The sequence below is a fragment of the Macrobrachium nipponense genome, chromosome 38 (assembly GCF_015104395.2).
Source record: "Macrobrachium nipponense isolate FS-2020 chromosome 38, ASM1510439v2, whole genome shotgun sequence".
Lineage (NCBI taxonomy): Eukaryota > Metazoa > Arthropoda > Malacostraca > Decapoda > Palaemonidae > Macrobrachium > Macrobrachium nipponense.
The window spans coordinates 14,815,966-14,888,054 of NC_061098.1; the positions used below are offsets into that span (position 1 = coordinate 14,815,966).

The 72,089-nt window shown below is 37.5% G+C and overlaps 3 protein-coding genes across 3 annotated transcripts in view; all 3 read left to right on the top strand.

Annotated features, from left to right (window-relative positions):
* The first annotated feature begins 24,912 nt into the window (after positions 1-24,912).
* On the top strand, positions 24,913-41,009 carry LOC135209645 (uncharacterized). The gene is made up of 4 exons (XM_064242369.1): positions 24,913-25,037; positions 30,293-30,346; positions 31,037-31,104; positions 37,992-41,009. The coding sequence occupies exons 2-4, from the start codon at positions 30,307-30,309 to the stop codon at positions 41,007-41,009; spliced, it is 3,126 nt and encodes a 1,041-aa protein (XP_064098439.1). The 5' UTR covers positions 24,913-25,037; positions 30,293-30,306.
* LOC135209646 (transcription factor E4F1-like) lies at positions 40,989-55,868 on the top strand. The gene is made up of 4 exons (XM_064242370.1): positions 40,989-42,397; positions 43,526-44,296; positions 44,540-46,026; positions 54,032-55,868. Exons 1-3 carry the CDS (start codon positions 41,123-41,125, stop codon positions 44,690-44,692), a joined length of 2,199 nt encoding a protein of 732 aa, XP_064098440.1. The 5' UTR covers positions 40,989-41,122; the 3' UTR covers positions 44,693-46,026; positions 54,032-55,868.
* Positions 55,869-65,943: 10,075 nt separating this feature from the next.
* Positions 65,944-72,089, top strand: part of LOC135209647 (uncharacterized) — a 112,318-nt gene continuing 106,172 nt past the window's right edge. Inside the window, exon 1 of the mRNA XM_064242372.1 lies at positions 65,944-66,659. The gene's annotated coding sequence lies outside the window, so the exon portion shown is untranslated. The remainder of the gene's footprint in view (positions 66,660-72,089) is intronic.

Consider the following 72,089-nt stretch of genomic DNA (forward strand, 5'->3'; position numbering starts at 1 on the left):
AACCATTTCTCTTCAGTATTTACTCAATCTGTGGTTTACTGATGCATTTAATGGTGCGCTCCAACAAGCTCGTAAACAATAGGTAAAGTTCAATTTAACCAGATAAAAGAACTTTTTAGAATTCTCTAAAATGAATGCATATGAAAAGTCAATGATGGAAGAAAAGAAAAGTCACAAAAGATGAATAACCGACAAAAATAATGTCCGACACGAACACTACCAATGTCATCATCAGTGTCTGGAGTGCTTCCCATGAACCAAAGACGCGCTGACCTCGACTGGGTTACATTTTTACTTGGAACCGAGGTCATCAATCTCTCGAACATTGCTAACCTTCGTTCTAAAAGATGGCCGCTGCTCTTGCCTTTAATTGGAAGTTACTAATGATAGCTTCACCTTCGAGGGGTCATTGTTAACGACTCCGATTGGTTTTCAATCATCGCTCGTAACTTGACAATACTGTCCACGATGGCAAAGGTTTTGTCGACAGATTCCACTAAACAAAAACAAAAATGGGCTTATTTATAACACTGACCTCTACGTGAGCTTTAGAAGAACTTGAACGGTGCCATCACTTACCGCTTTTCATAGTTTTCCGTTAAAGAGAACTATATTATAGAGATGGCTATCTTGTCTGTCCGTCCGCACTTTTTTTTCTGTCCGCCCTCATATCTTTAAAACTACTGAGGCTAGAGGGATGCAAATTGGTACGTTGATCATCGGCCGTCCAATCATCAAACATACCAAATTGCAACCATCTAGCCTCCTCGGTAGCTTTTATTTCATTGAAGGGTAAAATTAGCCATACTCGTGCACCTGGCAGCGCCACAGCACGGACCTGGTGGCCGGCTGAGAGTATCAATACTACTTGCAGTGGAAATATAGCCACTGAAACATTTCTGTAGTCTTGAGAACTAATTTACAGTAAAGTATTGATCATGTCTTACAAATTAAAATACCCATAACGTCACAAGGACTTAGTATTCATACACACTGATTTTCTTCCCAGTTACAAGAGCAATATGACTACTGTCACTGCAGAAGTACTACAAGTAATAATAATAAGACCATCGTTACTAGGACGGTGAAAAATTACCGTTGGCACTCCATCTAGATAATGACCCACATATCACACATATAAAATACTGCAAACTGGAGTCAGTGACACGGCGGCAACTTGCGTCGTGTTTTTCGGGATCAATAGCACCCCCCCCCCCCCCCCCCCCGCCCCTTCCCTTATACCTACTAATATTTCAGCTATGCTTTTAGTCCCCTCTTTTTCCTGCCCTTTAACCCACTACTTTAATCCCTTATACGGCTCTCCCCCTCTATCCCCCCTTCCCACTCAACATCCACTATCCCCACACATTCCCCTCACAACCATTCAACTGTAATGTTGTGATATATATATATATATATATATATCTATATATATATATATATATATATATATATATATATATATATATATACTAACCATTAGTTTCTCTAGTATTTATCATATTATTGATGTTTCGCTTCGAGCCTGGAACATCTTTGGATGAAAAAAGATATGATAAATTTTAAACATTCTCCACTTGTTCTGATGATGAAAATTTAATATGAAAAAATATATAATGAAAAGTGCAAAAATTCTCCACTTGTTCTGATGATAAAAATTTAATGAAAATATGAAACAAAAAAAATTAATATAATCAAAAAGATTTTAAAACATTCTCTGCTTGTTCTGATGATGAAAATTTAATAATATGAAAAAATATATCATAAAAAGTGCAAAAATTCTCCACTTGTTCTGATGATGAAAATTTAATAAAAATATGAAAAATTAATATAATCAAAAGATTTTAAACATTCTCTATTTGTTCTGATGATAAAAATTTGATAAAAATATGAAAAAGTATATGATAAATTTTAAACATTCTCTGCTTGTTTTGATGGTAAAAAAATATATGAAATATATATATATATTATATATATATATATATATATATATATATATATATATATATGATAAATTTTAAACAATCTCAATTTGTTCTGATGATAAAAATTTCATAAAAATAGGAAATAAATGATAAAAAATGTAAACACTCTCAACTTGTTCTGATGATAAAAATTTCATAAAAATATGAAAGATTATATGATAACAAAATTTAAACATTCTCCACTTGTTCTGATGATAAAAATTTCATAAAAATATGAAAGATTAATATGATAAAATTTAAACATCCTCCACTTGTTCTGATGATAAAAATTTAATAAAATTATAAAAAATTTATATAATAAAAAATTTTAAAATTCTTCACTTGTTCTGATAAAAATTTAATCAAAACTCTAGCTATGAAAGTCACGTATAAACTGCACACACGAACGAACTCGATACATTTAACTGTAAACTTTGACTTATTGCGCATAAATTTCTTGATAAATTTGTGATAGACAAAAAAAATTGACATTTCAAAAATATTCCCTAGGTTCCATTCTCCAAGTTTATTGGGAAGTAATTACACCTGTCTTGTCCATTATTCTCTCAGTTGAAAGGTACACTCAAGGAAAAAATAAAGCAAAAAATAAAGAAAAAGATAGCAAAAGCATATGTTATCAGTTAAACTTTCGCTGTGGGGTTAAATATTATAGTCATCATGGTGCCTTTGGATTCTAATCCGTTTGTTCTTTATCTTTTATTTCTGCATTCGCATGTTATTCGTCTCTACCAATAAAATGAAAATATCAAGTCTCGTTCGTCGCCTTGAATTAGTATAAAGCTTTTTGAAAATTGAAGATCAGAGGTCATCATTTTGACCAATTAAACGAAACTTATGCTGAATCTTATAAGACACGACTTTACTTGCAGCAACTTTCGAATTGAAGACTCAGTGTAACTAATGCCTTCTTAATTTGTAATACTTATTTAAAATAATGTTTTCTTTTTATTTTTACCATTCGGATAAAAACGTCTAATCTTTCAAATTGAAGATCCTGGGTAAATTACTCCTTGAATTGTATAAATTAGTCGAAAATCATCAGGTCAGTATAATTATTCTCTTCTCGATATCCAAACGTGAATTCCACGAATATATATTATATATATATATATATATATATATATATATATATATATATATATGTATATATATATATATATATATATATATATATGTATATATATATATATATATATATATATATATGTATATATATATATATGTATATATATTATATATATATATATATATAATATATATATATATATATATATATATATATAATATATATACACACACACACACACACACACACACACACACACACACACACACACACATATATATATATATATATATATATATATATATATATATATATACTCACAAATGCTGTTGAAAAATTTAGTTAAAATCATTAGAATTCCACTAGAAAAAATATCATAATTGCTACTGTATAATTTAGCTAAAATCACTGCAATAATTTTATTGCCGGTATCCAAACGTGAATTCCACGTACAAATTCATAATTGCTTTTGTAATTACTCTTCAACCGCCTAATATAACCTTCAAGTTCCTGCTTGCATGCGGCTCATACTTGAACTCTTCTTTTTTTTTTTCCTTCAAGGTCATCTGTAGCAACTGTAAGTCTCAATGTGGCCCAGTTGCAGCTACAAAAAGTGCGCAAAATTAATGGGTCAATCGATGAATGAGTAGTTGCTGCAATGGGGAGGGGTATGGGTATAGTTGTAGGGGTAGTGGGGTATTGTAGAGGATGAGGAGGAAGAGGGGGGAGAAAGGGGACCCCAAAGGGGAAAGTGTGAGAAGAGAATCGAAGGAGAGAATAAAAATGAACAGAATGAAAGAGTGACCAACAGTGGGATATGGTGAGACGATGAAGATAATTATTAACAATAAAAAAGGATGAATAACATAATCATAAAATACATATCAATATAAAAATGGCTCGCTAAAAAGATGGGTAATTGCTGGGGAAATAAGATGGGATAATTAACAAGAAAAAAAGGATAAAAACATAATAATAAAATATGTTAATAACCAAAATGGCTAGCTAAAAAAAACGGTAGGGATAGAGAACTGCTGGGTTAAATAAGATGCGATACGGGGAGACGATGAAGATAATAATTAGCAATAAAATATCACAAAAAACATTATAAAATATATCAATAACAAAAATGGCTAGCTAAAAAAAAAGGTAGGGATAGATAATTGCTGGGTTAGATAAGATGGGATACGGGGAGACGATGAAGATAATAATTAACAATAAAATATCATAAAAAACATTATAAAATATATTAATAACAAAAATGGGTAGCTAAAAAAAAAGCATGGATGGATAACTGTTGGGTAAATAATGCCACAGAGAGAGAGAGAGAGAGAGAGAGAGAGAGAGAGAGAGAGAGAGAGAGAGAGAGAGAGAGAGAGAGAGAAAGTAAATCTACGGACAAAAAGGAAAATATTATTATTATAAGTCCCGAACATCAGTCGACCCTCTCTCTCTCCTTTAACACCAGACTCGTGCTGATGCATTTATGAATGTTGAACATATTCATAAACTTAGGACGGACACCTTGGGGCCATTTGCATAATACACCTGTTAAAAGGGGCTGCCAGGTTTGTATAAACCGTCCACGAATTAAAAAAAAAAAAATGTCAGGGGAGAACAGTGTGAGAATCTTGTGGTCTCCTGAATAAAGAAAAAATCCATCGGTTATTTTATCAATCCATTATGCCTTGATTGACGAGGTAAACACGTTGGCACTAATTTTGCCAATTCAAAAAGGGACGGGAATTTCCCAGAGTTGGGGACCTTCGCGTTAAAATTAAATAAAAACGACTCCGGTAAACATCTATTACCTGCCGCGAAAGCGCACAAAAAATACCTGCACTACACAGGAAAGCAATAATTCGTGTCTGCTTTACTCACAGTAAGTGTGAAATCGTAAAGAATTTCTTTTTCGTCTGTCTGGTAACTATGTAGAAATGAAGTGTTTGCTTGTAAACAGGTATATACATCTGACACCTTTAGGTGTATATATACGCACCCCTCAGGACATGACCTTAATAACCGTGAAACTAGTATATCAACGCACGAAAGGTATATTTCATCCATACAAGAACTACAGCGACGTTAACAGAGAACAGCGCCTGCGCTTTCCCCCCTCCCGAAAAAACAGAATATATGATACAAAGTGGCTGTCATGAACGCACCCAGAACTAATGACATACTCCGATACAGAACGCGCCCAGCAAAATAATGACACACTCTGGCGGTAAAATATTGAACTAAGTCATGCCATCGGCCGGCCACGGCCAGCCAGACTAGAGACCTCGCTAAGACGAACCACCTTCATATTCTTTGACGGCGCCTCGCTTTGCCTGATCGCGATCGAATAGTGTCAGTGCCAAGGCTGGGTACAGTGACACGGCTGGGTAGGAGGGGTGGGGGGGAAGGGGGAAAAATGAGAATATTGACTGCGGGGAAAACGGATTATTATAGCAGGCAGACCCCACTTAGTATACATGGAGAAGAAGAAGAAGAAGAACATAAAATTCAGGTCAAAAGCCAAGCGATATGACCTGACGAGGTCATTCAGCGTTGAAACGGTAATTGGCAGTATACAAAAAAAAAAAAAAAAAAAAAAAAAAAAAAACAGTTTGAAAGGTGTATCAGGAGGAAAACCTTGCAAGCAATTGCACTGTGAATTGTTAGCAGACCCCACTTAGTATTTACGGAGAAGAAGAGCATAGAATTCAGGTCAAAAGCCAAGCGATATGACCTGACGAGGTCATTCAGCGTTGAAACGGAAATTGGCAGTTAAAAAAAAAAAAAAGTCTGAAAGGCGTAACAGGAGGAAAACCTCGGAAGCAGTTGCACTGTGAATCAATAATTGATAGCAGCAGGTTGAGGAAAGGCAGGTTGGAAGAGAGAAGACTATGAATGGAGGTACAGTAAAAAGGAATTAATTGGGTCGCAGCTAGGGGCCCTGGGTACTACCCCGTCCTAAACACTTGCTGTAATACGTAAACACCGACGGTCTTCGCTCAAGAAACCGCCTCGGAAAGAAGGAAATAAGAAAGGAACATCAGAACATCAGAAAATCAATCAAAAGAGGGTCAGACCCATTTGTCATGACGTGACCGCGACTTGTGTCGTTCTTGTTTTCAAGCTGAAACGAGTTGACGCGAAGACATGACGGAGAGACCGTGAGAGGAAAGAGAAGAATTTATGGTTGAAGAAAGACTTTGCTGACGAGGTTCGTTGCGGTAATTGTTATTAAGTATAGCCGTTCGAGGTGTACTTTCAGGTGTACTGCCTACACTAACGGCCACGGAGTGTTACGGTGTTGGGTTATAATGAGATTGCAGAAGGGGAGAAGCGTGTACTTGACGAATATTATTTTAATTGATAAAAAAAGATTTGACTAAGATCTTATATAAGTCACATCACACTCTACCTTAATTATAATATTATATATATATATATATATATATATATATATATATAATATATATATATTCTACACATACAACATAACACAATTATACCGCATTAAGTACTAGACTATGTAAGTATCCAAAGTTACTATAAGGTAGATTTTAAGTTCACTGTACCCATAACAGTTCAATGAATTAGTGATATATATATATATATATATATATATAATATATATATATTTTATATATATAATATTATATATATTATATATATATATATATGTATATAAAGAGCAATCAATCAAAGGTCCACAAATTGAAATAAGAAAATAATAAAAAAATAGCGTTGAAGCTTATTGCCAAAATTACGGGAGAAATACCTTAAGAACTATTCACCTACTATGCAGCAAAACGCCTTAAATAAAGATGACCACTTTCCCTAGAAAAAAAAAGGGGGAAACCGTCCTATATTTTTCCCCTCTACTCATAATCTGACACAAGTTCCCCTTCCTCCCCACCCCACCCCCACCCCCGCATCATAATTCCCAAAGCCTAAAACCTCAACCTTCACCCCCCCCCCCCTCCCACAACCCCAGTCCCCAAAACCCCTATATAGTATCCAACAACCCTAGGAATGCCTACAACCTAGAGTATCATCACGGAAGAAAAACATCCTTTTCTGCGGAGTCCTTTGGGGAATTCTACCGGATACTCAAACCTCCCCTTCTCTCTCTCTCTCTCTCTCTCTCTCTTCTTCTTCTTCTACTATCTCTCTCCCCTTCTTCTGCTACCCTCTCTCTCTTTCAAATTCTTCTTCATCTTCTTCTAGTATCTCTCTCCCTCTCTCTTTTCTACAACTACTTCTTCTACTCTCTCTTTTCATCTTCTCTCTCTCTCTTTTTCTCTCTCTCTCTCTCTTCGTCTTCTTCTTCTCCTCCCTCCCTCCCTCCTTCTCCTACCCTTTTTTTCAGGAGCGATTTACTCCCAGCCTCACCCTTTTTGGCGGATTTCCTTCCTCCACTGGAAGTTGAAAGTGACAGTTCGTTTGGACTCGCGCCGCCCCCCCCCCCCCCCCCCCTTTTTTTTTTTTTTTTTTTTTTTTTTGTTTTGCCTTCTCCCTGCGTTCGCCTTTGCTCTCATATATCCGTATTTTCTTTTCTTTTCGTAGTTTTTAAACGAGCGGATAATCTTACCAAGTTCGACAACGGATCAAAACGGCGTTCGCACCCCCCCCCCCCCCCCCCCAGATCTGTTTAATGGGGTTTCCAACTAACAATGTTGAGACGTCGCTTTTCAAAATGGAATAAGAGATATCTGTTTATACCCTAAACAGCAACGTATTTCCTCCATCTACACTTTCCCATAAACGCAGCTTGATACATCTACATCTAAAACACATCTGAAATACAATATCTAAATGGTAAGGCTTATAATATGATACTACATCCGCTTTCTACATGATAAAAAGATGACGTCTGACATGAAGTGCCCAACTCTTGGGGGATTATTCAGTGTCAATATTCTATTTCGCATTTCCCAGAAGGATAAAATAAATAGCGGGGCAGATAGATATGTTTACGCTGCTTCAGTCGGAAGCGTTCGTTGCCATTTAAACTTAATCCAGAGTAACGAAAATATCAAGTCTCACTTCATCGAAAAAAAAAGTAAAAAATAGCAAAAGATAAAATACTCAAATAACCAACATTTTCAAAACGACGGACGAGTGTAACTGTGACATGAAAAAAAGAAGGAAATATTATAAGTCAAGCAAAAGAATGAGGAAAATTAACATAGTAGACTCGTTGCAGTGAAGTAATGGTGATTTGCACATATACAAAAACGCACACAAACACGTGCCCTATCATACTGACAGATACACGTTTAAAATGTGTCTGCATGTTTACAATAAATCAATTAAAATGTGTCTGCATGTTTACAATAAATCAAACGTATTGAATTCATCATTAATAAACATCTAATATGGGTTTTCTTTGTGTTTTGATAGCAATTTTACTTGAACTTTTATATATATATATATATATATATCTATATATATATATATATATATATATATATATATATAGATAATATATATAGATATATCTATATATATCTATATATATATATATATATTATATATATATATATATATATATAATTATCTGATCAAGCCTTGACGTAAATATCCATTGTGGATTCTGAGACCGAATTTTCTGGCACCAAGTTGTAAGAGACCGAGTTCTCTGTGACCGAATTTTCCGAGACCGTGTTTTCCGAGACCAAAAATATTCCTAGCACCGTACCGACCATACGAAGATTTATAATAAATACGGACGTAGAGCACATCAATACATCACAACTGACGTGCGCAATTGTCGAATGAATACTAAATTCAATAAGTAACGCGCAGAACTACGTTATATTTAATGACAGATACTTAATAAGACACAGAAAACGCGGGGCAATTTAGACGATACCAGATAGTAAGAGTAAGGGTGTGAGTCGACGTGAGTGATGAACTGCTGAGTAATGAATAAACTTCCGAACTGAGAGACAGAAAGAAAAAGAATGAATAATGAAAGACGGGGATACGAATGAATAAATAATAATAATGAATAAACTTCCGAACAGAAAGACAGAAAAGAAATGAATGAATAATGAAAAACGGGGACACGAATAGATATAAACACCATATTCTTGAGCATCCAGTTCATTCAATGAATCATGGAAGTGAATTAGGAAGAAGAAATGTTCTCAAAGTTCAGACAGTGACGAAAACAATGACTGACTTAGAAATGCAATATAGAATTCTGACCAAAGGCCAAGCGCTGGGACCTACTATATGAGGTCATTCAGCGCTGAGAGGGGAATCGAGGAGGAAAACCTCAAAAGCAAGTCTTAGGAGAGAGGGTGGACAGCAAGATGGAAGAGAGAGAGAGAGAGAGAGAGAGAGAGAGAGAGAGAGAGAGAGAGAGAGAGAGAGAGACCATGAATGGAGGTACGGTAAAAGAAAAGCAACGGCTAAAAACGGACACACAATCTTTTAAATCTTAATAACCTAACTTCTTCACACGGCACGAGCGTGCGCACGTCCTTGGAGGGCGTTTGTTCGGGCGCGCGCCCGTGGGCGTGTGGAAATACCACTGCTGATCCCACTTCCCTTTCACCTGCCTCCAAGTCGTCACCAGATTCCGACAAAAACAGCTCCTACCTCCGGCGGAAGGAAGGATGGAAGGACCCTTCTGGGGTGTCATCTATCTCTCCGTGAGAGACAGCTGGCTATTCTTAACCTCTCTCTCTCTTTCTCTAGGCTCTAGGAGTTCACCTTTCTCTCTCTTTCTAGGATTTACCCCTTACCTCTCTCTCTCTCTCTCTATAGGACTTGGCCATTCTCACTCTCTAAGATTTACCCTTTTATCTCTCTCTTTCTCTAGGACTTTACATTTCTCTCTCTCTCTCTCTCTCTCTTTCTCTAGGACTTGACATTTCTCTCTCTCTCTCTTTCTCTAGGACTTGACATTTATCTCTCTCTCTTTCTAGGACTTAACCCTTTCTCTCTCTCTCTCTCTAGGACTTAACCTTTCTCTCTATCTTTCGGACTTAACCCTTTTTTCTCTATCTCTTTCTAGGACTTGCCCTACCTCTCTCTCTTTTTCTAGGACTTAATCCTTTTCTCTCTCTCTCCTCCTGGGACTTAACCTTTCTCTCTCTCTCTCTCGGACTTCACCCTTTCTCTCTCTCTCTCTTCCTGGGACTTAACCTTTCTCTTTCTCTCTCTCTAGGACTTAAACCTTCTCTCTCTCTCTCTCTCTCGAAATTCAAGCTTCCAAAAAATGATGGTGTCACTAAAACGAAGTAATAGAAGGTAATAAGAAATACAGAAAGACATCAGTTACTAGAAAAAGATAAAAAAAATAATTTAAGAAATCAATACAGATAAAAACGTCAGCAAAATACAAGATCTTGACCTTCTGAGGTTTAAATTCCACTACATGGGATGGTTCCTATGGGAATTTCAATTCCAACACATAGATTGGTTCCTGTGGGAATCAGGAAACGTTGGAAAGTCTCCCAGACCTACTTCAATGGGAACTACGAGAGAGAGAGCAGGCCTTGTAGAGCTGGAGTGGAGATTTACTAAATATAAAACTCAGGAGAGAAATGGCTGCTACCGAAAAATCAGTTAGACGAAGAAAAATACGATTATCAATTTACTTTAAGCTATACGTACTTCTTCTTCTGAGAGAGAGAGAGAGAGAGAGAGAGAGAGAGAGAGAGAGAGAGAGAGAGAGAGAGCGCTACCTAGATGTCTGCCACAGGTGGGGAACTGTCATAAAAAAAACTGCCATGCGTAATGATGAAATTAGTGCAAATATATATATAAATATATATATATAATTAGATATATATATATATATATATATATATATATATATATATATATATATATATATATATATTTCTTTTTAAATCGCGTCCTCGTGTGACTCGCTACTTTCAGGCCAAAATGTGGCTCGTCTAAGCAAGTTGTTTAGAAATATTATACCATCATCACCACCGCAAAAATGAGCCTTAAAAGGAGGAAACTCTGTAGCCGTAGTAGCAGTAGCGGTAGAGAGAAGGGTGCATCATGGTTCGCTAGTCACAGTAACGGTGGGAAGATATTTGAATTGCAGGTGCTTCCACTATTCTGCCAATCCGCGCGCTATTCGGTGAGCCCGCGCATGCGTGGTTCAACCCCTCCCTCCTTTCCTCTCTCACTCTCTCTCTCTCACACACACACGTATTGTAAGGAGAATCACATACGGCTCACACAAGGTTCTCATTAGTAAAAAAAAAAATCGAAAAATGGTAGGTTAGAGACAAGTTATTATGTGTTCTTCGCGTGCGGGCGTTCTATTTTACATAAAATTTGGCGAATGTGTCTATGGACCGAAACGTAGGAGGATAAGAAGGGGTTTGGCGTGTCTATTCTCTTTTGTTAATGTGATTTGTGGGTTCTGAATTATATAAAGTACACACACACACGAATTATATGCACACACACACACACACACACATATATATAATCATATCTATATATATATATATATCTATATATATATATATATATATATATATTAAAAAATGATAGTAGTGTATGATGTATGTACGTATGTATGTATGTATGTGTATGTATGTATATGTATGTATGTGTATATATATATATATATATATATATATATATATATATATATATATATATATATATATATATAAAGGTATAAGCCATGAAGGAAAGATATATAAACAACGGAGTTTCTGCAAGATCTAAGACTCAACGTCCTTTACTTAGCAGACAAACTGACATACATGAGAAAACTGAGTACAAGGAAGGGTCGTATAAGTTGACAGGGGGATTATAAGGAGATTAGTACCTAGAATCCAACACACCTGGAGAATGAGTAACCTTTCAAACAAGCATAAACAATGGGTACAATTTAAGAACAAAAAGATTAAGTCCAACTGCTCAGACACAGGGACAAGACAATTAAAAGGATTATACAGGGCGACAGCTGACCACATTCAGATCTTTGGTAACCAAAAATTTATTCACAAAACCATATTAAAACATACATAAACAAAGAAAATATCTATAAGGCAACTTATTTATATTTAAGTCTGTGATTATATCTTTGAGATCATCCTTAAACATGTTACAAATAAAAAAAAGGGTCTAAATGAAATAGGCCACGACTATATTTAGACCCTTGTATTTGTAACATGTTTAAGATGATCTCAAAGATATAATCACAGACTTAAATATAAATTAGTTGCCTTATAGATATTTTCTTTGTATATGTATGTTTTAATATGTTTTGTGAATAAGATTTTGTTTACCAAAGATCTGAATGTGGTCAGCTGCTGACCTGTATAATCCTTAATTGTCTTGTCCTTGTGTTTGAGCAGTAAAGGAGTAGAGTCGAAAGATCTCGCAGAAACCTCGTTGTATATCTTTCCTTCGTGGCTTATACCTTTATTTATGCATTTATCACATTCCAAACTTTCGTGATTCAGTTATATATTATATATATAATATATATATATTATATATATATATATATATATATATATATATATATATATATATATAAACATAGCTTCGTGATTTAAAATCACACACAACACACACTATTATATATATATATAATATATATATAGATATATATATATAATATATATATGGATAATATATATATATATATATATAGATATATATATAGACATATGCATACTTATTTCTATATACATATGTAAGCCACCAATATTACAAAAAAAAATCACAATGTACCATAGGAATAACTTAAAATAAGGGGGAATTATCATTCACATAAGTCCACCTGCCCCAGCCAGGATTCGAACCTGGGACTTTATTTTAGATGATACTGATAGTAGACAAGTCTACTTGACTATTCAGCTGTTCAAAAGAATATATATATATATATTATAATATTATATAACAAATTGTAACCATTACAATAATCAAGAAATTATATATATATATATATATATATATACATATATATATATGTGTATATATACATATATAATATATATATATATATATATACATATATATATATATATATATATATATATATATATATATATATATATATATATACGTACATCCTTCAATGCCGTATCAATAGTTCAAGTATTTTCATAGTACGTTCTTATAGGAACTGAATAATGAATAACAAACTGCAAAAATTAAATTTCGCAGCCCGCACGAGACGCCCACATCAATCGATGCCTACTTTGTGATTAAAACGCCCACTTTTCAAATTGGGTCGCACGTGAACTCAACAACCCCATCTACCCCCCCACACCCCCAACAAAAAAAATCCAGACTCAGAACATTCGCACGCATTTTAATGTGCTGTCCAAGTGCCAAAACTTTCTAATGAGAGGAGCACTTCATTTGGGTTTTCTTGCCATGTACGACTTTTTTTTTTTTTTTTCAGCTGGGCAAAGGTTCCATGAAGATTATTATCCTTTTTTTAATCCCGTTATCTACTACAGCAGATTCACATCAACCGTGCATTCGATGTCTAGGCCAGTTCCTTACGACACTTCTGATTGGCTGTTGATAAGCCCAATCACAGGGCTGGAAACCCACAAAACTCTCAGTCTCTCTCGAGAGTTCACATATACAGGATGTATGTGTCCACCTCTCCTGAGGGATATATACGTCTTTCAAAAGAGGTGGAACATACATCCTGCCTATATGAACTCTCGAGAGAGACCGAGGAGTTTTCCAGCCCTGTGATTGGCTTATCAACAGCCAATCAGGAGCGTCGTAAGGGAAGGGCCTAGACATCGCATCATGCACGGTTGATGTGAATCTACTATAGCGCAGTTTGACACGAACGGCGTCGTAGAATACAACACGAACATAAAGGGAATGATATTTAGCATTTTCAAACTCGTATTAAAAATGTGAAAAAAAACTATAATTATGCGATTTTGTATTCACATTAAAATTCGTATCAAAACATATAATCGCAAAATACATATATCTGTATAAAATTGCAAAGCTGTAGCTTTCTGTAGTTATGCAAATTATTATATTTCGTAACTATTGTTTTATACGAATGCTTTAAAGCGAATATAAATGTAGAAAAGTGTAGATTTTTGTAATTACACAAATTACAAAAAGCTACACTTTTGCATTTTTTTATTCGTATTAAAAACGTCTCAATAAAACATTATAAATAAATACAAATATTTGTACCATTACAAAAAAGCTACACTTTTACATTTCTGTATTCGCATTAAAACAAATAAACATACTTACGAAATAAAAAAGAGTTTGTATAACCATAAACAGCTAGAATTTTGCAATTTTTTACACCCCGGCATTAAGACGCTTATGTACATCAAACATACAAAAAATATATTTGGCTGTCATTACGTTTCCGTAATTTCCATTACTAACGAGACGATCTCCAGATCACGAAAAATTACGAATAATTACATATACACATCTAATAATTAACTGCTTGACGGTGGAAAGCCAAATTGGTATTTACTAGGCGTCGTCTCCTTTCGACGTAATCAGTTAATTGGAGGATAAAAGTTTTAATTAACTATAAAGCTAACACTAATGGTTTTCGAGGTCTCATTATTATTTTTTGTCGCTGGAATTTATTTAAATAATAATATACCGCTTGATTAAGTCATTCTGTATATCTCTTCATGAGCGTAATAAACAAAATATACTTTACTATCAGTAGATGTTTGTTTGCTTGTATGGTGTTTTTACGTTGCATGGAACCAGTGGTTATTCAGCAACAGGACCAACGGCTTGACGTGACTTCCGAATCACGTCGAGAGTGAACTTCTATCACCAGAAATACACAACTTCTCTAAAGGTGGCCTCACACTAGGCCTTTTTTTCTCCAGCAGGGAGCCGTTGCTGGCGAAACTGGAAAACCGGGAGCTTTTAGCTCGAGATTTTGGCTTTCCGTCTGGACGGGAAGCTCCGAGCACGAACCGCGAGCGACCGCATAGTGTAAACAAAACAAGATGGCTCCTGCAGATAGGACGTACTCTCAGACCTTTGGCTTCTCTTCTCCTGAGCCACTCTCGAACCCACAAACGCTTTTCGTTACTCTTGCAATCACGTAAGATTCCGAGAAAACACATCACTGCAGCACATCTTGCAAGAGTCCGACAATTTCTGGGCGCCATGATGATATCAGCTGATCAGTTTTGTTTACTTTTTCCTACAACTCCTCGAAACCACGAGGTCCTAGTGTGACGATACAACACTTTTGCTCGTGAGCATCGGCTGGATGCTGGCCAAAAACCACCAGCCACTAGTGTGATACCAGATTAACACCTCAATGGAATGCCCGAGGATCGAACTCGCTGATCTCAGGGTGGAGGGAACATATTCCTGTGAAGTTGTTCATCTCTTCTTTTACAAGATATTATATATAATATATATATATATATATATATATACATATATATATATATTCACATGTTACCTCAGGGTGAAACTGTCCTGATTAATACAGCCTTTGGTCAAGGAGCAACAAGCTCGGCTGACCCAAACAACAACAAGAACAATAACAACAGTTAGTCACTGATACACAATGAGACGTAATCAAGAGGGGGGGGTGGGGGGGGGGGGGAAGTTTTCTTTGTATCTAATGCGTACGTGAGCGCAATGGCTAATGGTAATGGAAGCATTCCATTATATAATGGCAGTAGTCTCTCTCTCTCTCTCTCTCTAAGGAACTAGAGAGAGAAAGACAGTCATTCGTTACCTCCGCCCCACCTTTCGATGGGTTTTAGCCAGCCAGCCGTGGTGGTCTGATTAATTCTCCTCCTCGGAATCGTAATCAGATGAAAAGGCCATTCTATTTGTTGCTGACGAACGTACTTCACTTCCCCCTCCTCCTATCCCCCTTCCCCACCCGCTCACTCTACCTTCTCCCACTGTTCCTTCCTTCCTATCCTCAATCATCACTGGGCCCTACGACTGTCCACTTTCTGGCCAGGAGAGGCAGCCAGGCGACAGATGAGAAGTTCCCTCCTTTTTATCTCTCACGTTACTCTGGATATGTCTGGGACATTCCTTTATTGCTCTGTTACTTGTCTATATCTATGTCCTTTTTTATATAAGTTTATATTTCTTTAAATGAATATAGAATATAGACCATAGGCCTAGCACTGGGACGTATGAGGTCATACAGCGCTGCAACAGAAACTGACAGCAGAAAAAGGTTTGAAAGGTGTAACAGCGGGGAATTATATCTCATTTTAGTCTGGATATGTCCGGAACATTCCTTTATTGTTCTATTACGTGTCTATATCTATGTCCTTTTTTATATGTTATATTTTTTTTTAACTGAATACAGAATTTATGCCATAGGCCTAGCACTGGGTGGGACCTATGAGGTCCATCCAGCGCTGCAACGGAAACTGACAGTAATAAAGTTTGCAAGGTTGTAACAGGAGGAAAACCTCAAAGCAGTTGCACTATGTATGCAACAAGTTGCCAAAGTGTTTGAGGCATGTTTTTGCTGTAATGTGGACCAACCATTATGCTCCTTGTGAACAAACTTTAAAGAAACCGCAAACATTGTGGATGCGCTCCACTAATATTGTTCGAGACGTGTTGTTCTGCTTTTGAAATTGCTTGCGGGGATCTTTTATATTTATAACAATAAGATTCGTTAGCAGTGCAACGCTTGGATATATACGTACCACCCGCACGAGCTGGTAAGCACACGGAAACCACGTACCTGAACTTGAAATGTGGTCAAAACTCATGTTCTGTAAGGACAGTGACCGTGTTCTAAGCAAATACGACGAGATACAATACTGGGAGTCACGTGCTGTGTAGGCTAAGCCGTGGCGTTAATCACTATACAGACATTAATACCATCTGCCAGGGGTGATCCTGTCAGCGCATCTCACGCGGTGCACTGTAGGCATAACTAGAGGTTGTCTGTAGTAACCTTAAATTCTACTACCAATCTCAGTTCAGTAGTTTGTAAGTAAACTTATCTCAAGTTTTATAAAGCTCCTAGAATATAAAAAAGTCAATATTCTCTTCTACCTTACCGAATAAACACATTCAAAAGGGAAACAAGCGCGTATATAAGAAGACGCGAAAAAAAAGCGGCTACAAAATGAATGAAAGGTATGAAAGGTGAGTCATCACCGCCCCTCACCCAGGATATCCTGCAGCTGCCTGCTACCCGCACCCGCACGCCCTCATCAACACCTGGGTGAAACAGGTGAAGGAAACGAAGATCACACCCCACCTGTGAAGGAGGAGCCGTACCCCTGGGGCTGGAGAGGAAGGCGGCCTTTGGCAGTGATTGGGACACCTTGTAGTCCCCAGGCGATTTCGCAAGATGCAGGTGCAGCGATATTATAGGGTTGTTAAGTAGATTTATAGTACTAGAACAACAGCCTAACTACCGCGTAGAATACGCTGCAAAGAACAACCTTAACTAATACAAACGACAATAACAAACGGAAGGCAGTTATACATGGAATTACCATAAATATAACAAAAGAGTTGTTCCTCTATACAAGGAATCAGTAATTGTTAAAGTAACTTTATAGTACTAGAACAACAGCCTTAACTACTGCGTAGAACACGCTGCAAAGAACAACCTTAACTAATAAAAATAACAATTAACAATACGCAACAACGAGAAAGCCGTCATCAGAAAGATAGAGAAGACTCTACAAGATTAATAGTGCTGAAGCAGCAGTCATTTTTAACAAAATAACAATAACATAACAAACGGAAGGCAGTTATACATTGAACTATTATAAATGTAACGTGAGTCGTTCCTCTATCCAAGGAATCAGCAATTCTTGCTCTCGACTTGGTCTAAGGATCTGAAGGTATTTTCGTTTACACCGAGGGTAAATAGGGCCCCGTGATATATAACACGTGTTTCCACGTACCGGAACTATACCTAGCGACAGATGTTTCATTCCTGTATCTACACTTGGATAAACAGGAAGTGTCCGCGAGTGTTCATACATGTACTATACGTTTGTACGAATCTGTATCTTAGCCTAATTGAATGCGGGTATGAAATATGTGTATTTTTATACGTATAGTAAAACATTCATAAGGTACGCATGAATTCGAAGCAAATGGATGTATATCCATACACATGGATACGCATACATTACACAGGTATACTTAATGTGTATACACAAAATGACTGGAAGCATAAAAAATTGCATAGATGGATACGAGGTGCATGAGTCTATCTGAGTAAGCTTTATTTTAAGATTTTCTATAATTTCTTCCCAGACTGGTTAATCACCAAGAAAACTTTCAATAACAAACATTTCAAGGTGGCCGCAGAAATAAAAAAAAATAATAAAAACAGCTAATTGAACCGACTAGATCTTCCATAAGGAAAATGAACGCTATTTGCCGACATTTTATTGAAATTGTCAAGATGCACTGCAAATATACATATTTGTAGGTCTATATACTCAATCAGAAATAAATGTACACTTTCTTTTAATTCCCGCAGGTAAAGTTAAGTTTTAAGGATACATATTAGGAAGCATGAAATGTCAGAAATAAAGGGATAGGATACGCATTTATTTTGCATGAAACGTCAGAAAAAAAGGATACGCATTTATTTTTTATTATAAGTAAAGGAAAGAAAATAATTAGAACGTATCAGAAACATGGAAATGTTTACATGTCCTATCGTTTTTTCTAAGTTCAAAAGGACGTCACCAAGAGTTACTCCTATAACAGGAGTAAATTCAAAACGCCAATCCGTCTAGGTATTCACTTACGTATATTTCAATAGGCCTAATGCTCTTTATAAAGTTTTTCCGATTTCCTACGGAAAATATATATTAAAAAATGGAAAAGGAGTCATCATAGGCGATAAATATATAGTGACGGATACTTTCAAAACAGAATGTACGTTTTATAGGCTAATGCAACAGAAAGTTAAAGCACATCATGAGCAATCAAATAGATTAGTCTACCTTAAAATATGAGCTTTTAAAGAAAACTCTTCATATTACTATAGAAAACTTTTGAGGTTTACATGGCACACGACTTTATATTGGCATACATGCCAAGCCCTTTGGTAACGTTCTGAAAGGAGTTGCAGATAGGGGCCGATAGGACGCGGCAAAGTAGGCCTACCTTCAGTAATGCCTACATTGCATTGTATGAGGTGCACTGACGGCACTACCCCCTACGGAAACACGAATTTATATCTTGTCCACGTATGGTGTCTAAATTCCACACAACAACAACAAAAATTGGTCCTTAATACTTTCTGAGGATGACTAGGGTAAAAAACCACGTGGTACAGGGGTGGACCATGTACGATCAATGTGTACAACCCAAAAAAAAGTACATTATAACGCGTCCTGACATCGGAGAGGGGCATCAGAGGCGACTTGTTGTTGGTGAGAAACGGAGCTAAAGACCTCTACTCCGGTGTCAGGACGCGTTATAATGTACTTTTCTTGGGGTTGTACACATTGATCGTACATGGTCCACCCCTGTACCATGCGGTTTTTTACCCTATTTTGTTAGAAAATAAGCTTTAAATAAATAGATAATCCTCCATTTAAAATCAATTTTTTAAAAAAATTAATGAAATTTGTGCCTGATAAAATACCCAACCCTCCTGATGCCCTTTTGGGATATGTATTGGTTATTACCATCTTCATGACTTAGAAAACTTGCCTTAGTTAAGAATAGTTACAATGTTAGCCTAGGAAATGCTACCTCTATGCTGCCCAGAAATCCTACCTAACTTTGGCTTGGCTTGGCTATGAAAATATACCCTAATTCACAATATTTATAGTATTTAAATGACACAGAATTTCAATGTATATACGTCCATCCATTAACTTAATTAATGAAGGATGAATCCCCGCAGGAAAACTTGCACATCAGCTAATTAATACACCTACACACACACACAGAACTCTGTAGTGTCTCAAGACATACTTACACTCCCTCACACAAATATCCTCTACTACCGCCTCCTTCCTACATAATAATGCCTTTCCAATCCATACACATGCCCCTTCACACAAGTATATTCTTTGATTGATCCTGCTATATATAAAGCACTTCCAAATTAATGTTTTGAATTCTATATTGTCAGTATTTTCTCAAGTCTCCCTTCATTCTCCTAGATTACAAAAATTATAGTACATATTGTCTTCAGCACATTTCCATTTTCACCACATCTTCTGGTTCTTTCAAAACTCCTTACTCCCACCTACACTGCACAAACACTACCTAAATCACTTTTTTTTATCCTTCATTCAATAAAGTTCAATATCAGCACTTCTATTCCACAATGACCAGGTCACTAGTGAAATAATGCTTTAGCTTTGTACAGTACTTACATCATGATTACCACATCTTATGTTGCTAGGTAAAATAACAAGGAATTACAGTATTTGTATTATCTAAGCATGGAATCATATTTATAGCAATAACCAGTTTTGTTTGATAAACATCACCAACAGAGAAATGAAGGAAATAAAAGTACCAGGACACACTGCATGATCCAAAGGCTTAGGCCTACAGCTATGTTTTTACCAATGTTGTTATTGTATTTACAGTGGCTTAAATGACATGATTTCAGTTGTTGAAACCATTTTCACTTACCAAAACATAAAGTACAGTATAAATTGGAGAACATAGCATTGCAGCTAGCATATGGGTAGTTATGTACCTAACTATTTCATATACTTTAGGCTACAATATAATTTAGGCTATGTCCTGAAAACTTAAATGATGTATTCACATCCTCCCTTCCAAGACTGTATTAAGGATGAGAATGTGTAACTGATAAAGTTATGGAATGATGTTAAAATAGCCTTTCTAGAATAGGTCACACTAGGGAAGTGTAAGTTAAAGTACAGTATACCTTTTTAAATTGGCCAGGTAGGCTACAGCTACCTATTTGGGTTAAGTTAGGGTAGGCTAGGCTAGGAAGCATCCCTGTAACACTGAAGATTATTCAGTGACCAACTTCTTAAGTTGTGATGTTTAAAAGCACAAATTTATAGTGGATTATGTTAAATTGATCTAACTTAGCCTGTGTTAAAGAACAGATTAATGAACTGACTTGTTTAATCTCATTACTAAAAATAGGAAAACAATGAGTATTAGGTCCACTGTAGGAAGTGAGGCTTAGCCATTAAAGGAAGTGGGGCTAGGATAATCTTGAACCTAGTATCTCTAGATACCATTATGTAAGCTAAAAAAAATTCCTTAAGAGCTAGAAAGACATAAGTAATAAGCTAAACAAGCTAAAAAAAAAATACCTAAGAACCAGAAAGACATCAGTAATATGCTAAAAATGTAAATAACTCACCTGGCTTTGATAAGGAACTTCTGCTACTCAATATGGCCAGGCTTTACCACTAAAAAGAAACCCAAGACGGATTTCATATGATCCACCCTTCTCTTAGATGGAAAACATCACCTCCAACATCCATGGGGGCAAGAATCTTCAAATTCAAACTGTCCATATGCCACTCCAAATCCCACAATGCTAAAAACAATGTCTTACAAACAGCTATCATCATCATCATCCCTTTCTGGATCTACACATTCAACTACTTTATTCATGGTCCCAACTCCAAGAGGATTCTTGTCTCCACTGACAACAAAACAATGAAAAGGAACCATCACCCTATCCAAGCCCAAAAACATCAAGTCCAGTCTCAACAAAAACTCGATCTGTAAAACAACGTACCTCATTATGATATAACTGTATTATAAATACTTTAAAGAATAGTTCAAACTATTAATGATAGTAAGGAAATGCAAGAACCATAACCTGATCTGGGAAAATACTTAGTTCCTGCATCTATAAATATAAAGGTGAAAATGGGGCTTACTTATTAAAGGTTTTAAGTTGAAAAAAAAAAAAAAAAACTGACTAGTTCTGAAAGGATCTGCTACTGGTGATTAGCTCCTGCATCTATAAATATGCAGGTAATAATGGGGCTTATTTATTATAGGTTTTAAATTGGAAAAAAAACCGGACTAGTTCTTAATGGATCTGCTACTAATGACTGATGAGGATAGGCCTAACTTGATCAATTCAATTGATTCTTTTTCCCTCTATCAGGCCTCATCAATAGGCCTCAACTACGAATACAACTGAATCATCAACACACGGAAAGTGTGCACCAACTAATAATAATAATAATAATAATAATAATAATAATAATAATAATAATAATAATAATAATAATAATAATAATAATAATAATAAAATAAAAGGCAAAATAGAACATCACCTGTGCCTATGTCGTTCTCCTGTGTAGGATGTCTCACTGGGGACAAGGTAATTCAAATATACTCAAGAGTATATGTAGAGGACATTGATTGGGAGGGTTCCATGGGGGTGGGGTAGGATGGTGGTGTGGTGGCAAGGCTACCTATAAACCACACTCATTTTCGTTACATGAAATAAGCACAATATGGCACTCATGTCAAATTAAAATAGGCATAAGAGAGAAAATTAAGGAGTTTTGAGAAACCACGTAGCAGCACGAAATAGATATGTAGAACTGTGGACTTATACATAATGATAATGAAGTTATAATGTAAAACAAAAAAAAATTTAAAAACTAAGAGCCCGGATCATCACTACAGCAATATTCGTCGGTGTAATACATAATTAGTTGAAGAAAAAAGGAAAAAAAAAAGGCCCGGGAAGAACAAGACAGTTATCTCGAGCAGGATGAGATCTACTACTTAACTCTCATATATACGAGTATTTATGAATAACGCTCAAATGGACAAAGATTCGCGTTAAGTAAAAGCAGGCAAGCTTATGCACTAAACCCCCGAGTCGTTTGTCCCACTGGTGACGCCAAATCAGAACCAAATACCCATAAATGAACGATTCCATACGCTGAACAGACATCGGAAAGTGGTCCAAGACGTCTACGCTTGGCTGTGCCAAAAATTCTATAATCTAATCTAATCTAATCCAAGATGTCTGCCATGGTAAGCATGAGAACATAAACCTTAAAACTTTAGAATTATTACTAACTTTTACCGGCAACCGCTTCCTCGTCGAAGGGACGATCGCTCACGCAATGTATGTTCTTAAAGTCACTGGCAAATTCACTGTAATTCGCAAGAACGCGGGGCAATTATCACAAATGAAAGTAACCCGGAGGACGGCGACGACTTGGTAAACTAAGTCGAGGGTTTATGGCACCACCAAAGGAGTTCGGAGGAGGAACATTCTCCTCACAGGGAGAGAAAGTGCATCTCTTTTGAAGTCTGGTATAGCTGCCAGTTACCGTACGATATTGTTTTAATATTGTTGATTTTTTCAACGTAAACTGAACTGTAATAACCCGAATTCATTATATGCGTTAGATAAGTAAGGGATCTCTCGCATGATTCCGCCAAAAGCAACATGGCGCCGATAATATCGTAATTTGATAGAATGCTCATCATGTATGCGATTTATATGACCATAGATTATAAACTCGTTTACCAATGTAGAATTTTCATCATTGTTCGCTCGCAAAAGTTGATAACTGCACATTTTGTTCACATCAGATACCTCCACCTTATATAGGTCTCTTTGAGAGAGGCGTACCAGAGTACCTCAAATGGCGCGATCACGTACGCCCATCTATAGGGTGTGTTTGCAATCTCTTCAGCCCGCATATACACCCACTCTTCGACCTTAACACCCATCCCTGCTTCTTTTCCTCAATCATGCTGTCCAATGTGTCCAGAAGACCAGAACTATTACTTTTTAGCGCTTAACAGAAATTATAATACCAGATCGATCTCTCTATCGAATCATTAATTCTGAAAAATCGTCAATAGCACATACGGCGAATTTGAACGATAGTATACATCAAGTCGATGTCTAATGATGCCCATGGCATCAAATCAAGTTTTAAAATACCCTAATTTTTTCGTTATAGTTCTGGTTTATTCATCAGCATAAACAATATGTAGCTCGTAACGTGCAACATATATGCTGTCTCTTTTTCTCCAGTGTGGACATGGATTATAAAGTTTGGCCAAAGGCCTAGCAGTACTAGGACCTATGAGGTCATTCAACTATCAAAGGGAAATTGTTAGGAGAGGGTGGAAAGTTTAAGATGGAAGGAGGAGAATATGAACAAAGGTACGGTAAAAGGAAGTATAGAACCCAATACCCACAATTACTGTGCAATAGTCTACTCTTTCTAATGGTGTTTTACAGTCTTTAATGTATCGTTTGATAACGAGATTTACGCAAGCCATCTCCTGAAGACATTTACAATGTCAAATTTTGCCGCCAAAAATGCAGGCTGCTGCGGGAGGTAGCAGTGGTAAGGCAACGCTTACAAAATTTCCGTAATTATCGAGATCCACAACAGCCATGCATCCATCAATTGCTTTTATTCTCATCCAGCCTTATGATGACGTTACAGTCATGCTTGACTGTAACCATGAAGGGAAAATCTCCATTTCATTTGTTCCCCAACCTCTCCTCCAACATTTCTCCCTCACTCCGTCATACAGTTGAAAGCCACGATAGCCAAGGAACGATCAATTGCTTTAATTCTTTATACAGTATCATCATAAAGATACAGTAATGCCTGAGTGTAACCATGAAGGGAAAAATCTAAATTTCATTAGTCTCTTGTTCTCCAACCTTTACTCCAACAATTCTCCCTCACTTCGTCAAACAGTTGAAAGCCACGGTAGACAAGAAACAACCAATTCCTTTTATTCTTTTTTATAGTCTTACATCATAAAGATACAGTAATGTCTGGCTGTAACCATGAAGAAAAAATCTACATTTCATGTCCCCTTTTCCTCCCCCATTCTCCTCCCCCAAAAACAATTCCTCCTCACTTTGTCAAAACCTCGACTTCAACTTGTCACCTCTCCTCTCTCTTTCCGTCAAGACTCAACACTCAACAGTAATGGTTGTCATAAGTGGGAAAGAAGACGAGTGAATGTTTTGCTCTGCTGTCGTCGATTGATTCCGTCGATTTTGTAAATTTCTGTCATCGAATCATTCCGTAAGTAAATGATGAATGTCAGGTGATCTCGTTTTACAGTTTTCTTAAATGAAGGGACGAGTAAATTACGTTTTTTTAACCTATCGTAGTCATGAGGTAGCTATGGGAAACTAAACACTCGATCAACATGGAATGTTTTGCCTGATTTCTACATTTAATTCCCATTATCTTACTCTAAATTTGAAAAGCCTTTATCGAATGGGTTTATTAGACATTAAATCATTTAATTTCGATTTAAATTAAAGAAAGGTCAAGTACCCAGTAGCCTAATTTTGATAAGTTCTTTTAGGTTAGACCTACGCAATAGACAGTAGTGATTTATGTAGTAATCTTTATATGTTGAAGATTAATCTTTATAACATTCTGAATAAAGAATATGGTATGTTTTTCCCCGGGCATTAAATGCTTTATTATATTTTTAATTTTATTCAAACATAGCTGGGAAATTAAGTATTTGCTATAGGCTTTTAAATATTCATCCTAGGTAGGTTGAATTCAACCTACGTAACACATAATAGGCCCCTATATTATTATTATTATTATTATTATTATTATTATTATTATTATTATTAGTATTAATATAGCAACTGAATTGGTTAGGACACCTGCCATCAGCAAGGTCCATACTCATTCCTGTTCATCTGTAGACCTATTTGCTGTCAAAAAGGTTAGCTAGGTAGCAATGAAATTATAGATCACAATCTTTAAGAGTAGGTTAGGTTATGTGGGAAAAGGATGGAGGAACGTAGGTTGATGAAAGAAAAGGAATAATTTCGAAGTGTTTTGAAGGAAGGAGGTGCGGAACACCCAGGAAAAGAGCTGGATGGTGCAATGGGTTTGTAAGTTTTTACATAGTAATTGATCATAAGTCCTTCTGTGTGGTTGGGTATGGAGGGGCATATTTCGTATTACTTTGTATAAAAAAGGTTTTACCAAACTTGATCATGGCCCTTCTGTTGGTTGGGTATGGACGGGGCTTATTTCGTATTAGTTTGCTGTACGGACAATGCATGCACAATTCCATGTTTTACAAGATGATTATGGCAGTGGTAATTTTCTTGGGCTTGGGACACCCCCCCCCCCCCCCCCTCTGCCTCTTTTACTCATTATTTTTTACGGAAAACTGCAGATTTTTTCAAGATACATACCCAAATATACTGATTATTTGTGTGTGTGTGTGTGTGAGAGCGACTTCGTAGAGTTTGTGTATGGTTGCATATGTATATACTGATAATTTGTGTGTGTATGCGACTTCGTAGAGTTTGTGCATGTCTGGATATGTATACTTATGTATGCGCTTTTACGTCGCATGGTGTTCTATTGAAAGCTCTTTGAAATTTATTATTTTTGCTCTTTTTCAGTATGGAAAGCGTAGCCTAGACCTTTTTACCGTATTCCATAATTTTTTTATCCTGTGCTTCCATTGTCGTAGTGCAGAGATGCATTAGTATTATGTAAACCGATCATTATATTAGTAATCAAACAATAAAACGAGACGATTACAAAATCAAAACTGCTTGGATTGATTTATGAAAGATGGTTAGGAAGAAACTAAACCCTCCCCCCAACCCCCACACACACCGCCACCTAGTAGCAAGAAGTGAGGTGAACTTGTGTGCTGGTATATGGAACTTGGCTTCTTGCCAAGTAATGTAACCGTCCATGCGCTCATAAGATACTTACTTCAGTCTTTCACTGTGAAATTTCGGCTATATAAAAATATTCCTCGCTTGGTACTAACATGTATCCGATGATTGATAATTAACTTTATTGCTCTTATATTTGGTTCTGCAAGATCAACAGTTTTTTTGCCATACATAGAGATAACGCTTATGTCAAATGGTCAGTTAGATGTTGAACATTTTGCTAATGTTTACAAATTGTTGCCTTACATCACTGGATTTGTCAGTGTAGGAAACTATTAAGCTCAAGTAATGCTATTCCAAGCTCACGAAAGTCATGTTTGTTAATGATGTCAGTTGCTGACGTTGCAAGTTGAATAATAATATTTGGTGATGATAAAATCGTTGTATAGTGAGTGGCACACACGATCGTGATGTTTTGTGGTCCCGTGTCCATCACGTTGATTTCTTACGGAATGTACAGTGATGCTCAAATCTCATGCAACATGATTCCATAAGATTTCGTTCAAAATTCACTAACTGGCAACATAGCAAGCTCCATATTTATCTATTATTTCAATACGGAAACGCGATTATTGCATACAATATGGACATAATATGTTTCACAAGAGTGAAATCTGTCATATTTGTCAAAACTGTAAGAAAATGTCACGTGTAGCAAATTTCAGAAAAAAACTCTTCGAAACATTTTCAAAACTTTCGTTCACACACCGCTGAAGCATTTGACCAGAATGAAGTCCTCATCAAGCATCAGTTCAAATGTAAATAAAAAAAAAAAAAAACGAAAAACAAATGGTCATAACATTCATAATGCTTCCAAAGCCAACATAAAATTTAAAATAGTCCTATTAGATTGCTTTTACATCTCAATGCTGAAAAATATGTAAATATGTATATACAAAAGTAGAATGCGCCCACCGATATCAACGTGCGAGCGGAGCGTGTGTGACGTATCATTTGTGTCGGTGCAACAACCACCACCCGGTGTAACATAAGTAGGTCTACACTGAGTAGCGACAATGAAATTATCTTGAAAACACTTATTTTATATGTGTTACAGGAATATTTGGATTTTCATACATAATTAATTGCTATAATTCTTAAATATTTTAAAAAATTATGGCATACAAGTAAATATTCGCCCATGCAATTATTCTTTTGTCAAAGCCAAGATATTATTCTTAGGCCTAGGTGTTAGATTTCTTTACTTGACAATTAACAGTCACATCTCTCTATTAAAAATTTCTGGCCAGAAAGCAAATGAGGTTATCTACACATTCTTGTTCTTCAAGTTACCTTATGAAAGGATAAATTATACACCAAAAGCGAGGAGAAGGACTTTTAAGAAAATAATATTTTAAACCACTTGAAAAAAAAGTGTTCCATACGCCTTGATATTAATACTTATGATATTTCGATTAATAGTCATCTTCTCCATATAATCTAAATCATCATCTTGTATTCCTCAAAGAACAGGTAATCTCTACAAATAAAAACATTAGTAACATTATATCTCATAAGGCTTAGATTATTCTTTTAGGCCTATAATTCATTTTGTAACATGTAGGCAGCGTAAACGCAGCCTAAAACTTCAACATTCAAAGAAAATTGGTTGTAATTCATATTCCCGTTGTATTCGTCAAAAAACAGATAATCTCTACAAATAAATTCATTAATAACAGATTATATCTCAGAAGGCTTGATTATTTTTTTAGGCCTATAAAACATTTTTCAACATACAGGCAGCTTAAACACAGCCGAAAGCTTCAACATTCAAAGAAAACTTGTTTTAATTCATATTCCTACGTTGAATATGTTGTTATGACTGTTGAGCTTATTAGGTCTACTGTCAATGCAGCAGACGTAGTTATGTTGACCATTCCGAGGAGCATGTAAAGTGTGCTTTCATTGATGGCACAGCTAACCTTATCACACCGTATTTTGAACTTAGCAGCGTAAAAAAAGAAAATCAGTTTAAATCACACAGATTACGAATTATACCAATGCATAAAAGGGATCATATTTATATAACCATAAGGAAAATAGGGTTAGCTGTGAATTCACAAACTTTTCGACATGTATGACATTAGAAAAAAAAGTATAACACTACTTGGCAACATCACCTTGAGTCTGAGAATCTGGACGATACAAAAAGAATCATGTCGCATGAGATTTGAGCACCACTGTACGTTTGGAAATGTGATTTAAAATCTGCCTTCACCACCAAGCAAGCGCCTTCTTATTGAAATGGTGCACTGAGTTGTTGCCGTTTTCATCTGAAGACAGCATTACATTAAGTAATGTCATGATAATTGTAAAGTACCAGTTATATGTCTTTGAAATGGTACACAGAGTTGCTGTTCTGATCTGAACACAGTATTATATGCAGTAGTATCACGATCATTGTTAAGTACCAGTTATATGACAAGTTTGTCACGAACCCCTTTGCTTAGGGATAATGATAATATCTCCGTTGGAACGCAAGTAAACAGTTTATTAACAATATACATAATGACAAACTCGATAGTTTAAAGCACGGTTTACACGCTACGATAAATTGTAGCGATTTATTGTAATGAAAAGGTTGTTACAATTTGTCGTTACGTGAAACAGGAGATCGTAACGATTTATTGGAGTTGGAATTGGATTGAGTGGTTGGTGCCAGCAGGCTCAAATCTATATGCATCGTAACGACAAGTTTGAACGTGTAAACAAGGTTCCAAGATATCGTTACAATCTAGCTCGTTTTCAGATTGACTGCTGAAGTGTGAAGTCCTGGTGCGCAAGAGCTAATTCGAAATATAAACTTAATACACAGTGATGGCGAATTCTAAGCAAACTCCTCAAGAGTTCTTAAGCGAATTCATTGAACTTTATCGGAGTTTTCCGTGTTTGTGGAAGATAAAGTCCCACGAATACTATTTTTTTGACAACAGTGTTTCTTTCAGCTAAAGGATCAAACTCTTTGTATTTCTTTACTAGTTCTGCATAGGCCAGGTCCTTTTTGTTCCTATCAGTGTGTTTCCGCCTCTTGTTTCTTCCATGACGGTCAAGTAAAGACTAAAAATATTGGATTAAAAATCGTTGCACGTAAACGCTCTTTCAATCATCCAATAGATCGTTACTATCTCAGTGTTCAACAAATCGCTACAATTTATCGTAGCGTGTAAACCGTGCTTAATGGTGCACGGAAGAATTAAGTATATTCAACAGCTATCGCATTAAAAAAATAATTAATAAATAAAAATTATATTTAAGGAGGGTAGCTTATTCGTAAGTGGTCGTGAATGCATGCGTTCTTATTGTGGTATTCAATATAGGTCTATTATGCAACATAGGTCTATTATGGGCTATCAATTTTAGAAAGTATTAAAATTGTTTATTTTAGAAATATAAAACTTGATTTGTTCCTTCTTAACTGTGGACATATGTATACCAAACAGTTGTTATTCTGTACAGTTATTGTTGCAGAAAATTTCGGTGCCTCAGCCTAACAAAAATCGTTTTTTTAACACCGATATGGTACACACACACACACACACACCTGTTAGGATACGTTAAGTACAGATTCACACAGCAATTTTAACTTGACGTGATTTTCTTATGTTTCAGTTGGACCAGAGGACATGGCCTCAAACCAGGATGAGCAAGAAGTAAATGAAGACGGTAAGGAACACATTCTCTCTCTCTCTCTCTCTCTCTCTCTCTCTCTCTCTCTCTCTCAGTAGTGAATTCATAGACGCATGTAGCGCCAATCGACCTGTTATTGCTGCGTCTACTGTTGTACAAGATGTGAAGCGCTGAGGTTGCATATTTTTGGTTTTTAGAAGTTTATTGTCTACTGGAGAGATAATCCTTGGTTCACCATTTATAGATATACCTTTTCTCCGAAGCCAACACTTTCAGTCATACGGCTAATTGCTAATGGTGTGTGTATTACGCACGTATTTATGTATAGTAAGAAACCAATGAGAGAAAGTGAACTACATTAACGGTGTCTATTGATGGAGTGGACCCAGTTTCATTATGGTGTTTACTTTATTTTTTTTTTAACTTTTATTAGAAAACTATTACATGTCATTTACATAAGTAAGGTATTACAAAAAATTACAAAATGTACACCTACAATATTTACAAATTACTGGATTTTATTTTTTATTATTAACTAGACTTTAAAACTTTTTTTTTTCTTAACACTAGATATTAATTGTGATATTACTTACAAAATTAATACTGGCTATTTAAAAACAGTAATTAATGTACTCTATTGTGAAAATATTTTTTATTCTTTATTTTTTATTCTTTACTTTATTTAGAAGAAATTTGAAATCTTGATTATTTCAATTTTCCTCACAGATAGTGCACTGCAAATAGTTCTGCCAGCTTCCTTGCACTTCCAGACCTTTCAAGAATATAGACGCAAGGTAAGTTGTAAGATATATTATGGTTTCTTGTGTCTTGAAATAGTACAGTGTGTCATAGAAACATCATGTTTTAATTGTGTAGCCGAAGAACAGTTAGAAGAGAAATGTATGCGTGTCCAGCAATAATTTTATAGTTACTGGCTGGCTTGTAATTTTAGTGGGTGATGTGGTTTGTTTCTTAGCTACTGCTGATTACATATCAGAATTGAGCAACTGAAGGCAAAGCATCGGTGTCCTTAACAGGTAGTAAGTTACAAACCAAAAGTCATTCAGTAAAACTTTTTCTCTTAAGTATATAAAAAAATTCGTATTCCAAGCTTCTTTTTCTTTCATTCTTTAGAAACTAACGTGTTCAGTTTGCTGACTTGTTTTATATTGATGTACCGTATCTTTTGGACAACTTTTTTTTTTTTTTTTTTTTTTTTTTTTTTTTTTTTTTTTTTTTTTTTTTTTTTTTTTTTTTTTTTTTTTTTTTTTTTTTTTTTTTTTTTTTTTTTTTTTTTTTTTTTTTTTTTTTTTTTTTTTTTTTTTTTTTTTTTACGATACCCCACTGAACTGATTTTGCATTTCTCCTACAATATCAGAACAGGTCAAGTATGCTATAGTGATAATTGAATCTCTGTCGCATTTTGTATCGTATTTGGGGTTTACTCCGCTTGTGCCCAGTATGGTAATTCATTAACCAGTTATAAAAGAATATTATGCCTTTACAATTGCTGTAAGCTTATTGAATATTCGCTTGTTCATGGAGTAAGCTTGCAAACTACTTTGTTGATGTTGTCTTTGGGCAGGTAGGAAAGGTCTAAAAAGGTGTTTCGCGGTGTTAAAGATACAGGAATTTCATTATAGGATATTTATGATTTGTTTATTAGAACGAAAATGTAATAAAAAAAAAAAATGATGTGCATGTTACACATTTCAGGAAAATTATTTCTAATAAAATACAGCGCAATTATTATAATTTTCGTTGGTGAAACAAGGCTCTATTTGAGTTAGGAGTATAATGTTTTACATGAGGGGAAAATCTTGCACGCGTCCTGAGTAAGCTGGAGGTCGGATGAAGCCTTAGTTTTTTTTTTTTTTTTTTTTTTTTTTTTTTTTTTTTTTTTTTTTTTTTTTTGTATTCCTGTTGTTTGTTTTGATGGAAGACTTTTGTTATTTACATTCTTAAAAATGAAGAATTCACATTAATGGATTACTTTCCTGTTGGCTTGTTTGTGGTTAAACAGTTTGTCCTTTTGTCGTAGGTCGGTAGAGTATACGAGATATCTTACCCATTTTTGTTTAGAAGCTCAATTTAAAATTGGGATTCCCCATAGGTAGTGCTGACAGTGCACCTCATGTGACGCAATGTAGGCATTACTTAAGGTCCTTTGCAGTCCCTTCTTTTTACTGTACCTCCATTCATATTCTCTTGCATTTTACTTTCCACCCTCTCTTAACAAACCTTTTTACCATAGCAGCTTCAAATGAACCGTGCATCTGCTGTCTAGACCAGTCCCTTACGACGCTCCTGATTGGCTGTTGATAAGCCAATCACAGGGCTGGAAACTCTCCTCAGTCTCTCTCTCGAGAGTTCACGTAGGGATACTTTTGAAAGACGTATATCCCTCAGGAGAGGTGGGACATACATCCTGCCAATGTGAACTCAAGAGAGAGAGAGAGAGACTGAGGAGAGTTTCCAGCCCTGTGATTGGCTCATCAACAGCCAATCAGGAGCGTCGTAAAGAGAAAGACGTATGGAATACCGAGCCATCTCGCCTTTGTGAAATGAAGCGTACAAGATGAGTAAAAATAAAAGAAAAAAAATTAAAGTTGCCAGCATGAATTTTGTCGTTGTATATGTGGATGGAAAAGATTTGCTGTGGGAATAAATGTAGATTCGGCAGCGCTGCTGTGTAGCTTCCTCAAGAAGGTGAAGATGTATCTGCACGGTGGGACTGGCTCTTGAATCTGCCCGTTTGTTTAAACATTAGGGGGACTCTGTAGCTGTAGTGGCTTGCTGGAAAGTAAAGGAAATTTATATATAATTATATATAATTTATATCTATCTATCTATCTATCTATATCTATATATATTATAATATTAATATATATATATATATATAATATATATATATATATATATATAATATTTATATTATAATATATATGGAGACCGGACAGTTTGCCGTACCATTTTGCCGTAAGAAAAATTGCCGTACGGATATTTTGCCGCAAGGACATTTCGCCGTAAAATGTATATGCTTTGTCATGTATAGATTAAAAAAAAAAATGAAGAGAGAGAGAGAGTGAGTGAGAGAGAAAGAGAGAGAAGGGTCGTTATGAATTTTGACACCCGTCGTTAAATGTTTAGATGAGGTCATTACAAATTCGGTATTTTTATTATTTTTTTTTTATCTTAAACCTTTGTATTATCTACTTTTATCAGTTGAAACTTTAACCCCTACGATGCCGTACACTATCAAAAGCACCAGAGGGTGTGATAAGCTCGTAGATGATTCCACCTTCATTTACAGGCAAGCAAGAGAATATGGAGGTAAGGTTTATTGGAAGTGTGTTGAAAAAAACCTGCAAAGCAAGAGTACATACAAGACGGAATATTGAAGAGATTTCAATCTGGAAAACTGTAAGTGAGCTTACCCATCCAGCGAACCCAAGCAAGCATAAGATGCAAAAAACAATTGCACATATGAAAGAAAATGCACTGAAATCCCAGCTAGCTTCAAGATCATTGATGGTGCTGCATGCGAGGAATTAGAAAATGCAGGACGCTCTCTTATGCCATCAACTTCAAATTTGTCAAGAAACATAAGAGCATGGAGACAAAAAAGAATAAAAGGCCCCTCCTATTCCAAGAACAAGAATCGGTTATGTAATTCCCGAAGAATTTGCGTGTTTACAGAACGGAGAAAGATTTTTACTTTATGGTAGTGGAATGGAAGATGAAAACAGAATGTTGATCTTTGGTACGATTGCAGGGTTACACGATCTAGAAAGACATACAAATTGGGCATGCGATGGAACATTTAAGGTTTTTCCTGAAATCTTCTATCAGTTATATACTCTACATGTCAACATAGGACATGCATGCATCCCACGAGTTTACAGTCTCCTTCCGAATAAGACTAAGGAATCTTACAATACGTTTTTTCAAAAGGTTAAAGATTTACTCGAGTCCCTAGAACCTGAAAATCTAATGATTGATTTCGAACCAGCTAGTTTTTTTAAGTTTTTCTGACATTTTCCCTTCTGCAAATGTAACAGGCTGTTATTTTCATTTCTGTAAGAATGTTTACAGAAAAGTGACAGATATTGGGCTTAAGGTTCGATATCAAAGTGATTGTGCTTTTAATACAAAAGTAAAGTGCCTTATGATACTTGCATTCATACCGCCTTCAGACATCATTGATGTATTTATAGAGTTGGTTGATGACGATGACTTACCATAAGAACTAGTTGCATATTTTGAAACTCATTACATTGGGGGAGAGAGAGGGAGGGGACCTCGTCGTCGTAGAGTTTCTCCAACTTTTCCTATCGAACTTTGGAATGTTTATCAAAGAACCTTAGATCAGCTGGCTAATACCAACAATGGAGTAGAAGGGTTCCATAATGCGCTTCAAGCATCTGTGACCAATACGCATCCAAATTTATGGAAACTCATCAGTGTATTGAAAAATGAAGAATATTTTTCTAATCGATGCAGAAAGAGGTGAAACAGCAGTCAAGAAACAATACGAAAATGTTTATTAGCGCATACTAAGTATTGTCAGAGGTTATGATCAAAATGCAAAACACATTATTTACGAGCAATTGCTATGAACTTACATGATTTTTAGCTTTGAATTTATTTTTTAGAAAACTTTTTAAATAAAGTGTGGGGTCTTCATTTTTTTTTATCCTTTTCTTATATATAATTATAATTAAATGAATACATGAAAATCAATGAAAAGTGATAAATATACTTGAGGATAACTATGTGAATATAGTTACATTGATCTCTAAAAGAAATAAGCTAAAAACTAAAATATACATTTTACGGCAAAATGTCCTTGCGGTAAAATATCCGTACGGCAAGTTTTCTTACAGCGAAAAGTCTTACAATCAATTTTCCTACGGCAAGTTTTCTTACGGCGAAAAGTCTTACAATCAATTTTCCTACGGCAAATTTGTTTACGGCGAATTGTCCTAGCTCCATATATATATATATATATATATATATATATATATATATATATATATATATATATATATATATATATATATATATATATATATATATATATATATATATATATATATATATATATATATATATGTACTATATATATATATATATATATATATATATATATATATATATATATATATATATATATATATATATATATATATATATATATATATATATATACATATATATATATATATTATATATATATATATATATATATATATATATACTATATATATATATATATATATATATATACATAATATACTATATATATATATACATATATAATAACATATCATATATATATATAATACACATACACATACACATACATACATACATATACATTGCCACAGGCAAAAAAATAAAAAGATGGGGTTCGACTCTGTTTTTCCCATGTGGTAATGTGTGATGAACCAGTCACGTGTTGAAGTGGTTATAATCATATAAGTACATATATACACACATACGTACATAGTTTTAAAGTCCCGTTCACACGGTCGAGCCTTGCTTGACGAGAAGTGTTCGATGTGACGTCGGAAGCACTTCTGTCGTCACATCGAGCAAAGTTCGTCAAGCAAAGTTTTACCCATGTGCACCGGGCCTTATGGGTTCTATAACTGACAGAAGACCTGCATTCAGTGTCTTTTCCGCGTTAGATTCTTGTAATTAGTTGTCCGCAGTGGGTCAAAAAAAAAAACGCAAAGACCCTTGGTAGGAACCAGGAGGTTTCACACTTAGATCCAAGTGAAGGGGGCAGGTGTATTGGTGAACTTCGTGCCTACGCAGTTGTGTGTACCATTTTCCTTGCTTATTTAGTGTTGTTAACTATTACTATTACGACATAGTTACGATTTTAGTTTGTGAATTGTTATTAGATATACAGTGGTACCTCAAGATACGAAATTAATCCGTTCTGAGGCAGCCTTCGTATTATGAGTTTTTCGTATCTTGGAACACATTTTACATGTAAAATGGCTAATCTGTTCCAAGCCCTCCAAAGACACTCCAGTAAATTATATTTCCAGGCCTAAAACACATGTTCTAGGGTTACAACGCTGATCCGACGGAAGAAATATGACTCCAAAAAGCAAAATACTGTACATACTTGAGTAATATTCAACTGTATGTAATGTTCAACCCCATTTTTACTGCATATATTAGGACTTTAGCAAATGTCCCTTAGCAATAAGCCTGGCCTATGTTACCGGTTGCTACTGTAGCCTAGTCTATGATTCTGACATCTAAACCTAAGAGCTAAAAGCTTAGAATATGCCAATAAAATTTATAAATAATCAGTATGTACTCATTCAAAAAATTATTAATTAATCATTAACTATAATACACAAACAAACAAAAAACAAACCTTCCAATCGATTGTTTACATTCAGCTCTTACCCGTCTTACGAGTATCGAACGAGTGCCAAGCAATCATTTTTCCTAGCACACAGTAAGCCATAAATTGTCATTAGTATCTTCAACTAATGAAACTACCAAACAGTATAATAACCATTCATTTCTATTCTTTATTCTATCTTTACCTAATGGAGATACCGAGTTACTGACAGCTATAATGAAACATACGTATACGTAATGTAATAATAAAACAGAAGAAGAATTCTAAAAAATACGTATTTGTTGGCAGTCTGATTTATTTTATATTTATGATATCTAATTCACAATTTTTTTTATTAAATGTATTGCATGTACTCATTTCAAATAATTATTAAGTAACCATTAACTATAATAAACAAACAAAAAAAAGCTTCCAAACGTCTGTTTACATCCAGCACTTACGAGTATCAAACGATCGACAAGCAATCACTTTACACAGTAAGCCATAGATTTTCATTATCTCTCTTCAACTACTGAAACTACCAAACAGTATAATAACCATTCATTTCTATTCTTTATTCTATCTTTACCTAATGTTTTTTTTTTTATTAAATGTATTGCATGAATAAGTTTTTCAATTTACAGCATCCTTTTACCAATAGAATACTTAAAGCACAAGGGGCAGATGCTGACCAATAGGAGAGCAGGACCTTATGGGGTGACTAGCATCAGGAACCAATGGGAGAGCGGGAGGATGGTGGCGAGTTTACTCGGTGGCGCAGGAGATTTAAAATTGTTCTCGGTGGTCTGGGCGAATCTCGGGACTTTACAGCAACAACCTTTCGTATCTTGAAAACTTTTTGTATGTAGAGCAGTAAAATTTTTTGCATTGGCTTTCGTATCTCGAGTTTTTCATAAGTAGAGCCTTTCATATCTCGAGGTACTGCTGTATTGCCTAAAAGTTTCATCTGCTGCCATGTCTCACTCACTTGCCGTCCCCGTAATGAAGGTAGTGCCGTCAGTGCACCTCATGCTGTGCACTGTAGGCCTTACTTTAGGTTCTTCACAGCGTCTCTTGGGGCCCTATTTTCAGCCCCTTTTTGTTCCTTTTACAGTACCTCTACATATTCTCTTTTCTCCATTTTACTTTCCACCCTTGCTTAACAACTGCAAGGTTTTCCTCTTGTTACACCTTTCACTACTTTTTACTGTCAACTTCCCTTTCAGTGCTGAATGACCTCATAGGTCCCTGCGCTTAGCCTTTGCCCTAAATCCTATATTCTGTTCTCTTATTTACCATTTGGTTTTCCAGGAACTGTTCACTGACTTGTGCATCAAATGTGACGGCAAACTGTACGCTGCTCACTCGTTAGTTGTGGCAGCATCTTCACCTCCCATGTGCAAGCTTCTGAAATCAAATCGCGTTCAGTGTCGCACGTTCCCTAGATGCACAGTCGATGAGGAAATGGCCAGCGAGAGTTTTCTCTCGGATAGTCAGAAGAACCAGCACCAACAGGGGCAGCAACAGACTTCTAGTCCATCGCTGTCACTGATTGATGTCCTGTTGATCGACCCTGCTAAGAAGGTATCCAGCAGAGAACGACAGAAGCCGAAGAAGTCTGGATTTTCCACAGAGACGTTGTCCCTCGCAAAGAAGCCTAACTCGAACGTCGATCCAGCTAGAAGGATAGAAGACTTCGACGATGCTTTCGATGAATGCTGCGTAATAGGGCCAGACAAGAAGAGTCGTTCTAGAATTGCCATGGCCGTCACAGTATGTGGGAATGGATCACTGACACTTATAATTGAAGGGGTTGATCAGGAAATTACGGAGTTGTGCATTCAGCTTATGTACAGTGAAAGCTTTTGCATCAAAAAGTGTCTCGTCCCTAAGTTCATCTCTGTTTCACGAAGTTTAGAATTGTCAGGATTTGAAAGCATTTGCCAACAACTGGAAATGCATTTACAGGGCATTCCAGCATTTGTATCTCCATTGCCACTAATGTGCTGTGGGGACCAGGCACCTAGCACTAGCGCTTCAGTTAAACCACTTTCTCCAGGGAAGGAACTGTCAGTGTATTCTGATGCTGAAACACATTCTAGGAGGATAAACATACAAAGTGAAGATGATGATGATGTTCAGGATGGCAGTGCACTTGGGCTAATTAATTTAACAGAATGTCCCGTGGATGTATGCAACAATGAAACTTTGAAGCAGAGGTTACCTAAATCTCTAGCTAATGAACATCAACCTGTAGTTCCTTCAAATCTGTCAGCTAAAGATGAATTGTGCATGTACATGGACCAGATAGGATCTGTCAGTTTGCATGCATCAGGCACTTCAGATAATGGAAATAATACCCCTGAATTAATTATTGCTAGTAATTCAATCATCAAGGAAGAAGATTTGTCTGATGTAGATGATGATGATTTTTCACAGGCGAAAAATTGGTGCGTTCTTGATGAGAACCAAACATCGATTAAAGATGTACCTAGTAATGGGCAGCAATGTGAGACGAGTTATATTTCTGAAGTCAGTAGAACAGCAATAGTCAAGCAATATAATAGCTTTGATCAAGATTCGGTGTCTTTCCAGAATAAACTATGCACTGAAGAGCAGTATCTAGCTTCTGAAATTGTAATAAAAGATGAACCTGTTGAAGAATGTACTACTTTAACTGAAGAACCTGTTGAAAAATCTACCACTCTAACTGAATTAAGGGCCTTCAGATTCAAACCAGAGAGAAATTGTGCCAAAAATTTGGATGCTGTAATGAGTGAATGCAATGACTGGACCCTCGTAGGTGGTGAACATGAAAAAATTGATGACCATGTAAAGAAACAAAGTGAAAAGAACAAAATTCTTCCAGAATTTGAAACCAGAGGGGAACTGGAAGATGTTGACATTGCTCAAAAACAAACCGTTATGGAAGCAAACACTATCCTGAATAAAGATGATGCCTCAGAAATAGAATTGGGTATTGGTGATAAGTCTAGTGAAGAGTTAATACCCATAGTAAAGGAAATGGATTTAAAGACAATTGCAGAAGGAGAAGTAAAGAAAAAGGGCTTAAACGCTACTGCTGAGATTTCCCATAAATGTACTGACAAGGCTACAGGTACCATTGTGAGTGCTGTTCATGATGCTGCTGATAGTGAGAACAAATGGCAGCACAGTAATGAAGGTGACAATCACAACCTAATATATAAGCCGAAGAGTCAAGATGCAAATGAAATGGGGCATCAGAATCAGTGTGTAGAAGCAACCTTACGTAATGAGAAACAAGAAACAGCAGCCTTTAAGTCAGGTAAAGACCAAAGAATTGAGGAAGGTGGAATTGTCTTTCAAGGTACAGTTTCCAATGAATGTATTGCTGGTAATGAATTTGAGAATGTAAATAAACAAAGGGTTTGTTTAAATAATGAAGAAAATCATCAGTCAGCATGTGAAAGTGGTGAAAGTTATTGTGAAGTAGAAAAAGGCTCCAGCAGCCCTATTGATGTTTTGAAACCCAGAAACAATGACTGGGCGAGTGACACAGAAAGCAGTGAAACTAATTCAACCGTGGATACTTTGGAAAACAAAGTAAGCATATTAGTATTAAAAGGACCTATCCATAACCTCCCAGAATTTAACTCCCAAGAAAGGGACTTGTCTTTTTGTGAAACCTATATAGCTAGAGAAAACAGTGATAGAAGGGATTATCATCAAGAAAGTCTGTCATTCAGTGATAATTCTTCTGGTAGATTTGTTATCTCTAAGGAAGGCCAGGTTGGTGTATGTGAGGTAAGTGCACAAGATAGTGAATGCCTATCTCACGTGAGAAACATTAAGAACTCGGATACATTTTTTAACAAAAATAAGACATCGCATTTAGTCCGGGATGACTGCAGATTAAGCAAAGAGGGAACTGCTTTTTCCAAGATAAAGAATAAAATCTTGAAAAAAAAGAAAAAAATGTTTAGTAGTGGGGATTCATTAGAGACTGTCATCTCTGGAAAGCTGGCTGAAGATACTGGGACTAAATTTTATGTGAACCACAATTCTTTCAAAGCATCTTGCGCAACCTTTTTTACATTTAAGAAAAGACGAGAAAAGGAAATTGCGGCGTACAATAGGAAAATTCTTAAAAGTGCTTCTTCATTCTACAGTAAACGTGGAGGTAAGTTGTCCCTGAGTCAGAAAAATATTACTTTTCACAGTAAATTGAAACATTGTAAGAAAATTGGTAAGATATTCACAAGAGCTCAAAATTCAGTGTCTGAGGAATATCAAGAGTCGGTTGAACATTTTACAGTGATGCAGGAGACCACCCTGAGCAGGGATTAAGCCTTGTATCAGGGCAAGGCTTGTCTGTAAGTGGACAAGAATCTGTAGTGCCTGTCATTGAAAATGGGGTACCCCAAATTGAAAAGCACAAAGCAACAACACAAAAGACACTCATGATCTGTGAGGGTAAAAGGGCCAAAGCCTTGAAACGCCAGAAGTGTCGTGAGCCAGAATTGAAATCTACTGTAGATTTAAAGGGAAAAATAAACTCTTTTGTACAAAAATCGTCTGTAGCAGGGCCAAGCACATTCTCAGCATTAGATATGGACTCTTGCTCGTCCAAAACTCCGAGTGCATGTGTAGGGTCTCTGCAAGGTGGCTCTGAGTATTCATCCGTAAACTTCAGTAGCTCTTCAGCAACTCCTCCTGGTGAGAGCAAAAACTATTTGGGATCCGGAAAGATCAAAACAGAGAAAGAGAACTGTGATGACCTGATTACAAATGCATCTTGGGGTAGCTTAGCAGAGGAGGTAGAGTATGTTGTCGTAAGAGACCTTGCTGTCACTTCAAAAGAGAAAACGGCTTGCCGTACAGAAGGAAATGAAACATTTGAGTGTACCGCCACTGAATCTGTCACTGTTATTCGAAATCGTTCAGTACTTGAAAATGTTGATGAATTGAATGCAGATCATTTTCCTGTCCTTAAACCAAAGGAATTCTTTAGCTCTACAGATGAATTTCGTGAACTGGCAAGTTTGGAAGAGGTGGAATTTTCAGACAGTAATCTTGTAGCGCATGAGAATTTAACTCGTCTTGGAAAGCAAAGTGGGAGTGTTCCAGTCAGAAAGCGACAGCAGAAAGCTGGTAGGTCAGCTGTGCTCAAGAAAGGAACACTCCAGAGTAAAGCAAAGACTTTTGAAGAAGTATGTAGCGACAATTGGAGTTTTGTCACAAACTATGAGAGCCGGAAGTCGCAGAATTCGAAAGACACCAATATAGCAGCAGAATTTACGGTTCAGGTTGGTGATGTCAGCATAAAGATACAGGAATATTCGAAAGCAATGGATAAAGTGCATGCTCGGGACCCATCTTGTAGAGATCTTGATCGACCACGTATTAATGAGGACTCCTCCTCCTCCTCCTCTAGAGAGAAGACAAATGGTAACCCAGATTTCAAAGAAGAAAAAGACAATGTTATTTTTGAGTGTCCATGTTGCCTGGAGGTTTTAGAAACAGAGGAAGTTCTCCTTAATCATGTCTTGCAGAGTCACAAAACTTACCTGTGTGACTATTGCCCCGTTCCCACATGTTCAGTGTTGTTAGCAAGAAATAAGTTCAGGATTCACCTAAGGCAGCACTTAGTAACTGGTAAATACCAGTGCTCTTTCTGCTCTTTTTCTGCAAGTATGCGAGGAGCCATGAGCAGACACGAATCTACTCATACAAAGGTGAGACTAATGTGATTTTGTTCATTAGGTTTTGTTTAGTGTCCATAGATACCTTGAAAATACTTTGTGGGTACCATACACCCTGTCTCTTCCTTTTCAGGGCTGTTTGTTTTGTATTTTTGTTCATAAAGTGAAACATTGGTATTGGTTTGCTAACAATGCTATTATCCATTTGTATGTTCTAACAGTTGGTAGTGTGGATTGGTGAGAATTCTTAACCTAATGTGTTCTTGTATGTGCCTGCCTACAGACATCTTTTGACCTTATCAGTCCCACTGTATAGCAGGGTCGGTTGTTCAAGTCAACTTTCTCCATCTATTTCTATTCCTTGCATCTTCTTCCCCAAGTCCCACCCCACCCATATCCCTCCTCACCACATCCTTCCATACGATCTGCTGACGCCCCTCACTCCTCCTCCCCATCACTGGCATGTTCTTAGCTCTCTTGATTGGTTCCACCTCTCTTGTTATTATATGGCCATAATATCCCAGGCGAGCTTCCCTAGACTTTAACTTTACATTACATTCTTCTTATATATTGACTGACTCTCCCTCCTTTCCAGTAGTGATATTCCAGCAGTGACTCTTCCTCCTTTCCAGTAGTGATATTCCAACAATCCATCTTACCATCTTCATTAATTGCCTAAGTTTGCAAATGGCTAACAGAAAAATAGTCAGCATACGTCATTGTTTATCTGTTTTACTAACTTCAGAATACTATTAGAATTCCAATGCACATTACTTAACAGAATAACATTCCTGTAATGCAATACCACTTGCTGCTTACAAAGGTTATGAATTAGAGGAACAGATGTAGAGTTAAATATCTAAGGCTAATAGTAAAGGCAAGGAAAAATGGGAAAGGCTTTTGTTTAATACTACTTGAAAGAACTGTTCTTGACATTTTGACTCGGGAATATAACCATCTGCCTATAATGGTTCCCATGTAGTAGTAGCACAAGCTATTTGAGATCAAGGAGCATTTGTTGTAAGTTAGATAAGTAACTAAATAGATTTTAAATTTGGTACAAATTTCAAATGAGTCATGTATTTTAAGAGAAGCTCTTACAACAGATAGATAAATTTGTTGTGGTAGTGTGTTTACTCATGAATTGTTCACTCACACCAGCCACAAGTTTCAAAAGACTACAAGAACATCAAAAAAGGAGGCTCAAAATACCGAAAGAACCGTAAGAAACGACCGTCTAAGGAGGACTCCCAATACTGTTCGTTAGATGGAATTAATGCTGGCGAAGGGAACCGTGGAACGATTGCTCTCAGAATGACTAGAAGAGTGTCATCAGAGGGAAGTCAAAAGCCATTGTTGAGGAGGTCTGCACGTACAACGATGCCAGGATACAAGAGGGAAAAGGCGGCATTTATGGAAGCAACAAAAGACATCTCAGAAGAAGAATCAGAGTTTGAAGGGGATGACAACAAACGAGAAACTGATACGGCTTTGTCAGCTGCTCCTGAAGGTATTCTTAGGTTTGAGCTTTCAGAGACTCGGGAATTCAAAGAGACAGTGCTTGATGCTTCAACATCAACCTTTGGGAACAGTATAGAACCAACAGTTGAGCAAGACATAAAAGTAGAGGACAGTAGCGCTGGTGATCAGATTTTTAAAGGCTTGCCCTTCAATTGTTGTTCCACACTGTTGTCAACAGTTAATGAACTGGTGGACCATGTTCGACAGCGCCATTTAGCCATACAAAGGTGCCCAAGTGCAGGTATTCCATGTATTGATCTCAATTGCCCTGTCTATCTGAAAGCAACAAATTTGGCAGTGCACATCAAGAGTCATTTAGTTCCGAGGAAGATTAGCTGTAACTTGTGTACCTACAAGACTAACTGTGAATTTGCTCTTCGAACTCACACTTTGGCGCATAGTAGGATTAAAGTAAGTATATATGTTCTGTAATTGCAATGCCTGCAGTTGTTTTGGCATTTTCTTGAAAAAAATAGCAGATGATTACTGGTTTGTTAAGATATTTTTAAGGTAATAGTATACAGTGTATAAATCTGTGCATATATAAAATTTGATAATTACGAGTTAGGAACATTGGATGGAGGAAGCGTGAAAATTATTTTTGCTGAAAGTATGAAATGTAACATCTTTTTATTTAATGAGAATTCTTTGCAGGGCATGAAAAAGAAGAAGCGCGTCTTAGGTGCCCGAAGGTGCGCACTCAAGCACAGGCTGAGACTGAGGAGTCAGGCATTACCAGAGGAAAAAACAAACACTAATGACATTTCAACAAGGTCACTCATAAGAAATTCTCAGGACAAGCAGTGAATGCAAAAGCTGTCATTCAAGTGGAGTCCCTCAAAGCTAGTGAGCCCAACACTCTAAAAAAGAAAACCAAGTGTTTGTACCTGTACAAAAGGAAAAGCAAACTAACCTTGCAGTATTTGAGACTGGAAAGAGAAGCCAGGAAATTGTCAGAGAAAGTTCAAAAACTAGACCAGGACATTAAAATGGTTATTCAAGAGCCCGGTCAGGGAGAAGAAGAGATTCCAAGTCAGTCGCCAGTGAATTCTGCTTCAGCTTCCGTGACTGACTCGACATTATTCGGGAAAAGGCTCTTACAGAATCTTGCAGGTGAAGACACTGTGAATAATGATTCACCTTTGAACTCTGAGTTTTCTAAAAATGGAATGTGGAGAAGCCATTTCAGTGGAGTTTCCGATGGAGAAAAAACTGCGGATGGCCTTGAAAGTGAAAAAATTAAGAAGGTAAAAAGTGGATGTGGAAAAGGCTTAAAAAGTAAGTTAAAAAGCCATTTCCTTAGCAGAACTTCCAATAAAAATATCAAAAAAACAAAGAAGTTCTCAGTAGGTGGTAAGACGCAAGTATCGGAATTTAAAAGTCACATTAATAAAGAAATGCAGGGTATGGCTGCCAGTACTTCCTATGCCTATGATCAGGTTCCCCATGCTTCTAATGTATATACTCCAATAATTAAACCATATTTGGAATATCAGGAGAGTCAGGATGCCCAAGAGAGTGGAGAGGCTGTCGACTTGAGAGTTAAAGCAAAACATCCAATTGAATTTGTAGATGAAGATGCTTCACTTGATATTTCAACTCCAGATGTTGGTAATCGCCTGTCAGCTGACATTTTTCGTCAAAATTTTCAACAAGTTGTGGGTGGTTTCAGTGACTTGAACAATGATGGGTGTTTTACAAGTGGTGCAAGTGCAGAACTATCTAAGGTGACCCAAAAAATCGCTTCTTACGTGAGTTTTATGGGTGATGAAGATGCGGATCTATCGTCGGGTGTGAGTGGCACTACCCAACAAGGAGCTGAGTTCAGGGAAGACAGATCTGGTACCTCTTCTGAGGAGCTTGATGAAACGGATGGTAAGAGCGCTGACGCGTACCAGTGCCCATTGTGCTCTGAGCAATACCAGAACCCTAATACACTTGTGGATCACTACACTCTGTTTCATTCAAAGCATTCGCCTTATGTGTGTAAGTTCAAAGGATGTCCTGCTGTTCTGAGTCGGCAGAATTCTTTGAAGCACCTCGAGAGCCACGTATACAAGAGGAACTTTGATTGCCCTTTTTGCTCCTACTCTCACAAGTCTTTGTACTTGCTGAAGCATCATCTTATGGTTCACAAAGAGGTTAGTACAGTATAAAGTCTGTATTTTTGTACATGGAACTTACCCAGCAGATATATACTTAGCTATAGACTCCGTCGTCCCCGACAGAAATTCGAATTTCGCGGCACACGCTGCAGGTAGGTCAGGTGATCTACCGCCCCTGCCGCTGGGTGGCAGGAATAGGAACGATTACCGTTCTAGAACCAGATTTTCTCTGTCGCGGTAGTGTCAACATACGTTGTTGCTACCTCCTGACTTGATTTTCGTTTTTTCATCGCCATCGACCTTCTGGGCTGTCTTTTGCAGGGAAGTACTGGGTCTTTGGTTTGGCATACGCTTTTATTAACTTTTTAATGATTTGGCTTCGAAATTTCGAAGAATATATTACGTGAAACTACCGAATTTTTCGGTAGACACTCATATATTTTGCAATAAGGGAAATATTGATTTTTTTTCTTTCACTAATACGTGTATAAGTGTTATAACTTGATGAAGGAAATATAAGATCTAACTTCCTACTTTAGGAAGTCAGAAAGCATATAACTAGATACGCTTCCTTTAGAAGCTTTAAGAGCTCTCGTACTAACGAGCAGTTAGAGTATTGACAATTCTAGTAGTTGTTGCATCCTCATCACCTTCTTACTCCACAGAATCTACAAATTCATATGTGCAAATTTGAAGATAAATGGATGGAGCTCAAAAGGCGAGCTCTAAAAAGGTAAGAAGTGAATATAGTGTTCCCAGTGCAGTGGAGGGTGCGTCTGATCGGCTCCGTAGCGCTTCCAGGCCTAGACCTCTTCCAAACTCCCAGACCCAGTGGAGAAGGAAAGTCGACAGCCGCAGGAAGGTTAGGGAGAACCCCCACCGGTCAGGCGTCCCCTCGGCAGGTTCTGTAGAACGTCCCAGACTGCCAAGGATAGCCATTGATAAGGCATCCTTAAAAAAGTGCGTCTCTTCATCTTACATCCGAAAAGACGAAGAATGTATGTTTGGAGTTTCGATGATCTAGCGCATTCTCTGAAAACTAAGAGAACACTGAGCAAGAGCCAGCCGCTGCCAGGAAGCCGCGTTCCATCAAGCTAGCGTGAGCTACGTTCCAATAGCCAGCGGCGAGGCGCGTTCCAGCTAACAGACTAGCGCGAGCCTCGTTCCTACAACCAAACGCGAGCCGCGTTCTAGAAAATTTTTCTTGGCGCAAGGCGCCTTCAAAGAGACGAAGCGCCAGCCTGGCGCAAATTGCGCCAGAAAAACAGACGGCTAGAGCAAGGAGCCTTATAGTAGAGTGGCAATCAGAACGATCCTTCCATTGAACGTTTCCGGGCAAGAGGCTCTTTCTAAAAGGGGTCTAGTAGGCGCTCGGAACTATCAGGGCGCACGGGACCTTCCACGCAAGCGGAACGTTCCAGGAGCGAGTCTCCTTTCTAGCATGCGGAACATTCCAGGCGCGCGGAACATTCCAGGCGCTAGGTGCAAGGAGCCAGGCGCCAGTATATTCCTAATCTTCTTATGAGAGAGAGGTCAGTCGCGAGGCTCCTCTTTGAGTTTTCAACTTGAGCAACTTTCCCCTGGCAAAGGTGCAAGATGTCGCACAGGCGGCCGTCGCTTTTGCCAGAAGGATTCTGATACTAAGAGAAGCCATTTTTTCATTATTCAGTGGACTCTCTCCTTCATTCATGCTCTTCCCTCGTTATGAAGAGGCAAGAGCTTTGGGAGTTTTCTTATAAGAATCTCATCGACGTTTGGGTATGATGGCGGATAGGAAATATCTACTTCCTTCCGTAAACCCTACAGATGAACAGGAATTCTGTCTCTTCCACGATTTATCACGAAGATTTAAAGAGTTCCTGGATTAACTTCCTTCCTTAAGGAGATATATATACTCTTTCTATCGTTCTATTAACGAAAAGAACGAAGATAGTAAAAAATTTTCCTTTCTCTATCTGCCTCGGTAGGGAAAGAAGGTAGTAGAGTATCTGCTGTATGAGAATACGATACGGCAAATCATAAGCACATAGGCTACCGTAGTTACTTCTTTGCTGAGCAACTCAATTACCAGTATCCTTCCAGGAATTTCCTAGGAAGGACTACGCTTAAAGGGATTGTTAAGACAACACCTACTTAGCTTCTAGATTTATCGAAGTCTTGTTTTGCTTAGATATGCATTATAAGAACTTCCTGAAGTTCGATAATAATTTTATAAGATTCCTTTATTAAATGGAGTAGCTGGCAACTCTGGAAGAGTAAGGCCAGTCGGCTAACGAGACTGCTAGCGCTTAGACTTAGACACCAACGCAGTATCATGTATGTGTCGGTCATGAGTGGTCGGTTACATGTCTCTCTCCTGCGGGATGGAATGACTAACCGTGTCTCTCTCCTGCGGGATGGAATGACTAACCGTGTCTCTCCCCTACAATCGTGGTTTTAGCCTCGGATTGAGGGGATAGTTAAGCAAACATAAATAAAATATTGTCTGCCTTTTGCTAAGAAGCTTTCAATAAGAAAGATATTACAACATTTCAATGCTGTTTACCGTAGGTAACATTTTTAAAGGATTCTAACGCAGCGGAACTCTATATTGTATAATGCTCTCATGCTTACGAAAGCATGGCTTTTTAGAGTACATGCTTAGTGAGAAGATGAATGTAGTAGAGAATTCACTTTAAGACTACGGTATGGTCAAGTCTTATGCACATACCGAGGTTAACTACAGAATTCCTAGTATCCTTACAAAGGTTTCCTAGATTAATGCTGTTTACCACAATGTGACAGTATTATAAAGGATTCTAATACGGCAGAGCGCGATATATATAATTCTCTCATCCTTTCGAGAAACGCACACAACCTTTTTAGAATCGGATATTGCTCAAGAGAAGTTGGGTGAGTCGGATGGGAAACATTCTCTTAGTGGCAGAAGTTGTTTCCCTGAATGGACTATACTACGTATATAAAAGTTTTTTCCCACTAAGAACGGAATTAACATGTGAAGGATGTCGGGTACCATAAAGGCATAGATGTTATGGCACATAACCTAAAAAGAACTAGAAGGAAGCGCCAGCCTGGCGCAAATTGCGCCAGAAGCACCATCCAAGATATTTTCTCGTTTTAGCGAGTTATTAACCTAAGAGTCCAGTAGCCTCTCGGACAGCAGGCTCGGTAACGGCAAGATTCGTTCCTGATTTCGTTACCCATTTAATCGAAAAGGGGTCGCTTACAAGGAATGATGAAATGATTTATTTTAATCACTTAGGCCAATTCCACGACTCTCTCATATCGTAAAGAGCGTCGAGAATCTTTTTTCGCCCCTGTTCGCGTTAACAAAAGAGAACCTATTTGGGAACAGACACGGAACGCAAAGATCCTTAAGAGGTTCGATGCAAGATTTTGCATGTCCGTGAGAACCTTCTCGATCGAAGATAATAACTGTTAACGTATGTCTAACATTTATTGAAAAGAGTTGTGAGAACCTGCGGAAAGTCTTCTTCATAGATCTCTTTGTAAGGTAGAAGACGAACAGGCTTCCTTTAGACTGCTTCTTTTTCCTCGAACCAAGAGAGGTAGCAATATAAGACAACTTTAAATTTAAAGAAGGGGAATAAACTTTAGTCTTTTTTCCCCTAGTTATAAATTCTTAACATATATTAAGATAAATGGGCGTCAAAGGAAGAGAGGATGTATGCCTCATTTTGGCCTTAGAGAGGTTGGATTCACAGAAGTCACGTTCTTCTCACAGCATGTTTCGTAAGGCTTTTCCAAGAGTATCTGGATATTCTATCAGAATCTAATATAAATAGACCTATAAAACCTCTCCACTCTGAGTCTGTCCTCGTGCAGACTGACCAGAAGTGGACATGAATGAGAGGTTTTTTCAAGGTAAATGACAATAGTCATGGCTAAGACATAGAATTGCTGCAGATCGTGCTAGATGGAATGAGGAAACTGTCCTCTTCCGATACCTCTGTGAACCACATAGCGAGGTTTTTTCTTCACTTTCAGAGGGAAGAATCACCTATGTATATATCTGCTATCAAAGAACGCAGTAAAAGGCTATACTCTGTCTCTACAAGGGAATTAGAGATAACAGAGGATTAAGATCTTCGGGATCTTATACGATACCGCAATACGACAAGAGTAGGATATCATGTACTTCGAATGGGATCTTTTTGTGGCCACAGATTCCGTGTTCCGACAAAATGGAACTGCTCCTCATCAAACTTCTTTGAGGAAGTTTATGAAGGAATTCTTTGTTTCTCTTAGCCCTAAACGACCAAGAAGACAAGTGAATTTTTTGTGCATTGGAATCTCACATCAGATTCAATGGAGACTCGGCAATGGGTTCTTGCCAGCATAGTATGTCTGGCAAAAGAACTAAATCCCTCTATTCCTGACGCAACGCTTTCAGATAGAAGTTTCGTTGCCCAGGCAGGGTACTTACATTTTCATCTAAAGAGGAAGAGATGGTTTAAACGTTTGCCTACAGAGTCTTCGGGGTGCGATGAGGGCTCAAAATGCTTCCCAGAAGGTATTCAGAAGGATACAATAAGAGCTAGAAATCAGGGTTCCGCCCAATTTCAGCGCAGAGTCTCCTTCAACTTCCAGACTCCTTCCCTTCCTTCGGGCAAGGATAGGGAAGATTCTGCAACGAGGAACCTCATCAACATGTAAGAAGAGATCTCGTTAGCAAAAGAAGTGTTCACGAAGGATCCTCCTCGGAGGAAGACTCTTCTCTCTCGTATTGTTAGATATCCTGTCGTCTACTGGGTGTAGCTGACTAAAATCACCTCCCCTTGCCAGGGGCCAAAAGCTCAAAGGGGAAGAATTTCTTCCACCCTTCTCCAGTCTCCTGATAAACTGTGGTTGTTCAGGACTCTCGGACAATGTAGCGCCAGCCAAGCGCCAAATGCCAATACAGGCGAAAAACGCCAGAGGCGGACAGTTCCAAGGAACTCTGTCATGGTCGGATACTGAGAAGGAGCGGGCCTCCAACCTGGCGCGAGGCGAACAAATCGGACAGATATAAGAGTGTCCGATGTGGACATCGCCAGACAGCCTAGAGACTTCCAAGCTCGAAGCTCCAGCAAGTGTGGAGGAGCCAAGCCAGGCGCGAGGCGCCAGCCAGGCTCTAGGAGCCAGCCAGGCTCTAATAGCCAGCAGGCTCTAGGAGCCAGCCAGGCTCTAGGAGCCAGCCAGGCTCTAGGAGCCAGCCAGGCTCTAGGAGCCAGCCAGGCTCTAGAGCCAGCCAGGCTCCTTCAAGGCTAGGCTCCAGTCAGGATTGAGGATCCATCCAGGCGCAAGGCTCCTTCCAGTAAAGAGAAACCTAAAGCTCTGTCATGTAAGAGGGCTAGTCCCCATTGATATGATACAGGTAAGGCTCTGCCATGTAAGTGGGTCAGCCCCCATTGGCACGATCCGAGAAGGCTCTGTCGTGTAAGCGGGCTAGCCCCCATTGACATGATCCAGAAGGGTTTGTCAGTCATAGGTCCCTACCTCGCTGAAACTCTTGAGGCATGCAGACTCATAGACAGTAATCATGAAGTCTTCTGCCAGGCTCCAGGTGCCTTCCAGGCGCAAGGCACCAGCCAGACGCAAGGCTCCAGCCAGGCGCGAGGCGCTAGCCAGGAAGGAGGAGCCAATCAGGCACCAGCCAGGCGCGAGGTGCCAGCCAGGCGCAAGGCGCCATCCAGGCGCGAGGCTCCAGCCAGGCTCTAGGCGCCATTCAGGCGCAAGGCTCCAGCCAGGCGCTAGGCGCCTGCCAAGCACGAAGCGCTAGCCAGGCTCCAGGCTTCACCCAGAAGAGATCTATATCAAAGAACGCCCTGGCCTTCTTTGAGACATTGTGATCTCCTAAGCACTTGATAAGTGCATTGATGATTCCTTCAAACAGCTGAGAATTAAAAGCGCATGAAGTGCGAGCTTTTCCGAATTCTTGTTCTTTCCCTAACAATATGTCATAAGGACATATTAGCTGTCACATACGGGAGATGCAACTCTGTGTTGACTTCCCATTATCCGAAGGATGTCAAGATAACCTTCGAGGGATCCTTCTCTCTTGGTTGATACGTGTCTGCGGATACATTGCTGGGATAGGGAGCAGATACTGATCCTTAACTAGTGAGTTAAATTTTATTTAACGTGTTTTTTCTTTGGGTTGTTTGAAAGGAGTTTGTAGATAACTCTTTTCTACTTAAGCACTAACCCTCGTGTTAGGATCAGGTGATCGGGATCGGTGTTGTGCTCCTTAATTATGCCACTAGGCATAGGCATATTGTCATGTAAGAGGCTCTGTCGAGTAAATGGATAAGACCCCATCGACAGACCCACAAGAACTCTTAGCCATAGGTCACATCCTCGCTGAGGCTCTTGAGGCGAAGCAGATTCCTAGGCATTAGCCATGGAGTCTTCCGCCTGATCAAGTAGGAACCAAGGTTTTATTTATTTATTACCTACAACGTATGTTGTTTACCTGTCTATTCAGTAAATAGTTGTCTCTTTCCCACCACCAAGGGTGTCAATCAGCTACGTATATATCTGCTGGGTAAGTTCCATGTACAAAAATGATATTGTTAAGATACAATAAAGTTTTGTACATACTTACCTGGCAGATATATACGATTGATGGCCCACACCCCCCAAACCTCCCCTCAGGAGACAGGTGGAAGAGAAAATCTGGTTCTAGAACGGTAATCGTTCCTATTCCTGCCACCCAGCGGCAGGGGCGGTAGATCACCTGACCTACCTGCAGCGTGTGCCGCGAAATTCGAATTTCTGTCGGGGACGACGGAGTCTATAGCTAAGTATATATCTGCCAGGTAAGTATGTACAAAACTTTATTGTATCTTAACAATATCATTTTGCATGCCCTAGTATGATCTATGTTCACTTGTTTCACAGATTTTCCTTAAATAGAAGCAACTATTACTTTTTTTAAATACTGTACACACACCAGTATCCAGTACCTTCACATGAATTACCTCTCATTTATGCAGTTTTGTACATATTAGGTAGATAGCAGACAGGCTACTGTGAGAGATGATACAGGTATATATTAGGTAGATAGCAGACAGGCTACTGTGAGAGATGATACAGGTATATATTAGGTAGATAGCAGATAGGCTACTGTGAGAGATGATACAGGTATATATTAGGTAGATAGCAGACAGGCTACTGCGAGAGATGATACAGGTATATATAAGGTAGATAGCAGAAGGACTGTGGAGATGATACAAGGTATCAGTATTAGGTAGATAGCAAGACAAGGCTAACTGTGGAGAGATGATAGCAAAGGTTATATATTAGGTAGATAGCAGACAGGCTACTGTGAGAAGTGATACAGGTACCAAAAGGGAAATGAGTGAAGTTATCTTGATAGTGGTGTTTATTAAGTAGTCTACCAGTGCATCTGTTTTCATTTTCAACAAGTAAGCAACCTACTTTTTGAATTTGAAGAACAGACTGGTTAGTCTTTTGCCATATTAATGTCCAGTTTAATGCTGAGTAGGTTGATAGTCTTTGGAATGAAGTACACTGCAAAATAAAAAGCTTAGAAATAACACCAGCCTTTTTTGCCTTTACTCGGTCTTTCCATCTGTCCACCCGCCTGTGGTGTTTGCGTATGGTAACACTGCGTCCCGGGCTCTGGATAGTTACTTTCAGCTTACATTCAACAATAATAACAATATCCTATTTCGAATATAACGGTGTAATTCGCATACAGTAAATTATTGAAACGCTTTTCAGTTGCAAATGTACACCCAGATATCCTTTATTTACCTAAAACTTACACATAGCGTAACTATCTAAAGCCCGACACTTAGTGTAACTATCTAAAGCTAGGGACGCAGTGTTACCATACGCAAACACCACAGGCGGGTGGACAGATGGTAAAAATCAGAGTATAGTGATAGACATTCTTCTGACATAGTTGATTGTATCATCTGCATTGCAGTGCTTAAATCAGTGGTTAGCTGTGCGTGTGCTTTAAGAGTAGCCACTTTAATCACACGATTTAACAGCAGTTTATCTCATTCAGGTGTCCGAAACATTGGAAGAAAACCAGCAGGTCATGATCCACGTACGAGGCAGAGGTGGCATTGGTTTGATCAACCTTATGTGCCAGGAGTCTCCCAGAGCAAACAGGAGGAAACGAAAGGTTATCGATCCTTTTGAGGACGACTCGAAGAATATGAGGTTAGAGTATTCACCCTAAAGGAATTCGAGCTAGTTGTCCTGAAAGCAAAAAGGAAAGTTGCTCGGAGTTGCTTTCGATGATAAGTAATAATTGTTGTTGTCATTTGAGGAGATGATTGCTATAATGTAGTTTAATCTAATTGATGAATTTTCAGGCATTTAACTTTTTATTGCTTGGAAGTGACAGCGAATTCGTTGTGGATGCATGTGCGTCAGTGTATGTTCACAGACACTGTGTAAGACTTGGTTCACACAGAAATGGGTGTAGATTATAATAAAAATATAACTTGGCTGTTTAATCTTAAACTTTACTGCTATTTCGAAATTGGATTCAAAGTAACACATTTCGTATTAATATATATCGAGTCTTCATATTCTGCCAACACATAAGAAACGGGAAATTATACTTTATAGTATTTAAAAAATTATGGAAGTTTGAATACTGGACGAACTAATAGTGGTTTGTTGGGTTAATGTAAAGTGACTGGTTGGTATTACATACGTTTTCTTCGAGCGATAGAATGCCACAGAAAACAATCTCTTGATCGGTAACTCGTCTGAAAGTGGATTGTGTTTAGTGCAAAGGTACTATAGTTAGTAGTTATATATCGAAAAAATGAAGCAATTGTTATTTTATTGTTATCTTAATGCCTATCTAGTTGGCAGGAGTATAAGTACAAGTTGCCCATTTATTTTGTAAGGAAAAAAGCTGCAAAATCAATTATATCAGATATTTGTTTATTATTCAATTGGAAAGTATTTTTTTTATTGTTTTTGCATAGAGCAGCTTTATGCTCCATTCTTTACCAAAATATTGTGATTAAACTAAGAATCAATTCCATAGGAGAGATGGTATTGCCATAATGTAATCTTCTAACTGCTATTTTAGGTATTAGTGCATTTAGCAAGACCTACATAATGTTTATAGCTTACTTTTGTAAGTACTGAAATACATAAAAGGCAAGTGGGCGTATTATACTTTTGAACTGTAGCTACTATATATATATACATATACTTTTTGGTAGGTGATTTTCCGTTATATAAATACAAGATAATTTTTGATGTTTTTTCCAGTATTTATAACATAAATATACTGTGATATAAAGTTCATTGTAAAAGAGATTATTGTCCATTATTAGCAACGTAGGAGAGATTATTTCGTCTTATTTTAATTTTTCTCAGTTATTTACATGACACAGTTTATTTAATAGATTAGTACTTGTTTTCATATCTTAATTGTTTGTTAATAATCAGCTCCTCAGTTGATGTGTTGTAATGTTTATTACATATTTTCTTTCGTTTATTATTCAGATAAAAATGTTAATTTTATGTTAGGTGCTTCTTCCATAGAAGGTACCAATATACTCTTGTCAGGTGTGACTGATGACCGCATATTTTATACTGCTATTTGTGCTAAGTTTGCTAGATTTGTAGCTGCACAAAGTTATATGAACCAGTTTATTTACTTTCATGTTTTCAACAAAATCTATGTCGAGATTTTTCATTAAAGAAATATTTTCCTGAGAAATGTTATTTTTGAGTTTGTGTATGTTTTTTTTCACACAAATATGTTGATCAGTTTCGTTTCAAAATGTGAGCTTTAATTATTTTTTATGTATTTATTTTTTTTTTTGGAGTAAGTTTTGGCTCCATGACAAGTAAACTTGAAGGAAGGCTCAGTTTTTTATTTATTTTCTGGATAATCCTTTTGATTTAAAAAACTATTGAAATATATTTTATGTGTATTATTATAGGTTCATGTTATGGGTTACCACTTATTTTATTCTGTAGGTTATGTATTACTAAGTCTCAAGTCCCGTAGGGGGATAGTGCTGTCAGTACACCTCACGTTGTGCACTGTAAGGGCCTTACTTAAGAGAGGAACAAGATGCATTGATCTTGAAGACTCATAGAAGAAAAAAGTACTAATTCTCACAAGCGGATCTCCACAACTATACCGTTGCAACGATACCTCTGGATTGCCAGAAGACGTTGAAGGTCTCCTCCTCCTCCTCCTCCTCCTCCTCCTTACTTCTCCCCTTCCCTCACCATCCTCCTCCTCCTTCCTCCCTTCCCTCCACCTCCCTCCCATGCCTCCTCCTCACAAGAAACCATTCATTTAAGAAATGAAAGAAAGCTTGTAGTAATGCCAAGTGTGCTTTGAAGAACACGTTCTTGAAAGAAACCACGACTTCAAGAGAGAAGCCGAGGGAAAAAAAATAGTTTAAAAAAAGGAAAGAAAATAGTAAAAAGATGATATTGACAGCTCGCTCTTCAATGCGAGAGGAACGCTGGTGGTGGCTCGCAGATTGAATACTGTAGGAATGAGCACGTATACATCACTTGAATAAATTATTTATATTTTTTTAGGTTTTTATTTTTCACGGAGGGATATATTTATGTAAAGTACAGTATACAATACACTTTAGAAACGGTTGGGTAAATGGGGTGTAAAGCGTGCCAAGTAAGGTCGAATGACGCAATACCTGTAATAGAACATAATATGTTTCTGACAGCGCTTCTTGGATAGCCCCCTACCTGCAGCCTCTTTCGTTCCTTTTACGGTACCTCCTTTCATATTCTCTTCCATCTTACTTTCCTTAACCTTCTACTAGCAATTGAGTCATGGTGCAACTGCTTTGAGGTTTTCCTCCTGTTACACCTTTCATTCCTTTCACTGTCAATTTCCGTTACAGCGCTGAGTGACCTCATAGGTCCCAGTGCTTCTTGGCCTTTGGCCAAAATTCCATATTCAGTTCAGTTTGGGTAGATACGTAAAACTGCTTTTAATGTGGAAGTTTATCTGCTAAAGGGGTTCATCCACTATTCACTAATTAGACTATGAATGTTGTATTGATTTTTAGTAAAAGTCTGAACATAACATCGACCATTATGTTGTTTTTTCACGATAATATTCATAAACAATAGAGCAACACTGAACAAACCTTGAACTGTGGGTATCACGAATAACTGCAGCCATCATCTGCTTAGGAGCCCCTCAGTGACGAGGTTGGTATGGTGTTTGCTTCCCACCTCAGTGGTCGCGGGTTCGATTCTCGGCCATTCCATTGAGGAGTGAGAGATGTGTATATCTGGTGATAGAAGTTCACTCTCAACGTGGTTCGGAAGTCACGTAAAACCGTTGGTCCCGTTTCTGAATAACCACTGGTTCCATGCAACGTAAAAACACCATACAAACAATCATCTGTTTAGGATCATTGGAAAGGAATTTGCAGACGTGTACGAGAGAGAGAGAGAGAGAGCGTGTATGATTTGTGTGTGTGTGTGTGTGAGCCCCCATCTAGCAGAGGTAACAGCAGCAGCCCCAAGAAAGTCTTAAAACTGAGAGGAGAGACAAGAAGACACTAATCCCCAGAGGTATGTCGAAATCCTGCCGTGATTTCATGACTGTACATTAATGCCTCTTGAAGCTATCATGAATCATATACTTTTATCTATTGGCGATGCTTAAAAAAAAAGAAAAGAAAAAAAACTTCATCAGCTCCCTCTGTTACTTCTTCTTCTTCTGAAGCGTCATGACGCTTAGATGCTTCGTCAGTTGGTAGTTCGATGGCAGAGGACAGAAGTCCTCAACCGCTTGTGTGTAGAAGTGCGCGTCTTGGAATCCATTTCTGTTTCGTGTTGACATATTAGTCCTTCGCGTACTGGCAGGTAGGTCGTGTGTCAAACTCATTAATTTAATATACGTGTTTTTGTTTTGTATATTTATAATTAATTTTGCAAGACAGAGTTCGTTCAGTAATTTTAGTGGTTAATGTATTGGTTTCTTGAAGAGAAAGAGAGACTGTGAATTAAATTTATTATTATTATTTAGAAGATTAACCCTATTCTTGTGGAACAAGTCCACCGAAGAGGCCATAGACTTGAAACTCAAGCTTCAAAAGAATACGGTGTTAATTACGAAGTGAGAGAAGGCCAAAGGAAATGCAGAAAGATAGATTAATACATATAGCTAAAATTGCATTCAGATTCAGGCATTCAGATGCCTGAATACAGGCTACTTCCTAACTTTTTTTTAAAAATACTAATCTTGCACCTACATAGAAAATTCAACGTTGAAATAATTATTGATAGCACTTTTTTTGTTTACCGAGATTTTCTATGTTGATAAATAAATTTTCATTTGGTTTATCAAATCACAATTATTTATTTTCAGGAAAGGACTAGAGATTTTTGTGTGATGCGTTTCTTATCTTCTGTTAACTTGTTCAGATATTTTGCCTAAGTTTACAGATGGTTCTCGTGTTGAAATACTTATAATGGTAATCAGATTGCAATTCTCCCAGGCATCCATTATATTATTATTATTTTTATTTTTATCTTTTTGCTCTATCACAGTCCTCCAATTCGACTGGTTGGTATTTATAGTGTGGGGTTCCGGGTTGCATCCTGCCTCCTTAGGAGCCCATCACTTTTCTTACTATGTGCGCCGTTTCTAGGATCACACACTTCTGCACGAGTCCTGGAGCTACTTCGGTCTCTAGTTTTTCCGGATTCCTTTTCAGGGATCTTGGGATCATGCCTAGTGTTCCTATGATTATGGGTACAATTTCCACTGGCATATCCCATATCCTTATTTCGATTTTCAGATCTTGATACTTATCCATTTTTTCCCTCTCACTTCAACTCTGGTTTCCCATGGTACTGCGACATCAACGAGTGATACTTTCTTCTTGATTTTGTCAATCAACGTCACGTCTGGTCTATTTGCACGTATCACCCTATCTGTTCTGATACCATAGTCCCAGAGGATCTTTGCCCGATCGTTTTCTATCACTCCTTCAGGTTAGTGCTCATACCACTTAATACTGCAAGGTAGCTGATGTTTCTTACACAGGCTACAGTGGAGAGCTTTTGCTACTGAATCATGCCTCTTTTTGTACTGGACCTGTGCAAGTGCCGGACATTCGCATGCTATGTGGTTTATGGTTTCATTTTTCGTATTGCACTTCCTACATATGGGAGAGATGTTATTTCCGTCGATCGTTCTTTGGACGTATCTGGTTCTTAGGGCCTGATCTTGTGCCGCTGTTATCATTCCTTCAGTTTCCTTCTTTAGCTCTCCATTATTATTATTATTATTATTATTATTATTATTATTATTATTATTATTATTATTATATCACAGTTATCCTATTCAACTTGGTGGTTTTCTCAGAGTGGGGTTCCGGGTTGCATCCTGCCTCCTTAGGAGTCCATCACTTTTCTCACCATGTGCGCCGTTTCTAGTAGCACACTCTTCTGCACGAGTACTGGAGCTATATACTTCGGCATCTACTATAGTTTTTCCAGGTTCCTTTTCAGGGATCTTGGGTTCGTGCCTAGCGTCCCTATGATGATGGGTATACAACTTCCACTGGCATATCCGATATCCTTCTTATTTCTATTTTCAGGTCTTGATACTTAACATTTATTATTATTATTATTATTATTATTATTATTAATTGGATTATTTGTTTTGTCACATGAAACGAGAAAAAATAACTATTATTAATTATTATTATATTAATTCTTCCATCACTTACATTGGATTATTTTTGTCTACAGAAAACGAGAAAAATTATTATTATTATTATTATTATTATTATTATTATTATTATTACTTACATAGGATTATTTTTGTCAACAGAAAACGAGAAAATAATAATAATAATTATTATTATTGTTATTATTATTATTATTATTATTATTATTATTATTATTATTATTATTATTATTATTATTATTAATTGGATTATTTGTTTTGTCAGCAGGAAATGAGAAAGATTGTGTATTATTATTTTTTTATTTTTTTTATTTTTGCTCTATCACAGTCCTCCAATTCGACTGGGTGGTATTTATAGTGTGGGGTTCCGGTTGCATCCTGCCTCCTTAGGAGTCCATCACTTTTTCTTACTATGTGCGCCGTTTCTAGGATCACACTCTTCTGCATGAGTCCTGGAGCTACTTCAGCCTCTAGTTTTTCTAGATTCCTTTTCAGGGATCTTAGGATCGTGCCTAGTGCTATGATTATGGGTACGATTTCCACTGCATATCCCATATCCTTCTTACTATTTCTATTTTCAGATCTTGATACTTATCCATTTTTTCCCTCTCTTTCTCTTCAACTCTGGTGTCCCATGGTATTGCGACATCAACGAGTGATACTTTCTTCTTGACTTTGTCAATCAACGTCACGTCTGGTCTATTTGCACGTATCACCCTATCCGTTCTGATACCATAGTCCCAGAGATCTTTGCCTGATCGTTTTCTATCACTCCCTCAGGTTGATGCTCGTACCACTTATTACTGCAAGGTAGCTGATGTTTCTTGCACAGGCTTCAGTTGGAGGGCTTTTGCCACTGAATCATGCCCTTTTTTGTACTGTTCTGTGCAAGTGCCGGGCATTCGCTTGCTATGTGGTTTATGGTTTTATTTTTCGTATTGCACTTCCTACATATGGGAGAGATGTTATTTCCGTCTATCGTTCTTTGGACATATCTGGTTCTTAGGGCCTGATCTTGTGCCGCTGTTATCATTCCTTCAGTTTCCTTCTTTAGCTCTCCCTCTGTAGCCATTGCCAGTGTCATCGTTGGCTAGTTCTTTAGTCTGTCTCATGTATTGTCCGTGCATTGGTTTGTTGTGCCAGTCCTCTGTTCTGTCTGTCATTCTCCTGTCTCTGTATATTTCTGGGTCTTCGTCTACTTTTATTAGTCCTTCTTCCCATGCACTCTTTAGCCACTCGTCTTCATTGGTTTTCAGATATTGCCCCAGTGCTCTGTTCTCGATGTTGACACAGTTCTCTATACTTAGTAGTCCTCTCCCTCCTTCCTTTCGTGTTATGTAAAGTCTGTCCGTATTTGCTCTTGGGTGTATGCTTTGTGTAATGTCATATGTTTCCTGGTTTTCTGATCTATGGTGCGGAGTTCTGCCTTCGTCCATTCCACTATTCCTGCGCTGTATCTGATTACTGGCACTGCCCATGTGTTTATGGCTTTTTATCATATTTCCGGCGTTGAGTTTTGACTTGAGTATCGCCTTGGAGTCTGCTATATTATTTCCTTTCCTGATCGTGTCCTTCATCTCTTGGTGTTTTATATCCCCTCCTTCCATTATTCCCTGGTATTTTGTATCCACTCTCATCTTTGTGTTTGATGTTGCTCCATCTGGTAGCTTTATCCCTTCAGTTCTCGTTACTTTGCCTTTTTGTATGTTGGACTGAAGGTGCAGTTTTTCTATTCCAAACTCCATCCTGATGTCCCCAGATACAATCCTTACAGTCTGGATTAGGGTATCTATTTCCTTGATGCCTTCTTACCATACAGCTTGATGTCGTCCATGAACATCAGATGGATGATTCTGTTGCCTCTTTTCTTGAGTTGGTACTTGGCATCTACCTAATATATACCTGTATCATCCATGGCTACTACGAAGAGTAGTGGGGACAGTGAGTCGCCCTGGAAGATCCCTCTCCTGGTATTAACCTCTGCTAGTCTTAATCCAGAGCTTGTAAGTATTGTATTCCAGTTTTGCACATTGGTATTGTTTTGAGGAAGCTGATGGTGTTTTCCTCTGCCCAATATTATTTTTTCAGGCATTCTATTAGCCATGTGTGTGGTATCATGTCGAAGGCTTTCTTATAGCTATCCATGCCATGCTTAGGTTGGTTTTCCTTCTCCTACTGTTCTTCATTACCATTTTGTGTCATATCAGGAGCTGGTCTTTTGTGCCCCTACACTTCCTTCTGCAGCCTTTCTGTTGGTGGGGGATGGTGTTTGTCTCCTCTAGGTATTTGTATAGCCTTTCACTGATGATATCTGTTAGTAACTTCCACATTATTGGTAGGCAGGTGATAGGCCTGTAGTTACTGGCTATATTTCCCTTACTCTTGTCTTTTTGTACTAAGGATGTTCTTCCTGTGGTCATCCATTTGGGTGCATGGTGATTTGATACAATGCTGGAGTCTTGTTCTGCTATTCGTGGGTGTAGGGCCTTGAAGTTTTTTGAGCCATTGGGATATCCATGGACTTCATCGGGACCTGGGGCTTTCCAGTTTGGCATTTTCTTTAGTTGGTGTCTGACTGTGTCTGTCGTGATCTCTGTGAAATCTTTGTTTTTATTCTCTCCCTGTTTTCTTCTTCCTTGACTACCTGGAGCCATGTTGCATGTTTGTTGGCTGTGTGCTACCGGATTGCTCCATATGTTTTACCAGCAGTCTCTTTACTTGGTTCGGCTTCAGGAATTTCTGGTGGTTGTCTTCCCCTTTTAGTTGGCTGTTTAGTCTTTTCTGGTTGGTTCTGAATAGTTTGTTCTGTTGGTATCCTTTATTCCTGTTCATGTACCGTTGGATCTTATGTCTTTGGCCTTAAGCCTCTGTTTTACATCTTCTATTGTGTTGTTTAGTCCCCTCTCTTGTACTTTGTATTTCTCGTTGAGTTCCTCCCTTGTTTCTTGCTTTCTTAGCCTTTTTTCTGCCATCTCTTTCAGTTTACTCAAGTCAGATCTCATCACCTGATTGTGCGGTCCAGGCGCCCTTTTGCAAGGAGGTTGCTGTTTTGGTTTCTGTTGGTTAGGTTGTGATGGTGGTGTTGGTGTTCGAATCCCCATCAGTTCTGCTACTAATCTTGCTCCTGCATATGCCAAGTTATTTGTTTCTGTGATACTGGTGGTGTGTATTATGCCAATTATTTCATTGACCTCACTTGTTTTCTGCCTTAATTTCTTGGTGTTGTAGGCTTTCATGGAGGGGATCTTTGTTCTCTCTGTATCTGGCTCCATCCATTGTCTAATCTTTTCTACCCATTCCGTCCTCTCTGTTACTTCGTCGGTGTTTCTTCGTGTGTCGTTGTTTGATTATTATTATTATTATTATTATTATTATTATTATTATTATTATTATTATTGTTGTTGTTGTTGTTGTTGTTGTTGTTGTTTTGTTGTTGTTGTTATTATTATTGTTATTATTATTATTGTTATTATTGATTATTATTATTATTATTATTATTACTCCATCACTTACGTAGGATTATTTGTTTTGTCAACAGGAAATCTCCAGTAGGATGGCAGGAGTGACGTCCACAGTCCACATCCTACACTCACTCCAAGGCAGGAGATTTGTGGTTCCTTCAGTCATCCACAGTAAGTCAAAGTATATTGTTATAACCTACCTCTTAATTATATTTTAGTGATCGTGAATTTTTTCAATTTTTTTTTCATTACTATTATCATTCCTTCTTCGCCTAATCACACATTTCTTCGGAGAGAGAGAGAGAGAGAGAGAGAGAGAGAGAGAGAGAGAGAGAGAGAGAGAGAGAGAGAGAGAGAGAGAGAGCAAAGCGATAAAGGTTCCTGTCTGTTATCATTCACCCTTTAATTTTTCCTTTAGCCCTCCTTAAGTATCTATAAACCTTCGCATATCTCCGCCTAGCGGATCGGAATGGTCCATTTCTCCCAAAAATATTGAACCCCGGGTCTGTAACTAACCACCTTTGTGGATGTCGACTTCGTAGACCTCCTCCTATGTAGATGTTTTGACGCCCTTTTAGCGCTGAAATCGAAGCCTGGGTCTAAGTAGAGCATGTCTGCTTATTCCATACGAATTAGAGTTCATCTTCTGAATATAATAATAATAATAATGACCCATGTATTTTTGACAGCGCGTCATTCGTTTCCCCTTAGAATTGCCGTAAATTATATAACGAACACGGACCTATAAGCGCCTCAGTGGCGTAATCGGTATGGTCTTGGCCTGCCCCTCCTCGGTGGCTGCGAGTTCGATTCTCGGGCATTTCCACTGAGGGGTTAGATTGTTTGTTTGTATGGTGTTTTTACGTTGCATGGAACCAGTGGTCAATTCAGCAATGGAACCAGCGGCTTTACGTGACTTCCGAACCACGTCGAGAGTGAACTTTATCACCAGAAATACACATCTCTCACTCCTCAATGGAATGGCCGGGAATCGAACCCGCGACCACCGAGGTGAGAAACAAACACCAAACCAACCACGCCACTGAGACATGTATTTCTGGTGATAGAAGTTCACCTTCGACGTGGTTCGGAAGTCACGTCAAGCCGTTGGTCCCGTTGTTGAATAACCACTGGTTTCATGCAACGGAAAAACCCCACACAAACAAAAACAAACACGGACCTATATGTTGGCTTCCACAACATAGCGTTCAAACGCTATCTCTCTGTGGATTGTGGATTCCTAACCTCGCTAACGTACGTTACAAACGCGATAAAGGTCGATAAATGAAACGCTTACTCGTGTGACTTTTAAGAACACTCGGTTTATAAATTCAAGAGCAACGAAGAATAGTAATGAGGAAGTGTAGTAGGTCAGTATACTGCTGTAGTATGACGTGCAAAATGAAATATATACAAAAAAGTGTAAGCCATGTTAGACGTTAGGTAATAAATATCGCCAGGGAAACGATATACGTATATCAGTGGCATGTTAAAATAGGATAGATTATAGAAGTAAGATGAAAGAGAATATGATCGGAGGTAAAGTAAAAAAAAAAAAGATATGAAACGGGTTGCCGCTGTACAGAACAACCTCAAGTAATGCCTACAATGCACAGCATGAGGCGCACTGCTAGCACTACCTTCCTCATACACCGTCCCTTTATACCGTCTAGTCTATTCACAAGCCATAACCACCAATCCCGTTGATTTCAAACTCCCGTTTAAATTTAGGGCATCTGAATTATTTGGGTCTGTGCTTGTCCATCAATCATGATCTTTCACTGTTGACCGCAGAGGAACAGTCTCTCTCTCTCTCTCGAGTTATCTCGATATCGATTTTACTTGCACTAGTTTATCAGCTTGGTCTAGTGGCCTAGACTCGCCACTCTTTATTCCCTATCATTTTGTATATTTTCATCGATTCATAGGCCTAGTTATTACCTACGGGCTCCCATAATACGAGTAATAATGATTTTGGATTGGAATTATAACATCCTGCCATTTTTACCATTATTTTGTATATTTTTTCATCGATTCCTAGGCCTAGTTATAACTTACGGCCTCCCATAATACGAGTAATAACGACTTTGGGTTGGAATGATAATCTCCTGCGTTGTTCCTCTCTCTTTCTCTCTCTCTCCCGTTCTTTTTCATTAAATAACCCCCAACATACAGCGCTGGCATGAGCCCTTGTCATCCCACACGTAACGGTTAATTGAATGAACCAAAATCACCACTTGTTAACCAAGCATTGCGTTTAATGCCGTTTCTCTCTCTTATCTCTTTTAATATTTAACCGATACGATTAACACCATTCTAACATCATTCCTTCAGAGTTCAGAGGCTTGTCTAGTAGAGCGATAGGTGACACGTGCGATGGTGTGGTGTTCCTCCCGTTTGATGTATACTCTATTTTTCCGCATATAAACCCTCTTTTGCAGTTACGTGACCTTCGTCTATTTCCTCCTCGCACGGGAATAGAGGTGCTCTGCCCCGCGGCTCTAGAGGCGAATTTGGCCTCCGTCCGGAGCGAGTGTCGATCTGGACGAGTTACCAAGTGCGCGTTTTTTCCACACGCTAATATTTATCAGTTACGTGAGTGAGTGGTTTGAATGATGATTGTAGGTGGGATTTCATGATGATTATAATGTTTTATAATGAGTTTATTCATGTATTCATAATGATAACGATCGCTTTGCGACGGGAGACCAGATATATTCGACAAATGAACATCTGGCATCACGGGCCGTCTCGCTAACGCATGGTGTAGGCAGAGCTAGAGTATAGAGAGAGAGAGTCTCTGTCTCTCTAGGGCAGAGCCAAATGTGCCGTAGTGGTAGTGCTGGTCCTTTGTTGCTACCGATGCAAAAGCCCGCCGCCTCCTCCTCCAGTACGCTACCACGTGCAGGTGTTGTCATTCGATGGGGACACGCGCAGCATGCACCCGTGAGCTTGTTGACTTAGGAGGAGCGCGCCCGCCGGAGTGACCGAACTATACGTATATATACATACTTCGACGGGAAAAGTATATACTACAAAGCAGAGGAAAGGTTCTTCCTCCTCCTTCTCCTCCCCCAGGCGGGATTTCGCTGTGAGTCGTGCTGCTGGGGTCTAACCTTTCTTATGATGAATGAAAAGGCATCGTGGTTATGACCGAACTTTCCATATTATTATTATTAATTTAAATATTAACGCAGCGCTGTCGTATCGAGCCATGCCCTTTCGTCGTTAAGGTGTTTAAACGCAATCAAGATTCTGAAAAGTCGCAGGGAAGTTTGAGCTTAGTTTCGGGGCAGTTTTTATTGAAAAAAAGTAGAGGTTTTAAAATTGAAGTTTTGCGTAGTCTGGGGCCAGTCCGTCGTAAGACATCCCTCCTACTGTATATATGCCAAGAATTTTATTCCTCCCAAGTTTGTGTTTCCAACGTCGTTACAGCTGCTCTCACACAAGTGCGACGTTGGCTATCTTTCCCCATCGGTTGCTGCCATTTCTTCTTAGTAAAGGTAAATATTATCATAAAATGGTCGGTTTTAATAGTTTTAAAAGACACTCAAGTTCTTGCCGGTTTTAATAGTTTTAAAACACACTTTTAAGTATTTGTAGTAATACATTTTGTTCGGTTGAAAGCAAAGCTGTAGCTTAATTCGTCTTGATGAGGGAGACTTAGCCAAACGGAAGGTAGGAACGCCACATATTGTTATAAGTATTATAGACTACGCTGTTGGTGCATAAATAGTATTTAGGAGAATTGCATGCGTTATTTCATTTATTTTTAATTATATATATAATATATACATATATATGTGTATATATATAATTTTTTCAGTTATTATGTTAAAGTTTCGTCAACTTTTTACGACTCAAATTAACGCTAACTTCTCTCCATGTTCCCGGTGATGAGCCAACATAATTGAATCAGGTTTGGCGAAGTTTGATCGTCGATATAGTAGGTTGTCGAAGGCTACTTAGAGAATGAGGTGAATTATGAATATAAGTAGGTGATGTTGAAGAAGAATAGTAGGACATTAAACTTTGTTAGGAGCTCAGGTCTACTTATTATTGAGTTACATAGGCCGATAAGTTAGTGCGGTTTCAACTTTGTATTGATATTATTTGAATACATTTCGAGCGGGTTATGGTAGGCTTATTATTCTTTTGTTTCCGGTCAATTGACGAATGGTCACAGCAATTCAGTGTTCGATATTAACCAAACATGTAAAGTGATCTAATTATGAGTTAGCTCTCCCCATTTCAATAGTGATTTAGTTTCTTCCAGACTTAGTTGCAGCTGTCTTTAGCAATACTATGCCTATGGCTGTCGCATGATAGATTAGCTGGGTGGTGACGCTGTTCAACAATTTTAAATTATTTCCCTACAAATAAATCCACTTAACTGTTTCAATATTTCTATCAATTACATATTTGTGTGCATGTGGTGGTGAATTTAAGTATATTAGCATGGATACCTTAGTTTTGGCGTCCAATAACTAGACCTGTGATGTTATACAAAAATGCTACTGCACTGACAGTGGAATTAATTTGTTTTTGGTAATGGAATCGATTGATGTATTCATGAGGGTGGTCACTCTAGCCCCTGGTTCGAACTTTTAAATTTTACTTTGTATCAGATGGATTCGGAATATCGACCTCTTTATTTCGTTACTTTATATAGCATTTTTTTTTGTGATAGTACTTTGTTGATAGTTTTTTCCCGGTTTTTTTGTGATAGCACTTTTTTGATGTTTTTTTTCCTGCTTATGATGCCGTTATCGCTTAGCGTTGCATGTTTATTTGAAATAAGGTTTTGCAGTCGTTTCCTTCTAGATTGAAAATATAAAAACAAAAAATATGACTATAACAATAATCATGTTCTCAAAAAGATTTACGACTTGTTTTGCTTGCAATGAATGTATGAGTATTCGTATTTATTTATGTACTTAAGCGTTTCCGTACTATAGACATTTTTGTAGTACCATGTAAGTTTACACATACGGGTAAAATATACATTTTTTTCTCTAGTCCTATAGTGATGATAATAAAGTATAGGCTTCCCCGTGAAAATTCCAATACAGTGACAAGGTTTGGGTAGCAGAGAAGAGGGTCCTCTCTCTCTCTCTCTCTCTCTCTCTCTCTCTCTCTCTCTCTCTCTGTCGAACTTAGGCTTAGTCTACCAATAAGGTCGTAGTTGGTATACTGGCTATGGGGGCTTTAGGTGTGTGTGTCTGGGACGGGGTGGGGGGGTGTGTGTCTTGTCTCTGGGGTGTGGGTGGTTGTCCGTCTAACCCGTGTTATTGGATTCCTGGACTTGTTTTTTCAGCAGGGGGTGGGGGGAAGGGGCTTGGGAGAGGGGGTAGGGGGAACTCCGTTGGTAACCGTTTCTGGTTAAGGTTTACAAATTGTAAGTTTTCTCTCAACTCTTTTACTTCTTTATTCTGTTCGTCAGGTACGTGTTGCGAAGAGAGAGAGAGAGAGAGAGAGAGAGAGAAAGAAAGAGAGAAAGCTCTGCGCCGCCGTACTGAAGTAATTGTGGGATACCCGGAAGTAATTACGCTATTAATTCGTATGTGCGTCGACCCTAGAATCATGGTAGAAGAAACACCTAAGTAGAAGTAGTACTAGGTATACGGCGACCATTATGTCCGTCTCTCCCTCTTAAGCATGTTTAGGCTTATCTCTCTCTCTCTCTCTCTCTCTCTCTCTCTCTCTCTCTCTCTTATTTTAAAAAGGATTTTCTCCAAGGCTTAGATCTCGGAAGTCCGCTATATATACTTGAGGCCAAGCACCGGGTCTCTCTCTGAATTCATCACAAAACAGAACCGCAGTGTAGCCCGCCACAACTAATGAAAATCAATGGAAGAGACCCCCTTAACCATCCGACGTTTCTCTCTCCTCTCTCTCTCTCTCTCTCTCTCTCTCTGGTACGTTGCTGCGGTGAAACGATGAAAGAATATTTTTGTGGTATTTAGATACGATGTAAGTACTAACAAGGATTGGGATTCATGGCCTAATCTCTTCTCTCTCTCTCTCTCTCTCTCTCTCTCTCTCTCCGGTACGTTGTAGCTATGAAAGGTAGAGGCAAAGAGTGAGGAATGTAACTTAGTACCAGCAACAACCTTTTATGTGCTGCCTGATTTTTTTTAACTTCTCTCTCTCTCTCTCTCTCTCTCTCTCTCTCTCTCCTTTGCTTTCGTATGTTGAAGTCTGGAAAGAAGTTTCGGATCCTTTTCTTGAAAGTTTTTAAGAAAATTTGGGGTTTCCTTCCAGTCCCCAAAAAACATTGGCGACACTGACGTTTCTTGATGGCGCTGTGGTTGACCAGTCCAGCTTCGAAAGAACTACGTAGCTTTTACCATATTCCTTTCAGTTTTAGGGGAGAATTAGGATCGTGCCTAATAGTGTCCCCGGGCCCCCAGGGTTTTTTTTTTCTGGGGGGGGGGGGGCTCGTTTTTCTAGTAGTAATATTTCTTGGGGGTCATTATCGTCGTGTTACAGTCTTTTGTTTATGTTTTTACAACAATCCCCAAACGGGCTAGTACTAAACACACCGCAAAGGTGGATACGTACAGTTATATCCCCGCGGGGGTGGGGTGGAGAGGCGGTTCACTATCTAAAGGAAAGATCCGAGAATTATTTAAACGAATTATAGTACAGTCTGTGTTTACTTTAGGTATCAAGAATGTGCTATGCTATTGAGGATGAGTACGCATCCTTTTTATTCATAACCTGGAACACGGTCAAAATACCATCTTGGTTCTCTCTCTCTCTCTCTCTCTCTCTCTCTCTCTCTCTCTCTCTCTCTCATTAAAGGTTTTACAACCAAAATTCCATTCTGTGATTCCACTTAGCATATAATTTAACCTTATTATATATATATATATATATATATATATATATAATATATATAATACATATATATATATACATATATATATATACACACGTATATATATATACATATATATACGTATATAATATTCATTTTTGAAGCTATTTCGCCACCAATCGTTCCGTTTATCGCTTTATTATGCAACTTTTAAGATAAAAGCATTTCTTTAAGCATGTCTGAACAGTGGCTAAACATTCACTAAGTGTATTTTTTTAATATTTTTCAGTTTTAACTTACTTTTAAGATAAATATTTCTATATGCGTCCCTGAACAATGGCTAAACAATCATATTAAAGTATATTTTTTAATGTTTTTTAATTTTTAACATATTTTGCCAATGATGCTATTTATTCCTTTATTATGCAACTTCTAACATTAACCATTTGTTAAATCATTTATATATAAAGTAAAAAAGAAAAAAAAATAGGAATTAGGAAAACGAAAATATTTCGATATGAAATAAAAGATAGAGAGAGGAGACGAGGGAAAGGTGAATAAGAAGAAGGAGAGAAGGAAATTGATAAGACGATAAACGTAGGAATTAGGAAAACGAAAATATTTCTATATAAGATAAAAGATAAAGAGAGGAGACGAAGGAAAGCTGATTAAAAAGAAGGAGACAGGAAACATTGAATAAGACGATAAATGTAAGAATTAGGAAAACGAAGATATTTTGATATATTAAATAAAAGATTAGAAAGAAAAGAAGATAGAAAGGCGAATAAAAGCGGGAGTTGGCATAACGAGAAATAAAGCAGAAAATTGCGATGGTGATAATCATATGAATTAATAGGAGATAATATTAGAAAGAGAAGAAGATGGAAAGGCGAATAAAAGGGGGAGTTGACATAACGAGAAAGAAAGGAGAAAGTTGAGATGGTGATAAACGTTGGAATTAGAAGAAGAGAAAATATTCAGACATAATGAAAAAGATAATTTAAAAATATCCAGAATAGATAAGACGAACGCTTAAGACGTCATAATGACGATGGTAGAAGGAAAGAAGACGGAAAAAGTAGAAGAGTGAGGTAATTATGGGAAGAAGGAGGCCTTATAATTAGGGAGGAGAATAGTAATAAGAGGAAACCCTTGAGACGGGGCAAGAGAGAGAGAGAGAGGAGGTTGGAGGTGGTCTCATGTCTTTTATGTGTGATATGTGGTGGTGAAATTCTTCGAAGTTTGACTTCTTTGAGAATTAATATTTTTTCCTCTTGATTTTATATATTTCCTTCTTGTTGGCACTCGAAATCGATCTGTATTTATTGTGGAATTACTTTTAAAGTCTTGTTTGATTTTATAACAATTCTTCAAATTTTGACCTCTCCGAAAGTAAATATTTTTTCTATTGATTTTATATATTTCTTTCTTGTTGGCACTCGAAATGATCTGTATTTATTGTGGAATTACTTGCAAGTTTTTTAAAATTACTTTTAAAGTCATGTTTTGTCTTATAAGAATTCCTTTTATGTAATATGTGAAGATAATTTTTTAAAAATTATCTTTTAAAGGAACTCGAAATCTATCTGTATTTATTGTGGAATTACTTGCAAGTTCTTTTTTTTTCTTGTGGAATTACTTTTAAAGTCTTGTTTTATTTTATGAGAATTCCTTTTATGTAATCTGCGGAGATAATTTGTAAAAATTTATATTTTTCGATAGATTTCCTTTTAGAAGAACTCGAAATCTATTTGTTTTTATTGTGGAATTACTTGCAAGATATTTTTTTGCGGAATTACTTTTAAACTTGTTTTATTTTGTAAGAATTCCTTTATGTAATCTGTGAGGATAATTTTTAAAAATTTATATTTTTGATAGATTTCCTTTTAAAGGAACTCGAAATCTGTTTTTATTGTGGAATTACTTGCAAGTTCTTTTATTTTGTGGAATTACTTTTAAATTTTAATTTAGAATTCTCCAAAGTTTGATCTCTCTGAGAATGCATTATTTTTCTTCTGTTGATTTTATATATTTCCTTCTTGTCCGCACTCGAAATCGATATGTATTTATTGTGGAATTACTTGCAAATTCTCGTTTGTTTTGCTTTTTT

Coding starts and splice junctions, on each gene's coding strand:
- LOC135209645 (XM_064242369.1), top strand. CDS start 30,307: ATGGCCTCAAACCAGGATGAGCAAGAAGTAAATGAAGACG. Junction 30,347..31,036: donor GCAAGAAGTAAATGAAGACG/GTAAGGAACACA, acceptor TTTTCCTCACAG/ATAGTGCACTGCAAATAGTT. Junction 31,105..37,991: donor TTCAAGAATATAGACGCAAG/GTAAGTTGTAAG, acceptor TTGGTTTTCCAG/GAACTGTTCACTGACTTGTG.
- LOC135209646 (XM_064242370.1), top strand. CDS start 41,123: ATGATCTGTGAGGGTAAAAGGGCCAAAGCCTTGAAACGCCAGAAGTGT. Junction 42,398..43,525: donor ACGAATCTACTCATACAAAG/GTGAGACTAATG, acceptor CACTCACACCAG/CCACAAGTTTCAAAAGACTA. Junction 44,297..44,539: donor TGGCGCATAGTAGGATTAAA/GTAAGTATATAT, acceptor AATTCTTTGCAG/GGCATGAAAAAGAAGAAGCG.